This window comes from Phytophthora cinnamomi, assembly GCF_018691715.1.
Source record: "Phytophthora cinnamomi strain GKB4 chromosome Unknown Contig21, whole genome shotgun sequence".
NCBI classification, from domain to species: Eukaryota; Oomycota; class Peronosporomycetes; order Peronosporales; family Peronosporaceae; genus Phytophthora; species Phytophthora cinnamomi.
In genome coordinates, this window is record NW_027150954.1 from 1989566 (window position 1) to 2060761 (window position 71196).

At 54.0% G+C, this 71196-nt stretch overlaps 7 protein-coding genes across 7 annotated transcripts; 4 read left to right on the plus strand and 3 right to left on the minus strand.

The window, feature by feature from the left end:
- Positions 1-4131: 4131 nt before the first annotated feature.
- IUM83_03732 (uncharacterized protein) lies at positions 4132-5196 on the minus strand (the record flags this gene model as incomplete). The annotated part of the gene is made up of 1 exon (XM_067927760.1): positions 4132-5196. One exon carries the CDS (start codon positions 5194-5196, stop codon positions 4132-4134), a length of 1065 nt encoding a protein of 354 aa, XP_067795282.1.
- Positions 5197-6705: 1509 nt separating this feature from the next.
- On the plus strand, positions 6706-7251 carry IUM83_03733 (uncharacterized protein; the record flags this gene model as incomplete). The annotated part of the gene is made up of 1 exon (XM_067927761.1): positions 6706-7251. The coding sequence occupies one exon, from the start codon at positions 6706-6708 to the stop codon at positions 7249-7251; it is 546 nt and encodes a 181-aa protein (XP_067795257.1).
- A 15120-nt stretch (positions 7252-22371) lies between these two features.
- IUM83_03734 (uncharacterized protein) lies at positions 22372-23160 on the plus strand (the record flags this gene model as incomplete). The annotated part of the gene is made up of 1 exon (XM_067927762.1): positions 22372-23160. One exon carries the CDS (start codon positions 22372-22374, stop codon positions 23158-23160), a length of 789 nt encoding a protein of 262 aa, XP_067795444.1.
- A 5965-nt stretch (positions 23161-29125) lies between these two features.
- IUM83_03735 (uncharacterized protein) lies at positions 29126-33516 on the minus strand (the record flags this gene model as incomplete). Its single annotated transcript, XM_067927763.1, has 4 exons — positions 29126-29618; positions 30753-31564; positions 32315-32872; positions 33085-33516. 4 exons carry the CDS (start codon positions 33514-33516, stop codon positions 29126-29128), a joined length of 2295 nt encoding a protein of 764 aa, XP_067795258.1.
- Positions 33517-34977: 1461 nt separating this feature from the next.
- On the plus strand, positions 34978-35859 carry IUM83_03736 (uncharacterized protein; the record flags this gene model as incomplete). The annotated part of the gene is made up of 1 exon (XM_067927764.1): positions 34978-35859. One exon carries the CDS (start codon positions 34978-34980, stop codon positions 35857-35859), a length of 882 nt encoding a protein of 293 aa, XP_067795408.1.
- Positions 35860-35881: 22 nt separating this feature from the next.
- On the plus strand, positions 35882-36940 carry IUM83_03737 (uncharacterized protein; the record flags this gene model as incomplete). Its single annotated transcript, XM_067927765.1, has 1 exon — positions 35882-36940. The coding sequence occupies one exon, from the start codon at positions 35882-35884 to the stop codon at positions 36938-36940; it is 1059 nt and encodes a 352-aa protein (XP_067795241.1).
- A 6472-nt stretch (positions 36941-43412) lies between these two features.
- IUM83_03738 (bZIP transcription factor 1) lies at positions 43413-44240 on the minus strand (the record flags this gene model as incomplete). The annotated part of the gene is made up of 1 exon (XM_067927766.1): positions 43413-44240. One exon carries the CDS (start codon positions 44238-44240, stop codon positions 43413-43415), a length of 828 nt encoding a protein of 275 aa, XP_067795283.1.
- Between the last annotated feature and the right edge of the window lie 26956 nt (positions 44241-71196).

Consider the following 71196-nt stretch of genomic DNA (forward strand, 5'->3'; position numbering starts at 1 on the left):
CGGACCTGGTGGCAGCGGAGCAGCGGTGGTCCGGGTCGGTGAAGGGTGGTGTGATTTTGAAATCTGCTGGGTTGCCAGCATGTCTTACGCGGCAACGTCGACGACGAACAACGTTGCGGAGAACATGGGGTTGCTAACAGGATTGCACGCCTGTTACAGATACAAATGGGTGCCACTTCACGTGGTAGGGGATAGCACGCTAATTTTACATCAACAGCAGAAGCGACGACCTCCGAAGGCTAAACATCTTATCCCGCTGTACTGGCGAAGTCGAAGGGTTGCGGATCAACTTGCGGTGCTCACTTGGCAGCACCATTTACGCTCTTACAACAAAATGGCCGATGCGCTAGCCAACTTATCGATGGACACACGACGTAGTATGCAATGCACATCCAATCGAGTCATCGGCTCCACCTCGCTTTGGAAGGATATTCACTCCTTTGCTGCTAGTGACGTAGGTCACTGGCTGGAGCGCAACAGTGATGAGAACTCTTCGGGGTTCGGAGCCTCCACACCTAAATGGCTGGGGGCGGCACTGAGTGTACCAACTCAGGGCATCGCAGTAGGGAGCTTGGGAAGAGACGAGCTCCGACTAGGTCATAGATGTCGTTAGCCAAGACGTTAAGTGACATCAATGCACCTCAATGACAAAAACAAAAACATAGACACGTAACTAAGATTGTCCAGCAACTGGTTAAGGACTGGAAGGGTGCAGTTCATAGTATTGATAATGCTGAGAACGCGTGTACGTGCCTGGGTAATTTTGGCTTCGGGCACCGACGCCGTGCCAATGTTAGTATCCCACAACAGATTTAGGGCCTTGGTGCGAGTTGCCCAGGTAGTAAATTTGTCTTCACTTAAAGCTTTCGGCCCGAGTACTGTCGACATTGCTTTGCCTAGTACCAGGTTTGCTTCGAGGCATCGTGTTCGCGTGCTCACCTCTACGCACGTGTGGTCATCACACCACACAGTTCCTGTGAATTCACTGTGATCGAGAAGAGCGAGTGCCGCATGTGGCTTCTGCGTCTCATCGAGATTGTTGACGAGAGTATCCGCGAGCGAGTAAAATGCTGGCGATCCACACCACCCGAAACCACAAGAAGGTCAACTACGATATAATTTTCGAACCGGCAGGTGTACATGTGGACATGATCTTCGAGAATGTGGATGTGACGGGAAGCATCCGATACATCACCGAGCATCATCAGGATATGTTGATTAGTGAATTTCTATCGGAGCTCGAATATGAGTTGGGCGATATCGCATGGGGAGTTGTACGCGATCATGTCAAAATTCTTGCGATCAGTGAACTCACCCACCCAGTCTCCATCTGGAAAGGAGTAGTCGTTAAGGCAACCTCCAGTTGGGGTCATATACGGTACAGATCAGGTATAGGATCAGACAAATTACCCTAGCAGTGATCAGGAAGTGATCAGACAGCTCATCCAGGTAAACAAACGTGTATTATGCTCCTCGATTAGGTCTACCTGCTTGCTATAGCACCTCCTCATTCAGCCCGCCAGGATCCTCATCGGGCTCGGAAGCGCTGTCAGTTGGTAGCTCGACTGCTGCAGGCTCCTCATCCTCAGAGTAATAATGAATGTCATTTGGTAGCTTAACCGGCATAGGTAGCTCGATTCGTTCGCGTGGTAGGCGGCGGGCGCGCCCACGAAGAATGTCAGCAAGACGCTGTACATACTGTACAGATAGCGTCTTAATGACACTCACAAACCTCGCCATACCTGGGCGAGGCTTAGGAAACTGACTATTGAGCTCCCTATTAAACCTCTCAAGAGGATTGTTCGTCCGCGCAATGAGCTCGTTGTTTAGGCCGGCAACATTCCAGACACTCATATCGTAATACTCCAGCCACGTTCGCTGAAAATACCCCCAGAACCCTCGCCACTTAGCTTTCGAATAGGATATCCCAGCCTCACCGCAACGCTGGCGAATTTGACGCTTCACCCACTTGATAGCTTGCTCTATCAAACAATGCTCAACGACATTCAGCATGTCAACGACACCACGTGTCATAGCGATGCAGCACTCCTCCTCAGGAATCAGAAACCTCTTCATAGCGCGTCTGAGCGCCTGCTTAAGGTGAAATAGACACCCCAGCACAATTGCGTTGGGAAATTGCGTCTGAATCGCTTCAATTATGGCACTCTCAAAGTCGCACACGACTTCGGCAGGCTCTAGTTGCTGATCTGTACCTTGCACGACAAAATGCACCATGTCCCAAAACGAATCGCCACTACGAGAAGTACTCAAAACGTAGTAAACAGGTACCCAAAGCCCTGAAGTTCTGTCGTGTACCATGAAAACTATGCACTGTTTGTACCCTGACGGTACACAGCGATGTGTACCGTCAACAAAAAGCGTAGTTCCATTGTAGCGTAGGAGGTTGATAAGGGTAGGGTGCACCCAGCCGATCAGTCGTGTAGGTTTGCTGAGATTCTCGCGGTTCCTCGTGATATAATGAAACTGAAAGAACGAGACAGCTTCGTTCAACGCCAATGAAAGTGGTGGAATTTCAATCGCTCCATGAACATCTCCACTGAAGTGCCTGCTTCTTACTTGATAAACACGCCGAAGCACTTGGGTCTCAGACAACCCACGCACCACGTGCTCATTATTCGCACCATAACACTCGTTGCGGAGATCTTCTCAAATACGTCGCGCAGGTAGCGCAACCTGATCAATTGCTAGCATGTCCGCTCTATCCTTCATCAGACCGGTGACATCCACAAGGCTACTACCACCAGCATCAACCTGGCGACAGGTGTGAGGGCGTCCTGCCGTGTAGCCCATGGTAGCGATGAAGAAAGCCATCGTGCCACGGCAACCTTGGCGCCAATGAGAACAGCGGTAGGATATCTTCCTGGACGACGCCCACACGCGGGTGTACTTGAAGCCGCGAAAGTAGCACGTGGTCTTCTCTTGCCGCACTTGGCCCCTCGGGCGGCTTGATATGACGCTGGACAGCGTCCCCACGTCCCCAGGAGGTTCAACGTTGCCCGCGATAGACTGAGTAGGTGCCTGCATGTTACCGAAAGAGCGCTACTTCACAGCGGTCCTGCAAAACCACCATTCCACGTGGTCGCCTTAGGACCGTGCATTTTCAGATCTCACATCTGATCATTTCAAAACGTACATCTGTTCACAAAGCAGATCTGTACCGTATATGACCCCAACGAGGTTTTACCGTCGTTAATTACCCGAGGTGCCAATCCCGACTTGTCTACGTTTCCTATCGGGCTGATGAAGATATTAGCCCAGACATCCAGCAGGTCGGCTTCGATAACCAGATAACGACCGTCATGTTGGTCTTTGACGATGTGAACGAGGACGTCCTTGTAATGGTTCTTCATGGAGTTGTGATTGGTCGGTCGCGTGGTCTGTGTATGGCGTTTGTTGTTATTCCACAGAGGCTGGACACCTTCGCGAATAACGGAGTTGTTCCGCTTGACCACTGCTCGATGGTCTTGATCTGCTGACTGTGGGATCTTGAATTGGTCCTTGTCGGGCCTTGGATCGTCAGAGATCTGGTTACGATATACCCGTACGAACTGGGCCAGCGAGAGACCTCGGCGTCGTGCAAGCTCTGAGTCGCCCATGATACGCTCCACATTGAGACAATCCACTTGGCAAAACTGCTATGGCGGCATTTTCACCATGCGACTGACTGCAAATTCTCGAAATCGAAGTTCCCGGACGGCCGTCATGAACGACTTACCCCAACCTGAGTTTGATGAAAAATTGAGTGAGCAGCACGCAGTTTCTGAGTGAAATCTGAATATTGATCTGAAATTGCTCGGCCATCCTGTTGATGGCTGTTGTCTGAACTTCCGGGTTATCCTGTGCTGTCCCAGTATTCTGGCGTTACAGGTCCTGGAACGCTGGGGCCAAACCAAGAAACATCTTGTCTATGAATTCCTTCGCGTCAGCTGGGAGAGCGAGTGGTTTGAAGTGGGCCCTGTTTAGATCAAAGCTTAGACCCGGGGCTGGACCGGTGCGCCCTTTCCTCGACAGGTAGCGCATGAACATGGACTTGTTGCCTTGCTTCGACAGCATAGCAAGTGGGCCCCGAGGAACCGCTGATATTTTCTGGCTCCGTGCTTGTCGTTTGCGTCACGTGTTTGCTGGTAGGCGAGCGGCTCGTTTGGGAAGCACCAGGGAAGCCATCTGGTGGTCGTGGCAAGCCTGATAGAGCCCCATGAGATGGTCGTCAATGCGAGTAAACTCCCGTCCGATGAGAGCTGTTGATTCGAGACTAGCAATGATGAGTTGACTGCGAACCGTTTCCAACTTTGAATTGGTCCAGAACACGAGCATACCGCAAGTAGCTACATCGGATCGTGTGAACAGCACGTACTGTTCCATAAACTCGGTTCCGGCTTTAATGAAGTTGCAGACTGTGCTATTGTAGACTCCTTCCGCAAAGAACAGCAGCGTTTTGAATGCGTCGACGATTTCATCGATATTGCTCGGTGGTGATGCTGGTTGGATGGCGTTAGATCGTCCGAAGTTGGTCGTGTCCACCGCGTCCACAGCTGCCTGCTGCTCGAGTTCTTGGAAGAATCGGCGGAAATGCATCAATGAGAGTCCTCGAATGCCGAAGCTCAGATCGTACGAAAGACGTAACTGGGGCGGAGTCCGGAGAAATTTGGTCCGTGGTCCGTGCTGAGAGGATTCTAAAACTGCTTGAGCTTGCTTACCGATTAGCGACGGGTGTCCGATGGGATTGTCCACATATTGCCCGATCTCCGACGGTCCGAACGCTGACTTGTGAGCATCCGAGCGATTCCCCAGGACAGGAACGTCGATGTCATCCGGCAATTGCAGATCTTGGTGGATTGGCTCGGTGACCCGGGCTCGTTTCCGCAACGGGCGGTTGTGTAAGCGCGCCATTTCGATATCCGCTTGATCCGTTGGCATTGAATCGCTTTTGCCTTCGTCATCTGAATCACTAAAAGTCGGATCCGCATAGTTCGTACATCGAGGTCTTGGGTTCGTGTGCGCTTTGGCATCGTCGTTGTCGGTTGCCACAGGGCCCTTGAACACCTTGGACGGATCATTACCGCGGCCGGCTAGCTCGCAGACCACAATGTGCTGACGACTGGCGTAGACAACCTCTAGAGTAGCAGGTCGAATCAGTGGTACTCGCTCCTCAGGTACGAATGGCACACTGAGCATCGTCGTAATAACACTGGCGGGGAGTCCCGATCTACTCTTTCCACAGGCTACGACTACTTTGTTTTTTCGATCCACGAGTTCCAGTGCGTAGAGTACCATGCCGTTTAGTGTTGCTCCCGCGTGGAGCACGTAGTAGAGACGATAAACTGCGATTACTGTAGATGGACCTGTTAGTTTGAGTTGACGACTGTGTTGGTCGGTTCGTATGTGGAGGTTGGCTGAACCGCCATCTATGTTGTAGCCTGTTACTAGTCCATACGTCTATTGGTCTATGGAATCACCTGCGGGTTGTGCGACTGCGATCGGGTGACCGACGTATCAACCAGGTCATAGCTCGGTCTCCGCCTCGTCCACTATACGGTGACGTATAATAGATGTCTTGATGGATGCTGTCGCTGTCATCAGGACCTGTGATCCGCACGAACCTTGGACCTTGATAACCGATAGGTACGAGAAGTACTCCAGACTTGGGACTTGAGCAGGTCCGACAAACGCTATTGCTCCGGCGATGGCTGGGGGATGTTGACATGGCTGTGGGGTACTGAGCATCGGGAAGAGGCGGGCAGAGAAAGAAGGCTGGGCACTCATACGATCGGAGGTGAATTCGAGAATGAGGAATCTGGGGGCGGCTCGCTGCCGCTTGCATGCCGTACCTAGGAAAAGTAGTGGTTTCAAAACTCCTATCATCTACCCGGAAACCTGAATATCCTCTGAATATTCCGCGTTTCCTTCATTGAGTTTCAAAGTACAGCGCATTCTATGCAGCATCATGAGTGATCCCCTCATCGCAACGACAAAGTTGATGCCACGCTGGGTTCCCCTCATCGCAACAACAAAGTTGATGACACGCTGGGTTTGGTTGTAAAAGCTGCCGAGCACGGACATCTTCCTGTTGTTCGTCGGTTGATCGACCGTGATGCTGCTAGAACTGGTGTCTCCACCCATCTCACGTATCTTGGGGCGAGGCCAGTCTTGCTATTCATGCCGCGGCGATTCATCGACATCGGAAGTTGTGACGGGGCCACAAGAGCATCTTTCACAAACGAAGTGTGCTAACGAGAATATACAAACTTTCAGTGAACGGAATTCACGTGTCCCTGGCCTAAGGAGCCTGATTGATCAGAAGTACGGTAGATCCAAGACCGATTGTATTTATAGGTTAGTACAGATTTGGCCTGCATACAAATCTGAAGTTCCCTATAGTTTATCCTATATAAAATGGATGGGTTGGCTCTCACGCCTATTGTGTCATTACGCAGGGGGAGTGACCTTATGTAGCCATTCCTGAATAGTGCCAGGGTCACTATTCCATGTGACCCCGTTACATCCTCCCCCACTTAGATTCGATCATATCGACCAATCAGAGCGAGGGTACGGTGGCGACTCACATTTCACTCGCACAGACGAAATCCATCGCAACGGCGCGAGCTCTTGCGCCTCGGGCCTCGGGCCTCAGAAGGCACTGGCGCATCGCCGAGCAAGCCCACGGTCTCCACGTTGACCCGAAGCATGTCTCCCAAGCGCATCTCACGCGGTGAAAAAGTACCTTCGAAACCCCGGACCAAGAGGCCGAAGAGAAAGAAGGCTAAAACCAAGATCGAGTCATCCGCGCTGACGGAGGTCATGGGCGTGGCCTCCAATTCGGAGGAGTCGCACGGCGAACATGCGCCCTGTAAGTTGCCCGACGCTCCACCGGAAGAGGGGGGCAACCCCAGGTTCAGCTATGAACGGCGCAGCCGGAGCCGGGACTGGGCCTCGCCCGAGTTTAGCTGCACCAAAGTCGTGTACTCTGTTGAGAGCTCACAAGAGGAGGATGACGCCTCCGAAGGCAGCGCGCAGGCCGCCAACGACAAGAATCAGGCGGAGGGCGACGTGCCCAACGCCCCGGCTGACCCAGACACCAAGGCCGAGGAGCAAGACGGACACCGAGCCCATGGCAGCTCCACCGGTCAAGAACCTGACCTTGGTGGAAGGCCTCGCGCGCGCCCAAGTTTCCAAGACCGCCCCTGCTTTGGAGGGCGACGCGCCCGGTGGGAAGAAACGTGCTGCCTCTAAGTCGCAGCCCCGCAACGACTACAGGTGTCTGTTCGAAGACTCCGAGTCTGAAGAAGGGTCCGTCGACGAGCCCCGCGAGGTCTCGAATGACCAAGATGAGCAGCTGGCGCAATACTACAGCGCTGGCTCGATCGCCCGTGTGGGAAAAGCCACGGCGCCGGCCACGGCTACTGTAGGCCCTCTTTCGGGCTGGGGCGCTGCGCGTCCAAAGGGCTATTACCCGCCCGATGACGGTATTGGTGCTCTACACCTCCTGGAGAAACTCACGCCCCTTCGTGGCCTTGTCAGCGGATGCACCTCGAGGGGCGCCTATGAGCGCGCTCTGGTTGAGACAGAGCCGCTCTTTGTGTGCGACATTGAAGCCACTCGGTGTGTGCTCTTAGCACCACACAAGATCGCGTTTTGGAGTTTACCAACCTTCGTAAGAAGGTGGAGGGAGGACAAGGGTGGACTCCATCCACTGTGGGGTTATCCATGGGTCAAACCTTCCGAGGCTATGACTTGGATTGAGGTGGAAGCCCTCTTCTTGAGATACGTGCCTGGCAAAGGGTATTCCGACCAGGAGTATAAAGAACTCCGTGAGGACCGCTTGCTGTCTGCTATCTTGGACCAGCGCGACCTCCGCGTCGAGTTCACTCTCCTCGTGAGCAAACGTAAGCTCTACCCAATGATGGAGGAGCTCAAAGAACAGGCAAAAGCAAAAGCTCGTGAAGAGCGTTGGCGCGGTGCGACTCCGTCTGCTACCGTGCCCGCACGTCGGCCAAGAAGCCAAAGACTACTTACGAAGCGTCCGCAGATCGCAACAGCCTTCGGGCAGTCAGGTTGGAGCTGTTCAACAGGCTCCCACGAGTTTTCTGACTCCGGGTAATCCCTCCACTTCACGAGAAGTTGGCGCTTACCGTGGAGTCATGGACCCTGGAGCCACTGCTCCACGTGGAAGTGGAGCTCTCTATTTTGGTCAAGGAGAGCGGGCGGTGGCCTCGCACGACCATGGCTACGAGCCGGAGGTGTTGCCGGCGCTCTCTGAAACCTCGATCCAGGTAGTAGCTCTTCAGCAAAGGGAGATTCGCCTTCTCCGAGAGCTTGTGTACTCGCTCGAGATCGCGTTGGGGATTGGTCTTGGTGGCGAGGCTGCCTCTCGGTCTGGTCAGCCCGGCGCCGTGGATCGGCTTCGTGAGGACGTTGGCGCACTGTTCCGTGAGGTCCGCGACCTCCATGCTCGGGTCGAGCGTCGGGCGTATGCGTCGGACTACAAGTCCCTGCGTGACGGTCTTGGGGCCGATCTTCGTGACCGCGCGCCCTATCAGGGGCAGCGGCATTTCCCATACCCGGCTCAGTACGGTCGCGGTTCTTACGGGGCCCTGTTTACGGTACCCCGATGTACGCCTCGTCGTCCTACGTCCAGCGATCGTATCAGCCGCCTTATCGCGAGCCGACGCTCCGCTTCGAGGAGCTGCGCCCTCCTCCACATGCCCGCCGACCGCTTCCTGCGGGGCAGCCGGAGCCCAATGGTCGCGGTACCGCTTCTGACGACCCACGTAAACGTCCAGTGAGTCATCATCGACTTAGGCAAGTCTATGGTGTACGCAGCACCGTGTCGACTGAGGACCGTTAAAGTTCCAATGAAGCGGTGCTTCAGTTTGTTGTTCTTGGCCGAGCTAACTGTGTTTAGCGGTAGGTTTCTAGTATCTAGGAGAACTAAGTCCCCCACACTAAACACATTCAAGTTTCCTCGTCCCTTTTGGTCTGAGTACTCCTTTTGTTCGGCTTGGGATTGTGCCATTACATCTCTAGCCCTGCTGATGATATTCAGCCTGCCTTCGACAAACGAGGACAATTGCTTCCGCAGTGAAGCTGGACTTCCGTCCGACACCCGGGAGGAAAGGTTTTTCTGAGCCTCCCCCCACTTAGGACCGAAGCCTTGGTACCGCTTCGTCAGGTGAGCGGCACCTGAGAGTGTCGTAGCCCATTGAGGTAAAAGGGGGTGAACCCCATCGACGCGTGCATCGCGTCGTTGAGAGAAAACTCAACCATGGGCAATCGTTCAGCCCAAGAGCGGGGATTCTCCGCGCAGATACTGCGGAGGGTGTCCTCGAGCACTCTATTGACGCGTTCTGTCTGGCCGTCTGTTTGCGGGTGATCCGCCATAGACATCAACATCCGAGTGCCTAGAAGGCGGAACAGCGTTTTCCAAAACGCAGCGGTGAACAGCGTGTCTCTATCGGAGACGATGGTCTCTGGAAGACCGTGGTCTCTAAAGACACAGTCCATGGACAGGCGAGCTACCTCGTCGCCAGTGACAGTGTCACGGACTGGTGCAAAGTGGACCATCTTGCTCAGCCGGCACACAATGTAACGGGGTTACACACACAAGTGACAACAGTCACTTGTGCATGACATTTGTCACTTATGGTTTAACAGATAAATATCTGTTAAAGGTTTTAGATACTTCCTCACATTGGTGTAAGTCACACCAATGGATACCATGAAGTGGGCCACCACAATGAGTGGTTTACACATACCCAAAGATCCTATTGGTAGAAAGCAACATCTTTCTACCAATTAGAGACGTGCATATTGGCGGGGCTCGGACAGCCAGCCGCTGCCAACCCCTTTCATAGATGATAAACAGTTTTAGCAGATTTAGAAGGAAGATCAATTTTCAAACAATACAGTTCTCATTTTACCTTAACTAAGCTACTTGGATTCTTTATTTGATTTATATTATACTTGTGTACTCAAGTATATTAACTCAAGTAATTACTAATACCTACGCTTCCTCAAACACGTGACGCAACGTGTAAGCTAAAGTAGTGAGTCAAGTTGGCCCAACTACACCTGGTAGCACTTGTTGGTCCGTCCAACGACCGACTACGTGACGTTCGTACGCGGTGTACGAACGCGGAGCCGAGAACCACATGAGCACGGAGGTGCCCATGGAGAGCTCCAATACGCCTGCAACGCATGTTGCACGCGCTGACTGCCCCCACCTGTCTGACCCAGAGTGGGAGGCTCTCCAACGACTGTCAACAGTCATTGGGGAGGCGGCGATAGCTACAATGCTGCGTACGCTATCGCCGACGGAGCAACATGGTGTTGCTCTGGAGTTCATCATGAAGGAGCAGCGTGACGCTGCCTCCTCAGTGACGGCGTCGTCAGGGACGACACCGCGTGCTCAACCATTAAAATTGAGCGTAAGCAATTACGTGGGAAGAGAGGGCAAGCCTCTCCTCCGGTGGCTTGTCGAACTCGACACAGCCATAGCGGCTCGACGTATCGTCGACCCGTTGTCAAAGGTTGCGTTCGCCATGTCATGTCTTGGCGGACGAGCGAGGAGTTGGGCGTATGGACACTGACTCTCCGATCCTTCGTGCTTTAGCACGTACGAGATATTCAAAGAGGAGCTCAAACAAGCGTTTGAGCCCCCGCAAAACGAGTTCCGGTCGAGGGCGGAATTCCTCGACCTACAGCAGGGTAAGCGTGACGTCCGTGCTTACGCGCAGCGTGCATGATCCAATATCGTGACTAATCCAATTGACGAGGCGACTAAGGTCGTCACGTTCATGAAGGGACTGAGAGACGGGCCTGCGAAGACCTATCTCTTCCGAGAGTACCCGAGTACTCTCGAAGCTGCGATTACTCTTGCCATGCAAGAAGAGTTTAGCCTGCGGCAGGCTAAACTGCATGCGAACGTGCCGAGGCCGCAACCGCACCCGGTAGTGAGCACGGGAAGTCCGGAACCAATGGACCTCTCGAATGTAACAACTGCTGGTTACCAGCAGCAGGGAGGTAACGTGCGATGCTTCCGTTGCGGAAGGATCGGTCACTTTGCACGGGAGTGCGCAGCTCCCATGCCCCCTGGAGGTGGCCGTCGTGGCGATGCTAGGCATCGCCGCGGACCAACAAAAAACGCGAACATCCAGTAGGCGCGGGGCGCCCTACTGGTAACGCAGTCACGCGTGCCGACATCGGGCACGCGACACTGAGGACTGCAGCCCCCAGTGAGACCAGCTCTCACAGCAAGAAACTAGATGACAGGCCGAACCTGGTCATCTTGAAGGTTTACTCGAAGAGAGCGAGTGACTCTCTTCGCGCTCTGGTAGATTCAGGCGCGTCGAACAACTTTGTTCGACTACGGAGCCTGCCGAGACTTGACTTCGAGGAGGTAGATACACCTCGAAGTCTTCTGGAGGTACGACTGGCAACAGGTGCCATGGTAAAGACCGAGAAGCGCGTCGTGAACGTGCGCTTCTCGTACAAACAACGAGTGTTTGTAGAACACTTTATCGTCCTGGACCTGGACGATAAGTTCGACGTAGTAATGGGCATGCCGTGGCTTGCACGGCATGATCCGGTAATAGACTGGAAAAAGCGCACGCTCGTGCGCTTCGGACGCGACAGCGGAACAGAGAGCGATGGCCCTGTTACCGCTGCGCACGCACCAGCAGGTGCGCGCGGTTCACCAGTCGAGACAGCGCTTTATGCCGCTGTCCCGGAGTGCCCAAGGAGTGCGCGGGGGCGCGCACAAGTGAAACCCGCGTCGGCAATGCTGCCTACGTCGGAAGAAAAAGATGTGTTGGTTCCGGGAACCAACACCCACATTCAAGCGTGTAAGGGACAGTCCCTGACCCGAAGCGGTCAGGTCGACAACGACGCGTCGGCTCCGGGAGCCGACGCACCCTCGGTCATGAGGGGCTCCGCCAATGAATGGCGTCGAGGTGACGAAGGCGTGTCAACTCCGGGAGTTGACGCTGCAAACAGTGCGGGCGGTTGCAAACGTACCGCACTGACGCAATTTGCATGCTGTCGTGCAGCCGGGCTGCACGACGAAGCGCCATGCGATCAAGCCGGGCTTGATACCGCGCGCCCGCGGACAGGGGCTGCCGGCGAAGGGACACATTACCGTGCAGCCGGGCTGCACGAAGGAACATGCGGTCAAGCCGGGCTTGATACCGCACGCCCGCGGACAGGGTCCGCCGGCGAACAACTGTCCACGGCCGGGCCTGGACCAGAAGAACAACCGTGCGGAGCCGGGTTCCGCACAACAAGAAGACGGCGCATGCGAAGAACGCTGCGCAAGTCTTGGTCCGGGACCGAGACGCAACGAGAACAGTCTGCTGGGCAAACTGAGGCGGCGACGCCGGATGTCGAGACGCTAAGGGTCTTGACGCGCACCGACACTGGATTCCAGTGTCGTGAAATGGAACTCGCGAATCCCCCGACGACGGCGTCGGAGTTGACTTCACTCGCTAATCCTCCGACGACGACGTCGGAGTTGACTTCGCGTCCAGCCATGAGCTGGAAGCGCTCCACGCGCGACTTGCACGATGAGCGCATCGAGCAGGTCTGCGTTCTTTCGAACAGCGAAAGAACGGAGAGCGAGAGCGAAGAGCTGAGGTAGCTCTGCATGGGAAATACCACTGAGAGTGAAGACACTCTCAGTGCGAAGACGAAGCGAGAGCGCTTCGAGGAACAAGGTTGGGACTCGCTGAAGTCGAGTCCCTATTACGAATTGTTGAGGGAGTACAAAGACGTACTCCCGGAAGACATTCCTGCGGAGCTTCCGCAGGATAAGGGCATTCAACACGAGATTGATCTCGTGCCGGGTACGAAGTATTGTGTTACGCGGCAGTGGCCACTGCCGCGTAATCAAGTGGAGGCGATCGACGACTTCTTTGAAAGTTGTCGCAAAGCTGGACAAGTGCGGGAATCAAAGTCCCCGCACAGTGCTCCGACGTTCTGTGTCAAAAGGCCACAGGGCGGATGGCGCATCGTTCATGCGTATAACAAGCTGAACGATGCGACGGTACCGGCACAGACGCCGATACCGCGAAAAGATGTCATCATCGATCGATGGCCGGGAGCACCGTTTACAGTGCTCTCGACTTACGAGATGGATTCTATCAGATCCTAATGCGTGAGAGCGACATCCCTCTCACGGCAGTGAGCATGCCAAGTGGCATGCTCTGGGAGTGGCTAGTGTAGTGGGTCTAACTTGACTCACTACTTTAGCTTACACGTTGCGCAACGTGTATGGGGAAGCGTAAGTACTTAGTAATTACTTAGGTTAATTATATTTGAGTACACAAATATAAGTTAACTTAGACAAGACTCCCAGTAGTTAGTTTAAGGTAAAATGAGAACTGTATTGTTTGTAAATGGATCTTCCTCCTAAATCTGCTAAAACTGTTTATCATCTATGAAAGGGGTTGACAGCGGCTGGCTGTCAGAGCCCCGCTAATATGCATGTCTCTGATTGGTAGAAAGATGCTGCTTTCTACCAATAGGATCTTTGGGTATGTGTGGACCACTCACTGTGGTGGTCCACTTCAATGTATCCATCGGTGTGTCTTACACCAATGTGAGGAAGTATCCAAAACGTTTAACAGATAATCTATCTGTTAAATTCACAAGTGGCTTGCAGCCACTTGTGCGTGTAACCCCGTTACACCATCCCCCCTTAAGGTTAGACGCGCGGGGCCCCGCACGTCAATCTTTTGGAATTGACCATTCGTCAATTCTCCGCGTTTGGAGAAGAAACCCGCGCTCATTCAACGATGAGCGCGCCTCAGAACAAGACCGCAAAGTCGATGGGGAGTCATCTCTCCATCGACGACTACTTCGAACGCCAGAAGGCGAAGTACGGTGACGTCGTCGACTTCGACGACGACGATGAAGACATGGAGGGCGAGGAGGACTCGCCCTCAAAGCGTAAAGACTCAGTGTCGAGCGAATCGCTCGACCCTCACGCCAAGAACGTTCGCCCGCGTGAAGGGGACGAATCGGACGCTTCGAGTTCGAAGCGTTCGCGTACTGAGAGCGATACCCCACTCGCTTCCGCCGGGGCTCTCAGTACTCCGCGCGCTGCTGCTGCAGCGCGTGATGTTAAAGCTCAAGGCTCTCCGCGCGCTGTACCTGCAGCGCGCGATCCATGGATACCGTCCGCGTCCGAGATCGCGGACCGATTTGGGAACTCGGTACCTCCGAATGAGGTGCCGCTGTACGTATGCAGCGCCATCATAGATGACGCTGTGGCTGCCGAGCTGCACTTTGATGCGGAAACGCATCAAAGGCGCGATTACTACATCGGACTCTTTCATGAGCTCCGATGGTTTCAAAGCAAGAAGACCTCTTCTCGCAGCAAAGTGCCCGAATGGCAGGCACTTTGTCAAAGCTGGAACGCCTTTGTTGAGAACTTCAACAAGAGGCCGAGTGCTTACCGTGATCGGATTAAGCAAGCGCGTGATCGCTTCGAGACGTACTCGAAGCGTGGGAAGCTGGAGCAACTTCATGTTGCTGCTGAGGAGGCAGATGTGCCGTGCGCTGTGCCCGAGGGCTTTCAGTGCACAAAGTGCTTTCCAGGCGGGGTCCGCTTGAGCGACCGCGACCTGAACGGGTACACGTCGTTCCGTGTGCCCGAGAGTCTCAAAGGGCTCCGTGCTAAGTTCTTAGCACGTGAGGGTTCGGGCGCTAGCGATGATCGCAGCGCGCGCACTACTTCCGCTGCGCCAGCGCGTACTGCTCTTCGTACGCCCTCACCATTTCCGGAACGTCCTCCAGCAAGACGTTCCGCGGCTCCCATGTATCTCGATGGGGAGGAAATCCTCTCCAACGAATACGAAAACGAGCCCCTTGAGGGTTCGTTTTCGGGATACTATGGTCAACAATCCGCTCAACAATCCAGCGGGTTGAGCCGCGGGCGTCACGGATCGGCGGTGGCGGGGGTGGGAACACGCCCCGGGTATGATCAGCCCCGGGCTGATCAGTATGCGCCTCTCCACGACCGGGTGACCGTCGTGGAGCGTCTACAGGGCGCTGAGTTCGCCGCCCTGAAGCAGGAGCTGGCGAACCAGAAGGCCCAAGTCGCGGCGGTATCGCAGACCGCCTCGAATATCCAGGTCGAGCTGGGGACCCAGATGAAGGGGTTGCTCCAGCGCGTCCGCGCGCTGGAGGAGAGGTTGCTCGTCGCCGAGGCCAAGTCCTCCGCCTCTGCCTCGGCTCCTGCCGAGGCTTCGGGTCAGCCGAGCTAGATGGCTCGTGCTGCCGGTATGGCTTCAGCCGTCCGACGTAAAAGGTCGGATGGAGGCGCATGCTAGACGGTATGTCTAGCGTGTATGCGTTGCCGTGCCGTGCCAACACAGTGAACGGCCCGATGAAGCGCGGAGCAAGCTTGCTTGCTCCGAAATCCGAAACTGCATGTCTAGGCAGGTTTTGTGTAGCTAACAAAACTAATGAACCAACTTTGAATTCATTTGTGTTGCCTCTGCCCGCATTGTCTGCGTTCAGCTTCTGTTGATCAACAGAAACTGCTATAGTGTCTTGGACAAACCGAATCACGGCTTGTCTTTTGGTGATGAAACTGATTGCATCCGAGCTGAAGTCATTCAGCTCGCTCTCCGCTAGAGGCCCGGCCTCTGCGTGGTTCTTGCGGTGTCTGCGCCCTGCGCAGACCCGTGGTCGTTAAGCCATGTTGTTAGGGGAGTCTGCGCCCTGCGCAGACTCATGTGGTTTGTCCATTGTTGCAGCTGACACTGTGCAAGTGTCAGCGGTTTTCTGCGGCTGCTGTATTGCAGTCGTAGATCCTCCCCCACTTAAAGTGGGAGCCATCACTCCGAGTAGACTCGGTAGATGTGGATGCCGCATGGCATTCACGTAGAACGGTGTATGCCCGGTCGAGGCATGCACTGAGTTATTGATGGCAAACTCTGCCATCGATAAGCACTCGCTCCAGTATTGGAACGAGTGAGCGTAGCTCTTCAACATATCGACGAGCACGCGATTCACGCGCTCGGTTTGATCGTCCGTCTGCGGATGATCCGCAGTCGACATGGAAAGCTGGCTCCCAAGCAGTGTGAACACTTCTTGCCACAGGTGCGCTGTGAAGCGCGGGTCTCTGTCCGACACGATGTCGGACGGCATGCCATGGTGTTTGAACACCATGTCGACGAGCAGACGGGCCGTCTGCTTCGCGGTCACCTCTGCTGGCACCGCAGCAAGATGTACCATCTTGCTGAAACGGTCTACAAAGACCACAACACCGGTGTTCCCTCCGCTATCCGGGGGAAGACCAAAGATGAAGTCCAAAGACATGGACTTCCAACACTCCGACGGAGTCGGTAGTGATTGCAGTGGAGCCTGCGCGAATGGCGCAGGCTTCACGCGTTGACATACCTCGCAAGTACGGATGTACTTGCGCACCCACTTATACTGGTGGTGCCAGTAGAAGTCGCGCGTGAGAAGGACGTAAGTCTTCTCACGTCCGAGATGTCCCGCAGTCGGGGCATCATGATACTCGTACATGATCCTGAGTCGCAGGTCATGGTCATTTAAGCACGACAACGCGATCCGCGTTGTCGTCGACTGCGTTGTAGAGTAGCAGTCCGTCGTGCACACGAAAGCGGTGTGCACGCGCTCGAAGGTGCTTGGGCAGCTTCTGGCGGGACTTGTCAGAAGGCGCTGTGCCATAGGCCAGCAAGAGCTTCGCGTCCGCGTCGTGCGCGTACGCGGCCTTCACGTCATCCAACAGAGATGATGTGGGTTTGCTCGATCGCATGGCGTCAATGGCATTGACGTCAACAGCTTCTGCATAGTCCGGCCGACGTGATAGCGCGTCGGCCACCACGTTCAATCTTCCGGGTTTGTATTCGACCCGGAAGTTATACTCCGCAAAGAATGAGAGCCATCTCGCCATTCTTTGTGAAATGTGTGGCGACTTCACTGCGGTGCGCAGTGAAGCATGGTCGGTGTAGACCACAAATGGTCTACTCCCAAGCAAGTACACTCGGAACTTTGCGAGTGCATACTTCATGGCAAGGAGTTCCTTGTCATGCACCGGATAGTTGCGCTCAGCTGGCTTCAGCTGACGCGATTGGTAGTAGACGACACGATCACGGCCCTCGTGATCGTGCTGCATTAACGCGCATCCGATGCGTCACATACGACGTGAAATGGACGATCTTGGTCAGCCACTGCTAAGATCGGTGCCTCAGTCAAGCCCCGCTTGACTGCATCAAATGCCTTTTGGCAATCGGTTGTCCAGTTCCACACAGCTTCCTTCTTAAGAAGCTGTGACAGCGGGCGGATCTTGCCCGCGTAACCTTCCACGTACTTGCACAAGTACGTGGCCAAGCCAAGGAACTGCCTCAGTTCCTTGACACTTGAAGGCGTTGGCCATTCATTTATCACACTGACCTTTTCCGGGTCAGGGCAAACACCATTCTTCCCTACGAGACACCCGAGGACGGGTATCTCGCTCGCCCCGAAGATGCACTTCTTCAGGTTCGCGTAGAGCTTATGCTTTCGCATAAGCTCAAGTAGCTTCCGGAGATGCACCCTGTGCATCTCAATGTCGGTCTTTTCGTCCACGGCCCGGCTGTGGATGAACACATCGTCGAAGTAGCTCGGTGCGAAGTCACGCACCGAGCGCAACAAGTGCGTCACGCACCTGTTGAAGGTCGCAGGGGCATTCTTAAGCCCCTGTAGCATCCCTAGCCATTCCCAGAGCATGCCGCTTGGCGTGCACACTGCCGTGAGAGGGGTATCGCTCTCACGCATTAGGATCTGATAAAATCCATCTCGCAAGTCGAGAGCACTGTAAACGGTGCTCCCTGCCATCGAATCGATGATAACATCTTTTCGCGGTATCGGCGTCTGCGCCGGTACCGTCGCATCGTTCAGCTTGTTGTAGGCATGAACGATGCGCCATCCGCCCTGTGGCTTCTTGACACAGAACGTCGGAGCACTGTGCGGGGACTTTGATTCCCGCACTTGTCCTGCTTTACGACGACTTTCAAAGAAGTCGTCGATCGCTTTCACTTGCTCTCGCGGCAGTGGCCACTGCCGCGTGACACAGTACTTCGTGCCCGGCACGAGATCAATCTCGTGCTGAATGCCCTTATCCTGCGGAAGCTCCGCAGGAATGTCTTCCGGGAGTACGTCTTTGTACTCCCTCAACAATTCGTAATAGGGACTCGACTTCAGCGAGTCCCAACCTTGTTCCTCGAAGCGCTCTCGCTTCGTCTTCGCACTGAGAGTGTCTTCACTCTCAGTGGTATTTCCCATGAAGAGCTGCCTTAGCTCTTCGCTCTCGCTCGCCGTTCTTTCGCTGTCCGAAAGAACGCAGACTTGCTCGATGCGTCCATCGTGCAAGTCGCGCGTGAAGCGCTTCCAGCCATGAGCTGGACGCGAAGTCAACTCCGACGTCGTCGTCGGAGGATTAGCGAGTGAAGTCAACTCCGACGCCGTCGTCGGGGGATTCGCGAGTTCCATTTCACGACACTGGAATCCAGTGTCGGTGCGCGTCAAGACCCTTAGCGTCTCGACATCCGGCGTCGCCGCCTCAGTTTGCCCAGCAGACTGTTCTCGTTGCGTCTCGGTCCCGGACCAAGACTTGCGCAGCGTTCTTCGCATGCGCCGTCTTCTTGTTGTGCGGAACCCGGCTCCGCACGGTTGTTCTTCTGGTCCAGGCCCGGCCGTGGACAGTTGTTCGCCGGCGGACCCTGTCCGCGGGCGTGCGGTATCAAGCCCGGCTTGACCGCATGTTCCTTCGTGCAGCCCGGCTGCACGGTAATGTGTCCCTTCGCCGGCAGACCCTGTCCGCGGGCGCGCGGTATCAAGCCCGGCTTGATCGCATGGCGCTTCGTCGTGCAGCCCGGCTGCACGACAGCATGCAAATTGCGTCAGTGCGGTACGTTTGCAACCGCCCGCACTGTTTGCAGCGTCAACTCCCGGAGTTGACACGCCTTCGTCACCTCGACGCCATTCATTGGCGGAGCCCCTCATGACCGAGGGTGCGTCGGCTCCCGGAGCCGACGCGTCGTTGTCGACCTGACCGCTTCGGGTCAGGGACTGTCCCTTACACGCTTGAATGTGGGTGTTGGTTCCCGGAACCAACACATCTTTTTCTTCCGACGTCGGCAGCATTGCCGACGCGGGTTTCACTTGTGCGCGCCCTCGCGCACTCCTTGGGCACTCCGGGACAGTGGCATAAAGCGCTGTCTCGACTGGTGAACCGCGCGCACCTGCTGGTGCGTGCGCAGCGGTAACAGGGCCATCGCTCTCTGTTCCGCTGTCGCGTCCGAAGCGCACGAGCGTGCGCTTTTTCCAGTCTATTACCGGATCATGCCGTGCAAGCCACGGCATGCCCATTACTACGTCGAACTTATCGTCCAGGTCCAGGACGATAAAGTGTTCTACAAACACTCGTTGTTTGTACGAGAAGCGCACGTTCACGACGCGCTTCTCGGTCTTTACCATGGCACCTGTTGCCAGTCGTACCTCCAGAAGACTTCGAGGTGTATCTACCTCCTCGAAGTCAAGTCTCGACAGGCTTCGTAGTCGAACAAAGTTGTTCGACGCGCCTGAATCTACCAAAGCTCGAAGAGAGTCACTCGCTCTCTTCGAGTAAACCTTCAAGATGACTAGGTTCGGCCTGTCATCTTGTTTCTTGCAGTGAGAGCTGGTCTCACTGGGGGCTGCAGTCCTCAGTGTCGCGTGCCCGCTGTCGGCACGCGCGACTGCATTACCAGTAGGGCGCCCCGCGCCTACTGGATGTTCGCGTTTTTTGTTGGTCCGCGGCGATGCCTAGCATCGCCACGACGGCCACCTCCAGGGGGCATGGGAGCTGCGCACTCCCGTGCAAAGTGACCGATCCTTCCGCAACGGAAGCATCGCACGTTACCTCCCTGCTGCTGGTAACCAGCAGTTGTTACATTCGAGAGGTCCATTGGTTCTGGACCTCCCGGCCTCGCTACCGGGCGCGGTTGCGGCCTCGGCACGTTCACATGTAGTTTAGCCTGCCGCAGGCTAAACGCTTCTTGCATGGCAAGAGTAATCGCAGCTTCGAGAGTACTCGGGTACTCTCGGAAGAGATAGGTCTTCACAGGCCTATCTCTAAGCCCCTTCATGAACGTGACGACCTTGGTCGCCTCGTCAATCGGGTTAGTCACGATATTTGATACTAAATATCGTGCGCGACGCGCGTAAGCATGGACGTCATGCTTACCCTGTTGAAGGTCGAGGAACTCCGCCCTCGACCGGAACTCGTTTTGCGGGGGCTCAAACGCTTGTTTGAGCTCCTCTTTGAACACTTCGTACGTGCTGAAGCACGTAGGATCGGAGAGTCGGCGTCCATACGCCCAACTCCTTGCGCGTCCGCCAAGGCAGGACATGGCGAACGCGACCTTCGACAGCGGGTCGACGATGCGTCGAGCCGCTATGGCTGTGTCGAGCTCGACAAGCCATCGGAGGAGAGGCTCGCCCTCTCTTCCCACGTAATTGCTTACGCTCAATTTTAATGGTTGAGCACGCGGTGTCGTCCCTGACGACGCCGTCACTGAGGAAGCAGCGTCACGCTGCTCCTTCATGATGAATCCCAGAGCAACACCATGTTGCTCCGTCGGCGATAGCGTACGCAGCATTGTAGCTATCGCCGCTTCTCCAATGACTGTTGACAGTCGTTGGAGGGCCTCCCACTCTGGGTCAGACAGGTGGGGGCAGTCAGCGCGTGCAACATGCGTTGCAGGCGTATTGGAGCTCTCCATGGGCACCTCCGTGCTCATGTGGTTCTCGGCTCCGCGTTCGTACACCGCGTACGAACGTCACGTAGTCGGTCGTTGGACGGACTACTAAGTGCTACCAGGTGTAGTGGGTCTAACTTGACTCACTACTTTAGCTTACACGTCGCGCTACGTGTATGAGGAAGCGTAAGTACTTAGTAATTACTTAGGTTAATTATATTTGAATACACAAATTAAGTTAACTTAGACAAGACTCCACGTAGCTAGTTTAAGGTAAAATGAGAACTGTATTGCTTGTAAATTGATCTTCCTCTAAAATCTACTAAAAACTGTTTATCATCTATGAAAGGGTTGACAGCGGCTGGCTGTCAGAGCCCCGCTAATATGCATATCTCTGATTGGTAGAAAGATGCTGCTTTCTACCAATAGGATCTTTGGGTATGTGTGGACCACTCACTGTGGTGGTCCACTTCAATGTATCCATCGGTGTGTCTTACACCAATGTGAGGAAGTATCCAAAACGTTTAACAGATAACCTATCTGTTAAATTCACAAGTGGCTTGCGGCCACTTGTACGTGTAACCCCGTTACAGCTAGTAATGCCGCAGGGGCTTAAGAACGCCCCTGCGACCTTCAACAGGTACGTGACGCAATTGTTGGGCTCGGTGCGTGACTTCGCACCGAGCTACTTCGATGATGTGTTCATCCACAGCCGGGCTGTGGATGGGAAGACCGACGCACAGGGTGCATCACCGGAAGCTACTTGAGCTTATGCGAAAGCACAAGCTCTACGCGAACCTGAAGAAGTGTATCTTCGGGGCGAGCGAGATACCCGTCCTCAGGTGTCTCGTAGGGAAAAATGGTGTTCACCCTGACCCGGAAAAGGCCAGAGTGATTAATGAATGGCCAACGCCTACAAGTATCAAGGAACTGAGGCAGTTCCTTGGCTTGGCCACGTACTTGTGCAAGTACGTGGAGGATTACGCGGGCAAGATCCGCCCGCTGTCACAGCTTCTTAAGAAGGAAGCTGTGTGGAATTGGAAACCCGATTGCCAAAAGGCATTCGATGCAGTCAAGCGGGGCTTGACTGAGGCGCCGATCTTGGCAGTGGCTGACCAAGATCGCCCATTTCACGTAGTGTGCGACGCATCCGACTTCGCGATCGGAAGTGCGTTGATGCAGCACGATCACGAGGGCCGTGACCGTGTCGTCTACTACCAATCGTGTCAGCTGAAAGCAGCTGAGCGCAACTATCCGGTGCATGACAAGGAACTCCTTGCCATGAAGTATGCACTCGCAAAGTTCCGAGTGTACTTGCTTGGAAGTAGACCGTTTGTGGTCTACACCGACTATGCTTCACTGCGCACCGCAGTGAAGTCGCCACACATTTCACAAAGAATGGCGAGATGGCTCTCATTATTTGCGGAGTATAACTTCCGGGTCGAATACAAACCCGGAAGATTGAATGTGTGCTCTGTCGGTCGCGCCGTTCGAGCCTAGTGACTCACTTTTCAATTTACTTTGCTTTCGACAAGCACCGTTCTCCACCCTCCAGCGGCTACGCTACTTTCTTCCCCGCACACGAGTAGACACTTCATCGACCATGCACCTCACCAAGTTGGCTGCGTACCTGGCTGTCGTGTCGCTGGCTGTCGGCTCCTTTGTGGATGCCTCGACCCCCCAAGCTGTTCGTCAGCTTGGCGCTGGCGGCGGACTCTCGATCTCCACAACCGGCGCCACCACAACGCAGCAGTCGAACACGCATGAGTCAATCTTGCCGACCGACACTGCAACGCACCAGCAGTCTACCCAGACCGGCCACACCTCGACGGGCACCGGAAACCAGGGCCAAACGTGGACTCAGGAAGGCCAAGCTGGTAACCAACGAGACGCTGCTGCTGCTGCTACCCCACGCCCCGACGACAGCTCGAACCAAGGTCCCCAAGGCCAGGCGCGGAAGCAAGCGGGCGACCAGACGCGGGTGCAAGGCAGCCTGACCAGGACGGGCAACCAAGGAGGTGACGCTGCACCAACTCCATGCTCCGGAGACAGCTCGGACCAGGGCGGCCAAGCCCAGCGGGGCCAGCGTGGTGAATGCAATCATGCTCGGGGCGGCAAGACTTCGACCGACGCCACCGCCACGCGGAACAACGGCGATGATAACTCGAACCAGCGCACTGGGATCGTGGCTGCTCACAACCCAGGGTCAGTCCGTGGCGACCGCAATACTGTCACACAGGGTGGAGCATCGAGTGAGACACCACGCCCGAACGACCAGGGCTCGACTCCTGCAACCCCGGCCACTGAGACCCCTGTCCGCGAGGTCGCGACCACAACGGCTGCCACCTCCACCACCCAAGGCCCCGCCACCAAGCCGGGCACCACTTGTTGAGGTTGCACTTCGCTGTCTGATCGACTGGATCCCTACCGCGAGGCAGACGGCCTGCGCGTGCTGGCACGTGCCACCGGGGTCTGTGGTTGAAGATGGGAAGATATCGCTACCTGATTGGCTGGACTATCTCTGATACTGGAATGTGATTGGACGACAACTTCAATTTGGGTGCTTATGATTTGCATGTGTTGAATCAACCGTTTTGAGCCGCAGCCGTGACTAGGCGGATCAGTCTTACGACTGGCAACTTCGTTTGGACCGCAGCCGAGATCGTTTGGACCACATCTACAAGCCTCACCTACTAGGGAACATTGCATACAGTAGGGACTGCTAGCTGGCAAACACACTAACCTAAATCGAGCTCACTTTCGGATTTCCTTCCAACTACTCACTCGACTACCAAGCCTCATTCGCACACTCTCAATTGGTTATGAGCCCAAGCTACGCGGACACCGTCAAGCTCGTGGACGATAACTACTTCCACTGGGAGTTCAACATGCGGATGAAGCTCTCGCGCAAGGGACTGCTGCCCCACATCATCAAGGCAGAGTTCGACCCGGTGAGCAACCGCACCACGGATGCATGGAAGACCGACGATCTGAAAGCCCTTGGAGTGATCGCTGGCGACGTCAGCCTCACATTCCAAGTCTACATCCGTGGTGCGATGACTGCGATGGATGCATGGACCATGCTCCAGGCGCAGTTCAACCGGAGCACGCTCAAGAACCGACTCCTCGTCACCAAGAAGCTGCATAACTTCAAGATGGAGCCCGGTACGCGGTTCACGACGCACGTGGACCGATTCAAGGAAATCGTGCTCCAAATGGAGACGATTGGTGAGCCTCTCGACGAGACCCGCCAACTCGTGCTGCTGCTCGGCAGTTTGACCGATGAGTACCGGATGATCAGTACCGTGCTCGAGAACACGCCGAACATGACGCTCTCGTACGCAATCCAAGCGCTAGCTGGTGTTGAAGCCTCGGATGAATCGTCATCGGCTCAAGAGAAGGCGTTTGCTACGAAGAAGAAGGAGAATTTCAAGCATCGGTTCAACGGCAAGTGCTTCTACTGCAAGAAGACTGGCCACAAGGAATTCGAGTGCCGCAAGAAGAAGGTCGACAACGAACGTGGGCAAGTCGCACAAGCTGCGTCCGACTTCGCGTTTACGGCAACGGGTGCGATGGACAAGTCGGAGTGGCTCGTGGACTCCGGTGCCAGCTCGCACATGACCAGCGTCCGGGACAAGTTCGTGTCCATGAAGGAGCTGAAGACGCCAGTCCGCATCACGATCGCGGATGGCACGAAGATCGACGCAGTTGCAAAGGGCACCGTCGGAATGAAGCTGATGGACGGAACGTCTGTCACGCTGTCGGATGTGCTATACATCCCTGAAGTTGATGGAAGCCTCATCTCGGTTGCGAAGCTGGCCGAGAAGGACGTCGTCGCGCAGTTCAGCAAGGACAAGTGTGTCTTTCGCTATGGCGATGCTACCGTCATGGAGGCCAAGCGTTTTGGAAACGTCTACAAGTTGAAGACAGTGGGGGGTGAGGTGTGTCGTGCGGCGACGGCATCTCGTAAGGAGCCATGAGCCGTTGTGCACGCCCGTCTCGGCCACATCCCGTTCAAACGTTACGAACAGCTGTTGACCATGGCAGACGGAGTGCCTTGCGTTTCGGATGGTGTCACAAGTGGTACCGTCTGCGCAGGCTGCTGCATGGGCAAGATGAGAGCGGACGACTATCCGCGCCACCCGGAGAAGCTCGTCAAGAGTGCAGGCGTACTGGATCTGGTCCACACGGACGTGATGGGTCCGATGCAGACCAAGACACGCGGTGGCTGCACGTATGTGGTAACCTTCATTGATGACTACTCACGTCACGTGACCATCTACTTCATGAAGGCCAAATCGGAAGTGCTGTCGAAGTTCAAGATCTTCAAGGCGGCAATGGAGAACGCAACAGGCAAGGCGATCAAGCGCCTACGTTCTGACAATGGTGGCGAGTACACGGGCAAGCAGTTCAAGGCCTACCTCGACCGCAGTGGCATCAAGCATGAAAAGACGGTGCCATACACGCCTCAGCAAAATGGACTGGCTGGGCGCATGAACCGAAGTTTGGTGGAGATGGCGCGCTGTATGCTCTACCACGAAGCCATTGAGAAAAAGTGGTGGGCCGAAGCCGTAAACACGGCTGCGTGGATCATCAACCGGCTCCCCAACTCGGTGAACGTCAAGACGCCCTACGAAATTGTGCATGGAACCAAGCCGCAGCTCAAGAACATGAAAGTATTTGGTTCATTTGGCTACGCGCACATTCCCGACGAGAAGCGCCGCAAGTTGGATGCTAAGGCCTTCAAGTGTCAATTCGTTGGCTACGAGGATGGTGTCAAGGGATACCGAGTACTCAACGTGGCGACGGGAAAGGTGCAAATCGTGCGCACCGTGAAGTTCGTGGAAACAACAAGTCTGGATGACATGGTGGAGAAAATGGAGCTGGATGACGATGAAGTCAAGGAGGAGCAGCCCAGCCATGGTGGGTATCAACCGGACGAGTCAGGACAAGTCGTGCCAATGGATTCTGAAGTTGGGGACGTTATCCCACTTCAACGTGACATGGGCGTAAACGATGCGATCGTGCCATACGGATCGACACATCATATGATTACCCGATCGCGTGCTCGCCACATTGACGAGACAACGGATCCTGAAGAGGCAGGCGCTCGCAAGAAGCAAGTCGTGGCACCCTCGACTACTGGCACGAAGCGCCAGAAGATGATTCAAGGCAGAGTTCAGATTAACGAGGACCAATATGCAATTGAAGGTGGCCAAGCAATGGCTGCAACGGAAGAGGTCCCGACGTCATATGAAGAAGCTATGGCGAGTGCGGACCAAGTGGAATGGAAGAGGGCTATGCAGAGCGAGTTGAAGTCGCTCGTAGCAAACAAGACATGGATGCTGGTGCCGAGACCAGCTCACCAACGACCGATCGGCTGTCGTTGGGTATTCGCATTGAAACGCAACGAGAAGGGACAAGTCATTCGTCACAAGGCCCGTCTCGTAGCCAAGGGTTACTCGCAACGTCACGGCGTGGACTACGAAGAGACGTACGCCCCGGTGGCTTATCTCAACTCGATTCGCGCCAAACTGGCGAAGTGTGTCGCAGATGGATACGACATCGAGCAATGCGACGTCGACACCGCGTTCCTGTACGGCAAGCTGGAAGAAGAGATCTACATGGACTTGCCAGAGGGACTCCGAGATCTCTTGACACTTGCCGAAGAAGATGGTGAAGAGGACGTCGTTTGCATGTTGCTGCAAAGTTTGTACGGACTCAAGCAGGCGTCACGAATATGGAACGAAACGATTGACGCGCACCTCAAGGTGATGGGATTCAAGCCTGCTGACGCCGACCCGTGTGTACACAAGAGGGGATAGAGACGACCACTGCATTGTGTGTCTCTACGTGGACGACATACTGATCGCATCGCGGGACAATGCGGTGATTACATCGGTGAAGGCTGGAATCGCGGAGAAGTTTCGAATCAAGGACCTCGGGCGCGCACGTTTCATTCTTGGAATTGAGATCGTCTACAACATGGATCGCACGACACTGAGGATCTCTCAACAAGCGTACACCGAGTCGATCATCAAGAAGTTTGGGCAAGAGAACGCGAAGCCGTGCACATCGCCTATGGAAGCTGGAGTTCATCTGACCAAGGCCGACGAACCGCAGGCGGAAGAAGAGAAGACCAAGATGAAGTCGAAGCCCTACCGATCGCTGGTGGGCAGCCTGATGTACCTGGCATGTGGAACACGACCTGACATTTCGGTCGTGGTTGCCAAGTTGAGTCGTTTCCTGGAGAACCCTGGCCAGAAGCACTGGGACGCCGGAATCAAGGTAGTGCGCTACCTACTGAAGACCAAGGACGTGGGCATCACGTACGATGGGTTATGTGGAACCGAGCTCGTCACCTACTCGGATGCGGACTGGGCCGGCAGCCGCGACGACCGTCGTTCCGTAAGCGGGACGATGTTAATGATGTGCGGTGCTCCTGTGGTGTGGCGTTCGACGTATCAGAAGACTATCGCGTTAAGTTCTACAGAGGCCGAGTATATGGCGCTGAGCGAATGCGTGAAGGAGTGCGTCTGGATGCGCCGTCTATTGAAGGACATTGGCACTGAACAAGTGGGGGCTACGGTGATCTACGAAGACGACCAAGGCGCGATGGCATTGGCGAAGAATGTTGGATACCAAGCTCGCACGAAGCACATCGACATACGCTACCATTTCATTCGCGAGAAGGTGGTGAGCAACGAAGTCGAGCTGAAGTATGTCGAGACCAAGAACCAGCTCGCTGACTTCATGACGAAGGGTCTACCGTCGAAGACGCTTCGCTACTTGATGATGTGTAGCAACGTTGGACCCAAGCTCAAGACATCGAATTGAGTGGGGGTGTTGAGGTTGCACTTCGCTGTCTGATCGACTGGATCCCTACCGTGAGGCAGACGGCCTGCGCGTGCTGGCACGTGCCACCGGGGTCTGTGGTTGAAGATGGGAAGATATCGCTACCTGATTGGCTGGACTATCTCTGATACTGGAATGTGATTGGACGACAACTTCAATTTGGGTGCTTATGATTTGCATGTGTTGAATCAACCGTTTTGAGCCGCAGCCGTGACTAGGCGGATCAGTCTTACGACTGGCAACTTCGTTTGGACCGCAGCCGAGATCGTTTGGACCACATCTACAAGCCTCACCTACTAGGGAACATTGCATACAGTAGGGACTGCTAGCTGGCAAACACACTAACCTAAATCGAGCTCACTTTCGGATTTCCTTCCAACTACTCACTCGACTACCAAGCCTCATTCGCACACTCTCAATTCCACTACTGCTTCCCAGTCGGACAAGTCGACCTCGCAGCAGTCCGCTACTCAATCTCGCTTTCGTCACTAGGCTTTACGTCACGCGCGTGAAGTCCGCTCGCTTCACCTTCCTCTGTTCCGTCTCTCGCACGTCCACACAGTGTACTTCATCCCATAAATAGCAACGGCACGTTTTTTCCTCCTTGTTTGCATTACATACAATGAAGCAAGAATCGACTCAGCATTTCGTTTTTGATTGCAAACTTTGTCGGTGGAAGTGTAACCATTTTACAACGTCGAGCGGTTCGTTCTGAGCTGCATCAGCCATCGCACCGGTTGGAGACTGCTGCTTCGATCTTTTTTTAACGCCCTGTTCGCGAGTAACTTCCTGTTCGCGTAACTCGATCAATAATCCAACGGACAACCTCGACATGTCCGTTTTCAGCAACCGGGATGGCAAGTCTGCCACTTTCACTGAGCTGTTGCTGCTCGTCCAACCGCTGCAAGACATCAAGCCGCCCTTTGGCTGCTGCAACATGGTAAGAGACATGGATACCAAACTCGCTCTGTCCGGGGTAGAAAAGTTATAATGCTCGATTAATCCAGCGACCAATTCTAATTAATAATTCAGTTATTTCTTAGAATCAAAACCAATTTCTGAATACCTTAAGGCTAAGTACTCCTCTTGATATACCTCGCACAGGTAAAACAACTGATATAATAGAAGAAAAAAATGCTAATATGTGGCTACAAAACCCTTTACCAGTCTTTAAAACCAAAACTAACTAGCTGAATCCATGTTACATCACAAGAAAGCGATGAAATCGAATGCATGTGTAAGAATACACCCATAAAAACATCGGATACCATTCTAGAAAATTGACGGAACAATGTATCGGCTCAGAATTAATCATTACATTAAAAATATTCCATGCACTTTTCAGTAATTATATGTTTCGCACCCTGATCTTCACATTCAACCTTCTAACATTACTTTTCCATCGCAGCTCATGCCGGTAGTGATCTTGTCAGGTTTGGGGGCCACGCTCGTAAGAGCGGAAAGAGTGTATCATCGCCGACGGCCACCGCGGAGAGCTGTGGCTAGCCCCCCAATGGCGCAGCCTGAGGTTGGCGAACACTCTTCGGCCCTGACGACCCCGTGGCCATCATGTCGGCCAGCTTCTCTCTGGAGGTGACCTCCATGTGAATGTATCGTTGATAACAGTCACTGCTCCACCGGCCCTGGAGCTTGATTATCGAGTCCTCGCAGCCGGCTTGCAAAAGTGCCGTCGCACCGCCACACCGGAGCGAGTGGGTACCGAACTTTCTGCTGTCCTTGCCGCATCTCGTGGCCACCTTCGTGATGATCTTCTCGAGCGCTTTCGCCAGTAACACTGCTCCGTTCACCCAGCACAGCGGTGTGACGTCCGCCGCATTCTTGTTCTCGCGGATAAGTGCACGCGCCGCTCTCTCCGGACATAGCCATGGTGACGTCGTCTTCGCCAGCGTTCTGGTGGTTGCTTCGCCGACTTGGTCAGTCTTGCTGCCGCTGAACCTGATCGTGACGTGCGTGGCTGCTCTGACATTCTTGGATCTGCGTCCGTTGTCGCTCGTGAGCTGAATGTCGCGCCTCTGGATAATGAACCATGCATTGTTGCCGCTTGACCCGAGGTATTCCGATCGTCTCAAGAGGAAAAAGTAGCCCAAGACCGCAGCCCCCCACAGAACGCGGCCGTAGGCTGGGCGAAGTTGAGGCTGCGGTGAATCTCACGGAGATACGCGACGGTGACGGGGGATCGGCGGGTCGGAGGCCGCGACAGCCTTCGCATCCCGAGCAGAGCAAGGCGGTGGCTATCGGTGAGCCCGACCGAGTATCCGAACCGGACCTGATGATGCCACGAGACGTGGCTGCACTTGGACAACACGGTGGCCGGCGAGTTGGAGATCGATGTGGCGTCGCCAAGCGAGCAGGAGATGGCGAACAGCGCAAGTTGGAGGGACTGCGCGCCCAGGTCGCGTGGTAGCCGATCTGGTTCGTTGTGCAGTGAGCGCCACCGGCACCATTGTTGCCATGTGCGGTCGTACAGTCGTCGTGAGCCTGGGGCCAGTGACGCGGCCTGTAAGTTGAAGAGAATGTCGCGTAGATCCGCCGCAGTTGACTTGACACCGGAACCTGCGTCCACAAGGCGACAGCGTTAGTAAACATGAGGCGATGACGCGGGGACGAAAGTCTGCTGCCAGCGTCGGCAGCGACGTTCCACGTGCCCGGGAGGTGAGCGGTCGATACCCGCATGCACCAAAGCGCCTGAGAAAGGCCGACCGCGCGATTGAGTTCCTGGGCAAATTCGTGCCGTGAGGAAAGTTTGTTGGTCCTCGAGACCGTGGTCTGGTTGTCGCTCCAGCATCGTATGTGCGGCCATTGTGGCGCAAATGCGGTGTGCCATGATGGACCAAATATCATGCACGCGAGTGCGACGGCAAACTGTTCACGGACGTTGATGTCGAAGCGAGGCTGTGCACGCTCGTCGTCATCGAATGTGATAGTGATGTAGCGCTTCTCGGCTGGATCTAGGACACAGAGCCCGTCATCACTGGCGTCCATGTACAGATGCACGTCGGGCTGTGGCAAAGAGCCAAATAAATATGTGGGCACGCCGGAAAGGTGTCCATGGAGGAGAATGGTCTTGAACCAGTCATTGCCCACGGCGTAACAGCAACCGAACCGTACCGGGGCACCGACGCGGCCATAGTGTGCAAGCGCTGGTAGAATGGCTTAGCGGCGCGCAGGCAGGATGCTACGTGGCGTAGGCTACCAAGTAGTCTCCGCAGCTCGACCGAAGACATTCGTTGGGAGGTCGCCGCGGCCTCAACGCGAGTGAGGGCCTTGGCAATCTTGTCTGCTGGTATGCACACTGTTCGAGCCGTGCAGTCCCAATCCAGGCCCAGGGCCCGCATCTGAGTTCCCCACGACGAGAACTTGGCCTCGTTGATCGCGAGTGGTCCTAAGACGGCCAGCATTGCCAAACGGAGCGTGTCCTCTGCGATGGAACAGCGCGCACCGAGGTCGGGCTCGACCAAAACGTGGTCGTCCACCCACTCGTATGCGAAGAACGGTGACGCGTCGGAGACGTCGGGCGCCATCGACGCCGGAGATTCCCGGCCAACAATGGTCGAAATGGCGCGCCCGACAACATTATAGATTGCCGGAGAACCCGTCCAACCAAATGGGGCCGATAGGTCGATGACGCCGGCCTTGAGCGCAGGAACACGTCCTCCCATCCAGACCACATCGTCGGCGTGGTGGCACAGATGACGAAAAGCCCCCTTCACGTTACCCTTCAGCATCTGAATCCGTATGTTGGGGTAGAGGAGGTGGAGCAACTCGATGCGCCGGGCAAGCGCGACCACGGACTCGTACTGAGTGATCGGGAGGGAGGTCTGGACGGTGTGATCATTGACGGAATCACCCACGGGAAATGACAAATCATGGATAAGGCGGATCGCACCGTCGAGCTTGGGCACCGCCCCAAAGGGGCTCACCTACACGGACCAGTGCGGTAGTAGGTTTTCATCAACCAAGAGGTATGTTCCGGATGCTTCACCTTCCAAAATTGACATTGTAACCGACGCTGCGTTGGCCGTAGCCGAGCGGTGATTAGGATGAAAAGGCCGCGAGGATCCACGTGGTTTGATCCACTTGGCGCGAAAGCCTTCGCGCGCGATGCGGATCATGAGGGATTGATGCTCGTAGCCTTGCAGCAGTGCACGATACGTTCTGGGATTGAGAGCCTTGTTCGGCCGAGAATCTGCGGTAGTTTCGCCGCGGACGAGGCGAACCAAGTGAGGTAGCGACATGTTGCTCTTGCGCACAAGCTCAGACAGAGTATATTGCATGGATTGGCGTCGGTCGGACGGTCGTGTCAATCCAAACTGTGCGAGCACCTTGTCGAGCTGCCGCCTCGTGACGCGTGAGTGTCGAACCAAATCACGAAGCAGCTCAGCTTGGACGGCCGCCCAACGAGGAGTGTATAGTGTATGCGGTGATCTCGTGGGCGATCCTCGCCTTCACTCACGACGTACCCCTTTTCGTAGTCCCTTCAACTCGGTGTCAATGTAGTCGGCAAGAGGGCCTGGTAGTGGTGATGCCGGCACGACGTGACACCGTGAATTGAAAAACACGCACTCATCAGGGTTGGCTCCATCCCCTGGACACCCAGCCACCGATAGAAACTTCATGCACATAGTGCGCCCATTGACACGTGGGATGAGAGCTCGGATATGTGGCGGCACCTTCGATGTCGACGCAGAGGCAAACTGCTGCTGGCGGTGCTGCTGATCCCAGCCAACTCCTGCACCTCGCGACCCGCGCGAGACGTGTCCGTACTTCGACCTGCCATTCCAGCCGCTGTCACTCCGGTCGTGCGACCCGTGGAGCGCGCGCCCCGCGTCGTGTAGCAGGAGCTGAACCTTCTTCGCCGTCACGAGCTGGTTAAATCGCTGGAGCTCGGGGTCAGACGGCGTCACTGTAGTGTGAAACTGCGAGCGCGTATTCCGGCCGGTACGAGAGTCGTCCGCCACGACGGAGCGGTACCTTTCCAGGACCGTGTCGATCCAGTAGACCAGGTACTTGAGGTCGGTTGCTTCCCAGAACTCGAGACCCGCTGTCTCCTGAATGACTTTCTGGAGCGCTTGGGCGACGCGGCATGTCGATAACGAGCCGAATGCGTCGCAATAGGTCTTCATACTTTCCAGTGCTGCCTTGATCTGGGCGAGCGACTCTGGTGCCGCGACCGTGGGGAGCTCCACAGACGAGGAGAAGTTTTGCATGTTGATCTTGGTGCCCTTCTCCTTAGACGCCAGCACCCAACCCACACGAGCGAGGGACTCGAGGTGGTTCAAGTGCAATATTGACAAACCGTGCATCCCAAACGCGAAGTCGTACAATCGGGTCAGCGTCGCCGGGTGGGGAGCGAACGTCACCGCGTTGTGGGCAAGCAAACTTGTTACAAATTCATGCGCAGACGTACCTGGAGTACGGGGGGCGTGAGTGAGGCGTGTACCTGTCGCTGCGAGGGTGTTGGTCGGAATAGTAGCTTGAACTGGTGGTGGGGCGAGTCGTCCTCGGTGACTTCGTCGCTGGTGCAACACTGGCGCTTGGACTTGGGCCCGAATTCATGTAAATCGTCATCATCACCCGAGCTGGAGGCCCGGCGTCGTGGCTGCGCCTCGAATTCCATTCCAGCGTTCTCGGATGATTGTGCACGGCGGGCCGCCAGATACCTCTCCAGCACGTCGGGGAAAGCTGCTAGCTCCTCGAGAACGAGCCTTTGGTGGTCCCCGCCGGTTGATGGCGTGCGAGGAAGCGAGCCGGCAGGCTCAGCGGCATCGACGTCGCTGCCGTCGTCGAAGAGAGACTCGGGTTGGGCTTGGTTACGCCGAGCTGCGGCCGCAGGGACGTGCGCAGGAGGCAGCGGGGACACCGCTGGGCACATGGGCGGGGAGAAGAACGACTCCCCGACACTTTCGCGAACCGTCTTGCTGATACGCTGGGCAGAGCTCTCGTGCACGAACACATAGTCGACGGCATGCTGCAGGCTGAAGAGGTGGCGCTGTCCGTCGCCTGGTGAGACCCACGCGCACTGAGCAGCCCCGTCGGGAAGGCAGCCATCCTCAACAAGACCCGCGAGTAGCTTAGAGATGTCGCGGCTCGGAAGCGAGCGCGGTGAATGTTGGTCGCCGAGAAGGCGGGAGAGAACCGTTGCTTGTCCCGCTCGGACGGCTGCTAGCGTCAGTGTCGCAGAAAGTCCGCTTTGTCCGAACAGGAGGGCGAGGATCGGGTCGATTTTGTGGGCGTTCGACGCGCGGCACCGGATGGGAGTGCATTTTCCTGGTTGAACCACAAGGTCGCGTCCGGAGACCTCGACGACTTGACCGTGTACCCATCGTGCCTCATGACGCACGAAGACCGGAGCATGAAGCCAGGGGCTGCGTGTACGTGTCGAGCGAGTCATGGAAGATTCGAGATGGAGGCGAAACAGGTGGAACTCTGGAGTTACGCGGCAAATTGAACAATGACAATCCTACACTGCATCTCGTTGGTTCATGACCACCCATTTCTCTCGCTGGAAAACCCATTTTCTGGACGCGTCGACGCATCCAGAAAACATACCTTTTGCTGCGTCACAAACAAAAGTTGAGAGCCAACGACGGCGAAACATTTGATTACCTGCCAGAACTTGTACAGTAAAATTATACGTTGGACACGCCGATCAGTACCCAAACGCTTTGATGCAACAGACTGCGCTCACTGAAGTCCTCTGTAGTCTTGCCTTTCACGCTGTGAATTAACCACGCTACACTGAGGGCTTCTATGCGAACACCCCAACATTCTAGACTCTTGCCAATGCAGCAGCTGATGGACGTGCTCCCGGCTCAGATGTCGGATACACTGAACGTCTGTATCTCGGTGTTGGAATTCTCGGCAGAGGTGCTACACAAGCACGATAGACGTACTGTAATCATGGCAGCGGCGAAATACTTAAAAGTAAATGCATGCTTCACGCTCTCTCGGTGCAGCAACTATCAACGATAGGTGTTACATCTCTCCATGTGGAGACATCGCTATCATTACCCAATAATCGACTCTATATGTTTTAAAGCTTGGCTGGTTTTGAGTTTTCTCCGTCTGGGAGCGCGACCCGATCTGTCTGGTGGGTGTTCACCTCCCTGTGCCTTGAAAGGATCCATGGATACTCTTGCTGCTCGAACGGGGAGTGCGTCACAGAAATATCCGTGCAAGGCACATCGCGGTACTGCAGTGTGCTCTGTCGGTCGCGCCGTTCGAGCCTAGTGACTCACTTTTCAATTTACTTTGCTTTCGACAAGCACCGTTCTCCACCCTCCAGCGGCTACGCTACTTTCTTCCCCGCACACGAGTAGACACTTCATCGACCATGAACCTCACCAAGTTGGCTGCGTACCTGGCTGTCGCGTCGCTGGCTGTCGGCTCCTTTGTGGATGCCTCGACCCCCCAAGCTGTTCGTCAGCTTGGCGCTGGCGTCGGACTCTCGATCTCCACAACCGGCGCCACCACAACGCAGCAGTCGAACACGCATGAGTCAACCTTGCCGACCGACACTGCAACGCACCAGCAGTCTACCCAGACCGGCCACACCTCGACGGGCACCGGAAACCAGGGCCAAACGTGGACTCAGGGAGGCCAAGCTGGTAACCAACGAGACGCTGCTGCTGCTGCTACCCCACGCCCCGACGAAAGCTCGAACCAAGGTCCCCAAGGCCAGGCGCGGAAGCAAGCGGGCGGCCAGACGCGGGTGCAAGGCAGCCAGACCAGGACGGGCAACCAAGGAGGTGACGCTGCACCAACTCCATGCTCCGGAGACAGCTCGGACCAGGGCGGCCAAGCCCAGCGGGGCCAGCGTGGTGAAGGCAATCATGCTCGGGGCGGCAAGACTTCGACCGACGCCACCGCCACGCGGAACAACGGCGATGATAACTCGAACCAGCGCACTAGGACCATGGCTGCACACAGCCCAGGGTCAGTCCGAGGCGACCGCAATACTGTCACACAGGGTGGAGCATCGAGTGAGACACCACGCCCGAACGACCAGGGCTCGACTCCTGCAACCCCGGCCACTGAGACCCCTGTCCGCGAGGTCGCGACCACAACGGCTGCCACCTCCACCACCCAAGGCCCCGCGACCAAGCCGGGCACCACTACTTTGCAATTCCCCTTGGAAAGCCCAAGAGGATTTGCCTTCGCCACCTACCGACCACTCGTTGGCTGCGTGCTCCGGCACCTTCACGGCGGGCTCTGACTTCACCGTGCCGTGCCCGCGTATGACTGGAACGGCACTTCTATTTGGAGGTCCGCGCCAGCGCCGTCCCCCAGATCCGGGTGATGGAACCAGTACCACCCAGGCACAGGAGGACCCCAACACGATCAAGCGGCCACCACTGGGCTCGGACCAACGGTGTGTGGAGGTGCTACCTGTGACGACACCATCGGACGCGCAGGGACCCACCACAACGCCTTCGGGAACCAGACCCGTGGCGTCTCCCCCCTCATCAAGCTCAGCGCCGCGGACGTATGCAGCAGCGCTCACGTCCTCGTCGCTTGCGGCCGAGCGCTCCAGTGAGGGGTTATCAACTATTCGACAGCTCAAGCCGGATCTTCCACCTGATGTGCTAGCCAAACTATCCAACACGCTGGAGAAAGACTGGAATACCTCGCGGAAGTTACAGCTATCGCCTGAGCTGGAGAGCCTTCAAGCTGTGGCGCTGAAGGAGTCGCGAGTGCACTCCGACTATATGCTGCGGGAGCGAACCCCCGTAGAAACACAGGCGCTAATGGCCTACTTCAGGGGTGATCTGGACCTCAGACATCCTCCATCCTTTTTGAAGGCAACAATGCCGGTCATACAGCGAGCCATGGTAGAGCAGTTCCACGAGACACATGTAGAGGCAACGTTGACCGCGGATATTCCTCCACAGGTGCCACTGCGTAAGGGTATGACCCACCTGGCGCTTTTTGAGGAGCTTTTCAGCTCCAATCAAAACGTGAGACATGGCAAAGAGATGATCGATCGCATGATGAGGGACGTCAAAATGTTGTACTTTGACGGTAACCACACGCTAAACTTTGTGTTTCACTCGCGTCGGACGGCGGAATTTTACAACGGGATTTCTCTACGCCTGCAAAGGGTTGTCATCGACCTAGAGGACTCAAGCGGGTTGGAAGACGGGGCTTATAATTCAGCCCAACTCCGACGTTTCTACTCGATTCGAGTCCTAAACGCGGCGGACCTTGGTATTGCCACGCTTGTCAGTGCATTCTCCCAACTTACAGGTGCTTGGCGCAGAACGACCGCGCGCAGAAGCTACGAAGGTGGTCGATAACCGCTATTTTGTGGTCCGCTTTGCTCAAGAGCAGTGCCCGGACGCATTACAAGGGGTGACGCAGGTTACTATCGGAACCACATCAGTGATACTCCACCATTTTCTAGCCATGTTCTAGTCCAGCAACGTCACCCGTGTGGTCGATGCTTTAGTCCAAAGCATACAACGGGTTATTGCCGTGTCAAAGCGGAACACCTTATGGACGCGCGGAATCGTGGTTGCAGAGTCTTTCAGGGCCATGTGGCACCCTTCCAGGTGGGGGCAGCACAACCGTATCGCCACACGGACGAAGACAGCTTTAATACGTTTTGGGCGACGATGGCGAAGGAGATGGAGCATCCCGCTGAAGCCTCACCGACGGCGGCGACGTTGCAGCGTCTCTCTCAGCCAGCATTGGCTGCACCCGAGAGCGGAACCGACCCCAACCCACAACGGGCAGACCACGCGCCCGGCAATGCCGACGTGAGGGCTGACACCACAACGGATGGTGACTTTACTATTGTGCGCCGGCGAAACTCGAAGAAAAAGACCTCGGTGGAAGAGGAGTTGCCCGCACCGCCGACCAATTCCACCAAGGGAGTGACTCGCACGTTGGTGGCCCCCATGCGTAGCGAAGTGCCCTTATCATCGCCTCGTACCTCGACCCCAAGGCCCGTTAAGAAAAAAACCAAAGTTTCTCGCGGGGGTGCTGGTAATCGAGAACCGTTTAGACTCTTTCAGAAAGCCCGAGAATATGGTCAATTCCAGGCGCTGATGGAAGAAGACTGTATTTCGGAGTCGGACGTCGTCTCCATTGGCCATAATGATAGTGCGACGACGATCAGGACACGGGCCCGGATGACGCAGGTTATGCGTTCCCCGACGAAGCAGACTCAGCTGACCAGGATGTGGTCATGGAGGCGGAGGAATTCGAACGGCAGGCCTCGGCCAGGACGACCAAGCAACCTGATGCTTCCGCAGCCGAGCAGCAACGGGGTACGCAGCGCGCCAGTCGTCGCCAGCAAGCCGTGACAGAGGCAGTTGAACAGACGGAATATATTGAGCTGGCAGTATCACGCAACGCCTCTGCGAGGCCTCCGTCTGTGGCCACAGGTGTTTACCGAGTTCAAGCCCAGGCTACGTCCCCAGAATCCAGCTATCTTGGGTCGTCAGCCCCGTCTCAGAGTCCACCTCTGGCGTCTACACCAAGCTCGGGGGTCCCTTGCTCTCTCGTGTCCAGTTCATCTGACCTCACTTCAAACGAACTCGCGCAACGAGTACCAGAGGGACAGGACAGTCAAATGTCAGATGCGAGTCAGGCGACGGACGCCAGTGTTGTATTGGAGAAAATACTTTCTTCCAGTACAAGCCCTACGCAGGCTACTTACTGGCTTTCAGGGTTTCACGGCATGGAGGTTAGCGTTCCGGCTGGCGGGCAATGTGCTATTCTCGCCATGTACGCCACGGTATCGAACCAAGAGCATGGACGCTTATCTCTAACCCCGGCTGTTATTGCTGAAGCGAACTTCTACAAGAAGGCGATTTATGCGTTGATGGTGGAAAACCTACAGGCGGATTGTGATTTGGGCATCGTGGACCCGTTTCAGGAACTTCACCGGCTTAAACCAGCCCCAAAACGAAGGAATCAGCTAGTGCGATGGTGTGCACCTATCTCCTTCATGAACGCTTACGGTCGGTGGACACCCGTGTTCCATGCACGAACTGGGTCAACCCTCATGTGCTTCGTACCTATGCTCAGTACCTACGACAACCTCTCCTAGTCATGGACGTAGACACCCACGGCGACGGACATCTACAAATCTATACATATCAGGACTTCGAGCTGGAGAGACCAGGTGACTCCGAGCCTTTGATCCACGAGACGGGTAGCTACACGGCACTGACAGATCATGAGGCCACGAAATACCTGCGCGTGTGCCGGCGGTTGCATGTCCTTCCCACTTTCATGCTTCTCCGGACCTATGAAAGTCACTTCTACGGTGTTCAACATGGAGAACTTTTCTACAAATGGCAAGCGGAAGGTGATCCCGGTTTTGCGGCCGAGGTTGCTCACCCATACGATTGGCGAGATGGCTTCCTCGCCAGGCCCACGGACGTGGTGGTGACCAAAATCGGGGAGGCTAGTCGGACGCAAGTCGGTTTTGAAGTTCAGGTCGGGGGTATTCCGCTAGATCTGCTCGATGACACGAACGACACCAATGCCCACCTCCACCGTAGTCTCACTATGCGGCAACGCTTGGATGTCGCCCATTTGCGAATGGACTGGCCGATACTGGCCTCTTGCGCTGAATTTCACGTTTCACCTGCATGTCCGATAATCCGTTCACGAACAAGTTCATTGCAGTGAGTGTGTCAACACGAACAATACGATACAGCTCTCGAAACTTGCCTACGTAGCCCGTGTAACCCCCAGTCTGCTTAATCGTGAGCAATCGGTTTCTCATTTTTTCCTCAAAGTTCGGCTCCATAAACTCCATCATCATCTCGAGCTTAATCGCGCTGGTTGCTTGTAAAGAGCACCGACCCTTCGGCTGACTGCGGCTAATGTTGCTGAAACCGCACCATCTTGACGCTACTGCAATATTTACAGTAACAAGCCTTGTGTGGTATTTCGATCAGCTCGCGAGATTCCACGAGAATATCGTGACAAGTTAGCATTATTTTAGTAATATCGATCTGATTATTGTGCCAACACACGGACAGCTGGTGGGCGGTGGTTCCGCACGGGGTTCTCTCTCACTCGAGAACTTAACGCCTGCGGCTCAAGTGAGAGCTGTTCCATCGCTGTGCCTGTCGTGGCGTTCTCACGCGTTTACGTCTCTAGCGAACTTAACTACCACGTTGTGACTCTACGAAGTAGTAGCAGCATGGCGCGTAATGTGCCTCAGTGAATGCACAGAGTGAGTCTCGCGCTCGAGCTCGCGTCAGCTCGCCCTCCCCGTAATGTTAGTTACACTACGTTTTTCACCAACTTGTCCTCGAACAAAGTCGTGCGCCGCACGAAGAGAAGCCCTGAAATTTCGTGACCTAGATTTGAAAAGGCAGATGAAACAAAGCTATGTCCTGCCTCAATTTGTTTATTTCTCGTAGCCTACGCGGCGTAAACGCGGTCAGAGGCAAGCTCTAACAAAGCCGTGCCTCGCCCGAAACAGCTCTGGGTTTTAATTTGCGGACACAACAATAGATAGAGTATGCTGTAGTGTAGTACAGCTCTCATCTTTCTTTAATAACAGGAATTAGATAGTTGAGTTGTTTCTTCCACCGCACTACTGCCCCAAACGGATATAGTACAGCAGTTGGAACTAAAACAGAACAGCATTGCAATACTAAATGGGAAATTCGCCTTCACTTTTTACTAGTCACACTCTGAGAGACTGCTTGAAACTGATACTCTATTAGTAGATAAAGTAGATAAACTGGACATGCACATGGGTCTGCACTAGGAACTATGCCAATAATACGGACGTGTTAGCTCGCGCGGGCCGTACGATGAACCAAAAATGACAGGGTTATTGGTCAGATAGTTTTATTCTACACCCAAATCGTTGCACTTTCGAAACCTAAGTTGCTCGTTTTGATCGAGATATATTGGCAATCCACGAATCTAGAGAAGTTGCCCTCAAGTCACCTATGTTGTAAAGTTTCATGTTACCAAAAAGCAGTCAAGGTCTAGTTCAATCCACTCGTTTTTACTTGACCATGGCATGCATTCGCTTATATTTCATTTTATTTTGCGCGGATAATGCCCAGGGTGCACTCTGGATCTCCTTCGTACCTGCAGTAACGATTGTATTACATTTTTTTCTATTTTAGTGGAATATAATATAATATCCATTTACAGAGCTACAGCTATAGTATAGCTGACACTCCCAGATTGAAACTCATGTTGCGCACCTTAGCTAGCTTACCTACGTTGGACATCGTTACTCCCAAGTTGCACCAAGTAAAACATCCACAGCCTCAACGATAAAAGTGTCGCTTCCCGTGGCCGCCGAATGTGGGCGTCATATCACGTATTTTCTGTTGGAGTAATGGACCTCACAGAGGAATTAGGACAGAGGAGGACAGTATGTCATGGACATGTAGTTCTCAAATGTCCAAGTCAGCCAAAATCCGCCCCGTCATCTTAAGAACCAAACCATGAAGTTCCTGCCCTCCATCGTCGTTCTCTTTGCTGTCGTGGCTGCCGTGCCCAGCTCTGCCACGCGCGACCTGGGAGAACAAGCTGTTCCGCGTTCCAAGTTTGTGAGGCCATGCGACGTGGATGCCTGTGCCCAGCCAACGCCGACAAAATATAAACGCCAACAAATGCCGCAACCCTCTCACCGATCATCCTGTGTACAAAACCCTTCAAGATCTGCTGTGTCCAAAGCTGCACGATCAACTTCCATGTATTGTTAAGTAGACATCAAGTGGGTGGCTGAACAAGCAAAGCAAATCAAGGCATACTCTTTCGTTGGAGCAATCAATTTGAGTCTCTTTTCAACAACAATACAAACCATGCACTCGACTACTCAGTGAATCATCAAAATGAACGTGTCAAACAAACATATATTATTGTGTTGCTTTCATTTAATGAAGTCCGCGCGGAGCGGGACGGTGTCTGGGGGAACAAGACCAGACCTCGAAAATATACATGTCATTATTTTATATTACTGAGAGGATGGGTCAACTGTCTCTGGACTCTGAAGCACCCGCGGCCTCGAAAGGATCACCCGTCACCTCCGTCCTCAGTTCATTTGACGAGCAATAGCATCTCTGCAGTCTGAGCCCTTGTTCGACTCCAGATCAGAGCGCCACATGGGTTAACCTTCGTGCAACATCTGATTAATACGATTTGGCTAATAGATTGAAAGGATACGAGCTTATTGACAAATAGGTTTCGCACTTAGCTGAGGTGGACGAGACAGATAACATCCAAGTAATTTATGGTATGATATTATTATATCCAACAGGAATAACCAACAATAATTTCTTTAAACCCAAATGCGATTTTAAAGGGTATTTGACTTAGCAAACTCGCACGCCGCCTCTTAGCTCTGAAAATAAATTTCAGAGAATAAAAATGTGGTCCACATGATATTTAGGGAGAATTTTTAGGGTTGGGACGCTTTTAGGTAAAGTAAAATGTCAATCGTGGCACGGTTTCAATACACCCCAGAAATCACTCGAAAACGCACAGTAGACCGCAAAAGATAACGCCCGGCTTCATACTACAGCGAACTATAATGCAAAAACTTTATGAGCGGAAGCAGCAGGTCACTTTTTTTTCTAGCAGTCCAAAGATCTAGCACCACGCAACGACCACGTGCAAGCTCAAGACATGTCGCCGCGGGGAGTACCACCGCTGAAGACTCGGACGTTATCTCCGGGGATGTCAGCAGTTGCGAGCAGAACATTCATAAGGTCCGTCTATCATTTCTACTCGTGTCATTCGACGCGGAGGGCTCGTTTGATCGTGTTGTGTGCAACAAGCGTTCCTGCAATGCGATTGTAAAGTCGGAGCCCAAGGCCTCAGCGGAAGCAGTCCAAAAGAGTCTCCTGGCACCATGACTAAAGCTGCGCGCAGCTCTCGCAGCGCGTGGCATCTAAATCTTGATCTGCTGATGCCCAGAGTAAAAATGTGGTGGTCAAAGCTCTCTGCTCGCGATTGGTCAATAAATATTTTGATCAAAGAAAAGTTTTAGTTGCTGCTGTGGGCATTGACAACCCGTACTAATTTCTCGAAAGGAACTCGACACGGTGTGAAGAACATATCTGGTCCAACGCCGTATGATGACGCTGTGACGGGGGCTACCGCTAATGGGCATATGGATATTGTTGAATGGCTAATCGCCCGTCCAACAAAAATTTGCCTCCCAGAGCCTTGGATCTCGCTGCCAAAGGTAAACACTTACGAGTCGTGCAGTGGTTACTTGAGCGTGGTGCAGTTCACTCATTGATTCCACAAGTAAATCTAACTTATCATGTCAAATAGCGTCATTCAATCAGTTTTCTCGTTCGATCATCAAGCGCGCCATATTCTGGGCCGATAACCTTTATTGTTATAGACATGACGCGGTAGCTCGCTACTATTCAATTTGGATTTGGTGCACGTCGCCGAATTGTCAACCGAAGCAGGGAAGCACGTACTCACTTCCATATATGATGCCAGAAACTATAGGTGGTTGTTGGGGAGGGACTTCTGTCGCAACGGCGAATACGGCATCAGCAGCGCGAAGTTAGGCATGTGTATGTGTCGTTTGCAGTCGAGGAATTCATAGGCGACTGGTGAGCCGCAAGTGCGCCGCGCCTAAGTAGCATGCGATGGTCTGAAAAAACAAGATAGTGTAGTGGGTGAAACTGTGTGTCATGGTTCTTCGCGTGCTTCATTCTTGTTGTTTGCTGGAATTTGCTCGTCAGACCTATGCTTTGTAATCGAAGAAAATACGATCGGAATCAAGGAGAAACGAGCAAATATTCATTGATTTCATCAAATGAAGTTACCGTCCGGGGTGATGAGAGCCTCGCTGAAGAAGAGCGACACATCCGCTAAACTGCCCAGCACGTTGAGCACTGGGGTCAACAAATCCGCTTGCGCATGAAATCTCACCACTTTGTCGCTGGTATCGTCCCAGCCGAAGATCACCGTCCCGCGCACGACAAGAGTTTGACCCACGATTTTGGTGGCAATGGGCGACCAATCTCCTCCCTGGGCGCCACCTTTCCCATCAGAGTTCAGGTGCGGAAACGCGTATCGGAGAGTGTTCCAGCTGACAGTAATATTGGCCAACGTGCTGGCGACCAAATCGCGTTCGGATGACATCTCCATCCCTCGAAGCTCCAAACGAGTGTCGCCAAAGAAAGGTGCAAAGCGCCTCCAGTTTTCTATTTGCGTGTCCACGCCGGGGAAAACATCATCTACCGTATCCGGGGCCATGATTCTGCGCAAGAATATGGACGCTGCGTCGTGTTGAGTCCCAGGATAAACTATGAAATTGTTGAAGTGGCGAAAGTAGTCAGCAGCAACAGTCCATGGGGTCTGGAATGTTGGGGTCCGGAACGAAATCTGGCATCTTGATTTGAGATCTTCGATCTCCTTCCGCAGATGATCAATGGCAATTTGAGTGTCTATTTCGACCTTGGCTAGTTTCGCTCTGTAGCGAGCCTGGTTCACACGACGGCGTTCTCGATGACGAATCTTCTTTTCTAGAGCTTCAGCGATCATGACATTTTGTAGATCGGCGTCAATCGGGTGATTCGCTGCTTGGATTGTAGCAATGACCTTGCTTACCGTCTTCACGTCGGACGGAAGCCACATCGGGGGGCTACGGGACGATGATATATCGTTCGGAGTAATTAGCTCTTCTCGTGGAGATAATTCAAGCGTAGCCGTTGACGCTTCTACTCGAACGTGGGATGCATCCGTTCGAACTGTGTGGTGATGAGTATGGTGGCTTGGCTGCTGTAGACACGGCCTGGTTTTGATGCTGGCTTCGGTTCGCCCAGCACTCTCGAATTTTGCCACCGGGTTGGGACGAGGTCCCTCGGTCCGCTGCTTAACGTCACATATCAGCTTGTCACTCAATATTCGAGTGTTGGGCGGGACGAGAACGCACGAGTGCATTGCAGTGGGAGATGCAGAGGAAGGCTGGAAGTTGTGAAATGACTTGTAAATTTGCCGGACGACTGACTCGTTGCTTACGGGACGTCGCGTAATAATCACCAGACTGTGCGTGTATTACGCAGAGCTAGTCTGAGAACCGGCTGCTTTTCCACTTTCGAACGAGCACCAGGTCGTCGTAAATTGTGAGTGACTGAGGATCAGTGACTGAGCTGAACAGCAAAGGACAAAGTAGGTGCGGCATTTTCGGCAAACAGTAGCGCCATTGATAGTTAGCGATCGGTTCTCGAGCACCAACTGTAATATGTAGTACGTATTGTGCCTTGAATGCTTTCTGTCTAAACAACGACGTAATTCGTTGTTTAGCAAATCATGGCGATAAGCCCATCATTGAGTTAGGAGGCTAACTCGTCGATTTAAGATAGAATAGCTGCTAAGACAACGAGTTAACGTTGAGTTATGCTTACTTTCGTTGAATGGCTGGAGTAAATCCGACAATACTACGGTCCTGACATTCTAACTCGCTCGCGTCGTCTGATTGCTTTTCAGTCGATCATGATATCGATTGACATGCGCTGGCGATCTATCGTACTAACCTACATCTACGATATTGATCTAACGGTTGTGGCTTCAGTGATGGGAATGTCAACGCGGTCCAATTCTCGCTGGGGCTATCTGTTCCGTCGGCGTGGTAACGTCATTCCAAACGCTCGAATCGAACGGAAGACGCGCTGGCCTCCAGGGACTATCAAGTTTGTGAAGGACTTCGTCGAAGAACGACCCTGTTTTTATATCGAGGAGCTGCAAGCAGCTTTAAAGCCAGCGTTTCCTGCACTACCAAACATTTCTACTGCTACTATATGCCGTGCGCTGAAATTCGACCTTGGTTTAACGCGCAAGGTCCTGACGAAGAGAGCGAGAGAAAGTGTCCCCGCCGAAATCGATGCTTACTACAAGAAGTTCTATTCTTGCAGCCATTCTTGCAGCGACAACCGATCTATTCTTGTTCTGCGTTGTGCTTGGGACTGGCGGTTGATTAGCTTATTTTTAACTTAGTTAGGCTGCGATATATGATCATCGCGAAGGATTTGCTCGTTGGTTTAGAGCCTTTAATCGCATGCCAAAGTTCGTGCAAAGCACAATCGTAGAAGATACTTTATTTAGCTATCACTATAAAGTCCTAACTGTGTTATTTATTGCCGCCAGCAACGGGAATTGGCCACTGCTCAGAATATGTGATTCTCCTGCATTGTTTGCGCCGCTGGCTGTTTTGGTATCAAATCTTCACCATACAAATGAGACCACGGGAAACAAAAAGTTAGTTATCAACCATTTAGAGTTTTCGAAATAATCACGTTTAAAGTTGACCAATCAAGATTCGTACATAACCAGACATCAAAAATTTAAAAGCTAAAAACACTCGTACGAATCAAAAACAACTCCAATTTGATTGCTTTTTACACGGGCTTTCCGACAATATACAATAAATTAAACTTGAAAAAGTATTGAGGCCACACGCCCGAAATAAAATCTGGGATTTCGGGGGTTCGGAAATGGAGATATTTTTTTTCGACCAATGTAACTTCACGAGCTCTCAACATTTGCTAACGATCAATAGCTTAAACGAAGCACAAGACACAGCTCTTTCGATTCATGCGGTTAAATCGCGATTCGTACTTAGGTTCATAAGTATTTTTTTGTTTGCCGTGATCTCAAATGAAATGAAATGGTTTACGTGTTCGCGTAACTAGTTACATAGCTAGGCACAGCATACTATGGTGTGGCATACACGATACCGTACTAGTTACAATACCGGTATGCCTTCCGCAACTCGGATTGTGAGCCATAAGTATTGAATTACAATTCACTTGAATAAAGTATACCAACTGGAAGCCTAATTTGGATTTTGAGCCATTTGTATCGAACTACTTTTAAGTGAATAGGTTGTTGTTAAAAGAACAACCTATTCAGACTTTTTCCAAAATACCTAATAGGTCAAATTAGGTAGGTAGGTATTTTTGCCTAATTTTGAGAGGCCTGTACATATGCCTATATGTAGTACATATCAAGATGAAACTAGCAGAGCGACTGCTTCGAGCCTTTTCAGGATCGCCCCCTTTAACTCACGCGTGATCGATGCTGACGACAGCTGGTACCGCGTTGTTGGAATTTACCAGCTTTCGGCCCCCTGCCGATGACCAAGACTGTCTTACTGAGCTCCAGCTCTGTCAAATTATCTAACCGAATCGGAGTTCGAGTCATTCCGTTCCTGGGACCTCTTGAGGCTGTAGGACTTCAGCACGAATCGCGACACTCGCGACTCCTGCGTTCATGGGGTTCAAATCCCGGGCCTAGTCATGGCAATAGCTCAAATGTCCACCGAGCTCATGAAGATTCTGGTCTGCACCTTCGACTTCTGGTTCTTGTAAATGGCCGTTATCGCGTTTTGTGTGGTTCTTAGGAACCTTCGCGTGGTTCTAGTGCTGTTTTGCTGGGTAGATTTCGCATTTTGGCTTCTAGGAGAAGCCTACCTATGCAACTCGAGCCTGATCGTCGCAGGGCGCTTTGGACAATCTGACTGAAGGCACAATATACGCGAACACATAATCTTTGATGACGATCATAATCGTCACCATCACAAAGAGGATCGTCTGTACGTCTACCGTCACAAAGCGAGGGCACGACTGTGAGACAGCAAAGCGAGATCGACACGAAAGCTTGCACACTACAAATTGCTCATAGGAGGAGGCTGAACACTTTCCACTAACGACGTTCTAACCAATCACTGTAGTGTGTCCACGCTCGGAGACCTAAGACGTGGCTTAAGGTTTCCCCGCGCTAGGGCGAAGCGAATGAAGGCAACGTACGTCGACCGAGTGTGTGATGCCAGCAGAAGCAACAAGCAAGCGAGGATCAAGCGAGATGCCCAAGCAAGAGTGCGGCTCGACGAGGTGTCGGCCGTAGCACGCAATGCCAGTCAAAGGATGGCAGCCTGGATACCAAGAACCAGAGGACGAAGCAAGACGCTCAAGAAGCAGCAGCTCGTCAACGACCCAGCTCGTTCATTAGGGGGCAGTGTAGTGGATTGAACCAGTACAGGACCGGTGTCATCCTGATTTACCATGAACTCGCAGTATCGTAGATCTGTGGCCCAGCAGAGCCACGCGTTTAGCAGTCGGTTCGAGTTACGCCAGGGAATAGAAACTTCTCTTCGACCTCACCTTGGTCTGCCGTCGTCTCCGAGCGTGGACGCACTACAATCACCTCGTAACGACGACGATGCTCTCGTTTCGAAATCTTCACCGCAGATATCAACATATCATGAGTGTGACGTGTTACCGTTTGAAGACACTAGAACACGGCAGATTGGGAGCTGGAACTCCCACCAAGAACAACGTGTATTGCTTGTTCCTTGGAGTGCCAGTTGAGAACTGATTCTAATCTACTACCCGCCCTCGCCTGCCATTGCTGGCAGTCCAGGAAAGCCAGGCAGCCAATCCCAAGCCCAATCCTACAGAATCCAGTAGTGGCGCCTAGTTAAGCTTTGCTCAGGATACAGGTACGCCAACCGTCACACTGCCCCCCAAAGCTTCACTAGCGCACTGTTTCCCTTAAAACCAACGCTTGGATTGTAGACGCAGGTCGTACTAGACGACATCGCCTGTAGCCGTTTGTACTTGCAGAGGTATCATACCAATCAAGTTGCGCGAGACTCAGTCTCCGCAAAGCAGCCTGCAGCAGCAGCTGCAGCCGCCAGAACTAGTCTACCCACCCGGGGTAGCAAGAGTCCTAGGTCGCCACACCCTCCTCCTCCATGAGAGGACATGCCAGAGCAGAGTTTCGCCAGTGGGGATCCGTTACCCCAGAGCACTCTTGCAATGCACTTAGCTTATACGCCAGAGCGGAGCCTCATCTTGCGAGCACGTCCACAATGCGATCATCTTTCGCCAGAGCAGAGCCTCACCACGCGAGCGCGTCCACAATGCGAAACCTTCTTCGTCTTAGGGGGCGCGCCAGAACAGAGCCTCGCTGTGGAGAGCCATTACCCCCGAGTGCTCCTGCAATGCGACGCCTCCTCCATCTTCATCATCGACTTGGGCCCCTTGGCACCGCTGCACGTTTGAGACCTCCTTCGTCTTCAGGTACGCCTTGCTTCCGTTGCCTCCGTCGCATCACTTGGACTAAAGTTAACTTTGTGACGTGTTACCGTTTGAAGACACTAGAACACGGCAGATTGGGAGCTGGAACTCCCACCAAGAACAACGTGTATTGCTTGTTCCTTGGAGTGCCAGTTGAGAACTGATTCTAATCTACTACCCGCCCTCGCCTGCCATTGCTGGCAGTCCAGGAAAGCCAGGCAGCCAATCCCAAGCCCAATCCTACAGAATCCAGTAGTGGCGCCTAGTTAAGCTTTGCTCAGGATACAGGTACGCCAACCGTCACAATGAGGCACGATTATAAAAAACCAGAAGCCCCGATGAAGGCGCTAAGGAAGAGAGGCAACATCTCGCTTAGTATTTCGAGACCACAAGCCTCCTGCGTTTTTGACAGCATCGCTTTGTAGCACAAGCGGCGATCAAACCAAGACTCAAGAAACATAATGCCGTTAGATGGGACGGATGCTGTCCGTCGGTGTTGCTGATCGGCATGTCATGCGGTCCTTAAGTTGTGCAATGGCATTTATAGAGTGCGTTCTGCCGAAGAGGATGGTTTGAATGTAATGTGCGCGAGAAAATAATGGCGATAAACAAGTTATGCCAGCAGAAAACTTCCAGTACAATTCCTCATCATCGTTAACTGCTTGTAGAAGCTGCTCAACACGTTTCTCTTGTGTGTTGGTAGAGCCAGTCCAGATAACGAGTGATTCCTCGGTGGTACATTTCCACAGTCTTTTACCTGTAACATTGCGCTTGATGTCCTCAACTTGGCTTGTGAGGTCGCAACGATAATTCAACGTGCTTCTGGTGCTCATGGTGGCTTGCGTTTGTGCCTCTGCACAGTCTCCACAACACTACAGATTCATCTCAATTAGGTACGAGCGCACATATTATGTTTATCGGTGTTACTAAACACTGTTTAGTCATGTTCGTGATGGTTATTGTTATGACTCCAAACTCTTTAATTGATTCAAAATGAACCAATTAAATGTACTCATCTGGAACGGCTTTGATATGTAAGAACAGAAATCTGGTGTTCAGCGATCAGTAGTTTAGTAGCAGTAAAACCTAGGTAGTACTATTACCGGAACCACCCAGGACTCTACATACTCATATTATTGCCACTTTCACTAATTTTGCCACCCTATCAGGGCGTCTTAATCGGACTTTGAGTATAATCACCTTAGTGATTATGAAACTGCAAAACGGACGTCGGGCCGAATAACTTTAGCCCTCAGAACTAACGTTACTTTAGATAGCAAGATGCAAGAGCCCCTCTCTGGAGCAGAAGAAGCCACGATGCCTAGTACGGTTCATTGCTGCTTGACGATAAAGAAAGGTGAAGCACTGAGTAGATACCGTGACAAGGGACGATGGCGAGGTTTAATTTGACAGTTGGTGATGGGCTTGATGTATTGCGGGCGAAGGTAGCAACAAAGTTCGAGTCAGCTATACGGAAGCCGCTTGACTCAACTACGATAGTGTATTTGAAACGAACCAACAATGCCCCCCAACAACTATACCAGCCTGTTGCATTCCAATCAAGCAAAACGCAGTAGCCACCGCCGAAGAGTGCGCTCTGCAATGCCCAGCACGAGAGATACCATATGAACCGGAGTGCCGTACGCATACAGCAAAATAACAGGCTTCCATCTTAAGTCTTCGGAGTAAGTCATTGTAAGCGAGAAAACCCCGAATGGCCAGGTGATTGGCGGCATTCGGACTTTCTCGTCCTCTAAGGACTGCTAACTTGCCTCTAATCTGAGTTTTAACTTTTAGAACAGGTCATAGCAAATCCCACCCTATCCCTAGTTTCGCGTATCTTATTCCCAGTTTAAGACATCGACGTGGCCAAAATGTGTGACAGGCACAATAGTAGTGATTTTAGAAGGGCTTGTAGTAGTATCCATACTACCACTAGTACTCCACTACTAATTATGGCTGCTCAACCTTGCTTGCGCGCGATATTGTGACACAGCTGCGGAGATGGCTTCCAAAGGTTTTTCTTTACGTAGGGCTGATCCAACGTGTGAACAAGATCCCACCCATCATCGATGGTACCTGCTTTCTGTGAATACCGAACCAACAAGGGCACATCGAGATCTGACACCGCAGATACTGGAGGCGACGAGGGCGTGGTCGGAATGAGGCTAGTCGCAGGTTTTTCCCTTCACGGACGATGTCTCCTTCTCTTTCGATTTGGTTGTCTTGGTGATGGCACAGTCCTATGACACTTAGGAACGCACTCCTCGGTGGTGCGGTTAATCGTGGAGGGGGCAGGGAAGAGTACCGATGGGGCGGCGGCTTTAACGTCCGGAAAAACCACCTGAACACAATTCAGGCTCCAAAATCTACGAGTTGTAGGATGAGTACGAACACTCAGTCATACCTCTTTCGTCTAGTGTCGAATCTGAATCTTCAAACACACCGATGGCGCATATCTGGCATATGAGATTTGAACATACAATACAAGGATTTCGTTTGAGCTGGTCGCCCTTCTGGCAACCGTTCACTGCGCAGACCATACTTCATTTGTCGGGTTATGGCACGGATTCAGAACGAGTGATATTTCCCGATCGACGAATTGAGAATCAGTCGATGCAGGGTGGGTTGTTCGGTCAGGGTTAACTCCCCAGTATTACTCTTAGAGTACTATATTATCGTTTTGTGTCCAGGAACCTAGTACTTATAGTGAATACCGCATTATACGGAATTAGTATGATTAATTCTGTCTGAAATCGGGTAGTGGTATTACAATGGGGGTATTATTTTGGTCAGTACTACTAGTCGCTGCTTGTGCCATGTTGCATTCTGTCACGTGTTGCTGCGCCAGACTGGGGGGCATGTAACGATGCTGGAGCTCCAGGTAGCTCCAGACTAATAGAGCGGGTCAGGTCATCCGGGTTGTTAATAGTAGTTTTGGTAGACGCGAGCATGGGCTGGCTTGAAAAAAAAATAATGATAAGCAAGCGGAAACCAGCAGCTTCACAGCTATCCAATGCAATACAAGTATTCTATTCAAAGTACACCGCTGAATAACTCTGCTGATGCTCGAGGACGCTACGTAGTACTGTGATCCATGAAGGATTCATTAGGACGACATGACTCATGCTACCTGACGGATTCATAGTTCATACACCTCGCACCGACAATGAACACAATGTGCGACAAGATAAAGCTAAAAGCTATGTACACGCATTTATCCTCCACCCCTTCTCATCCTTGTACTGCCCGTTTCAAGTCACGGCTTGTGCCTGATGAATGCGCGAAGAAATCTTGTGGTTGGGAGTACACACTCCACGTTGCATCACCATTTACCTTCCTCTCCGTCGTCCTTCTTTTGGTTGCTCTCACCGTCATCATGGTGGACAGCCACTCACGCATGTTGTCTGAATCTGGTAGGTCGGAGACGTACGTTGTGAGCAGCACGTAGAAGCGCTTCTCCTCACCTCTCGAGCACGTCTCCCTGAAACGACCGCACCTTCACGCAGAGGCTCACGGACGTGAGGCGCCATCGAAATCGCGGTCCAGCTACCGAGATGTTATGGCGGTTCAGCCACGCGCACTTGCATCGTCCAGAATACAACCCATACCTCGGAGAAGGGAACCTTCTTCCACCGCCTTGACGACAAGTCAGGCCATGTCTTGGGGAAGCTCGTAGAAGTCTTGATCTCATCATCCTTACGTCTGCCAAAAGCGACCGCGTGTGACCACGTGTTCACGATATAGGCAGAATGGGACGACAGCGCGAACCACTATCGGGGGTGAAGCTGTTCCAGATCAGCCGGCACGCCTGGAAGAATGGCTGCTGCACTGATGTATCCAAGTACGCGGACGTACGTGAGAGCTGGCCGAAAGCTGGCTTTGAGCATTACAGCAGCGCCATCGCCAGCAGCGGCTTAGGTGTCAGCAGCAGTGCGCCACGAGGAAGATACGGAGGTTGGTGAAGTAGCGCGGGGCGAAGCTTGGTAGTGGCAATGTTGTTTGAAGCGCTGTGTTGGTTGCGATGCAAATTGAAAAGTGACATTGAGGCTGTTAGGTAAAGACCGCTATCACTGCTAGACTACTTGGCAGCAGGGGAGCTTCGCTGTCGAATATCGGGCCCCATACACTACGGGTAATACATCTAGAGCGCCTACAACGCAACGTTGAATCTTGAACTTCGGCGGTGAGAGTAATCCCGTGCCAACAGCATCAGATTCGATCGAAAGCTCGACGCGTCCAGCTTCTCCGTTCGGACGGAGACATTTTGTTCACAAAGAGTAGATTCGCTTGCCGGCAGCAAGCCGCGAAGTCGCAAGGTGTAGTACTTCGGTCTCTGACTCAGGAGATCCACGACGACGAGGATAGCATCGAAAATCTCTCGAAACTGGTAGTCCTGTCACGAAGTCTATTCCCGCGAGCTGCCAGCATTTACTCGGAACTGGCAGCGGCATCAGCATACCATTCTTGTTCAGGCTGCTACACTTAAAGCGACTGAAGGTCGAGCAGCTTTGCACATAGGCCTTCACATCCACCGCGAGGCTTGGCCAGCAAAACCACAGAGCCAATTTAAGCAACGTGTGGCGAATTCCTGCATGTGCTGCCAACGTCCATCATGCTCCCCGGTAATTGGTGTAGTGCGCAGCTCACGACCAATGGACACGCAGAGCCGCGGTACACGTTTTTCAGGGAGCACAACGAATAGAAGCCCATCCATTTTGAGAATCGTCCCAACTTCCGGTAGGTCATGCGTTGCCGGCGTCGACGGCTTCGTGCTATCCTTGTAGAGAGGGTCGCGGGGATAACCCCTGAGAAAGGGTTGCTTTGTGGTCTTGTCTAGCTGCACGTTGACCATCGTTAGCTGCGATGGGTGGATCGTCGTTACAGCTTGTTGAGCACCAATCGGGTGTGCTTGAGCCACGGCTCCATCCGAAAAAGCAGTGGCATTGCGGAGAAGACCCAAACCACAAAGGGAAAGCTCTACCAGCGCCATAACCTTGGTCGTGTGGTCCACCAGGCGTTGGCAATACTGCGAGCTTGTGTGGACCACGAGTCTAGGACGCGGATTAGCTGGCACCATATGAACTGCCTTGTCAACAGGATCGCTGGATGATCTGCCAGTGTCTTTGCTGGACTGTTCCACACGAGATAGTGCGTCCACCACGGCGTTACTTGAGCCTTTAACATGGTGAAGAACAAACGAATATTGGCCAAAGAAATCGAGCCAGCGCGCAAGCTTACCCGATACATGTGGGTTGCTCAGGAACTACTTGCGCGTGCTGTTGTCGATGAAGACGTCGAACTCCACTCCGTACAAATAGTGGCGCCGCTTACTCAAAGCCAACTTGGTAGCGAACAGCGCCTTCTCGTGGGTCAGCCAGTTGACTTCATGGCGAGACAGCTTCTTCGATAGGAAAGTTACCGGGTGATCAACACTTTCACGAGCCTGGCATAGCACGGCATCACAACTGTAGTGGGCCTACTTGGCTCACTACTACAGCTTACACGTGCGATACGTGTATGAGGAAGCGTTAGGTATATTAACAACTTGAATTAATTATACTTGAATCCACAGGTATAGTTTAAATCAAATAAAGACACTACATAGCGAGATTAAGGTAAAATGAGCACTGTATTGTTTCTAAATTGAACTTCCTCCTGAGTGTAGTATGTATCTAAAAGGGAATACCAGCGGCTGGCTGGCAAAGTCCCGTCGTTATGCACGTCGTTGATTGGTAGAAACCAATAGGATCTTTGGGTATGTGTGGACCACTCATTGTGGTGCCCACTGCAATGTAGCGATTGGTGTAACTTACACCAAGGCTAGGAAGTATCCAAAACTTCTAACAAATAAAATATGTATTAGAACCACAAGTGGCTTGTGGCCACTTGTGTGTGTAACTCCGCCACCCCCATCCCCCTTTAAGGTTAGACGCGCGGGGTCTCCGCACGTCAATCTTTGAATTGACCATTCGTTAATTCTCCGCGTTGGGAGAAGAAACCCCGTGCTCACGATGTTCGAGCGGAAGGAGAAACCCTCGAAGGCGATAGAGAGCTTACTCTCTATCGACCAGTACAACGCACCCCAAGAGGAGAAGTAAGGCGACTTTGTCGATTTCGGCGACGACGACGATGAAGACATGGAGGGGAAAAGGACTCGCCCTCTAAGCGCAAGGGCTCAGTGTCAAGCGACTCGCTTGACCCTCACACTGGTATCGTCCGCCAGCGTGAGGGGGACGAATCGGTCGCTTCGAGCTCGAAATGTTCGCGGACTGAGAGCGACACCACACTCGCTTCTGCTCCCACCGATGCCGTCCGCGTCAAATCATCGACCGGTATGGCAATTCGGTATCTCCGAACGCGGTGCCGCTGTACGTGTGCAGCGCCATCAAAGATGACGCCGTGACAGCCAAGCTGAACTTTGATCTCCGAAAGCTACTTGAGCTTATGCGAAAGCGTAAGCTCTATGCGAACTTGAAGAAGTGTATCTTCGGGGCGAGCGAGATACCCGTCCTCGGGTGTCTCGTAGGGAAGAATGGTGTTCGCCCTGACCCGGAAAAGGTCAGAGTGATAAATGAATGACCAACGCCTTCAAGTGTCAAGGAACTGAGGCAGTTCCTTGGCTTGGCCACGTACTTGTGCAAGTACGTGGAGGATTATGCGGGCAAGATCCGCCCGCTGTCACAACTTCTTAAGAAAGAAGCTGTGTGGAATTGGACACCCGATTGCCAAAAGGCATTCGATGCAGTCACGCGGGGCTTGACTGAGGCACCGATCCTGGCAGTAGCCGACCAAGATCGTCCATTTCACGTCGTATGTGACGCATCCGACTTTGCAATCGGATGCGCGTTGATGCAGCACGATCACGAGGGCCGTGATCGTGTTGTCTACTACCAATCGCGTCAGCTGAAGCCAGCTGAGCGCAACTATCCGGTGCATGACAAGAAACTCCTAGCCATGAAATCCGCACTCGCGATGTTCCGAGTGTATTTGCTTGGAAGTAGACCGTTTGTGGTCTACACCGACCATGCATCACTGCGCACTGCAGTGAAGTCACCACACATATCACAACGAATGGCGAGATGGCTCTCATTCTTTGCGGAGTATAACTTCCGTGTCGAATACAAACCCGGAAGATTGAATGTAGTGGCCTACGCGTTATCACGTCGGACGGACTACGCAGAAGCTGCTGACGCCAATACCATTGACGTCATGCGATCGAGCAAACCCACATTGTCTCTGTTGGACGTCGTGAAGGCCGCGTACGCGCACGACGCGGACACGAAGCTCTTGCTGGCCTATGGCACAGCGCCTTCTGACAAGTCCCGTCAGAAGCTGCCCAAGGACCTTCGAGCGCGCGCACACCGCTTTCGAGTGCACGACGGACTACTGCTTTACAATGCAGTCGACGACAACTCGGATCGCGTTGTCGTGCCGAATGACCATGACCTGCGACTCAGGATCATGTGCGAGTATCATGATGCCCCGACTGCGGGACATCTCGGACGTGAGAAGACATACGTCCTTCTCACGCGCGACTTCTACTGGCACCACCAGTATAAGTGGGTGCGCAAGTACATCCGTGCTTGCGAGCTATGTCAACGCGTAAAGCCTGCGCCATTCGCGCAGGCTCCACTGCAATCACTACCGACTCCGTCGGAGTGTTGGACGTCCATGTCTTTGGACTTCATCTTTGGTCTTCCCCCGGATAGCGGAGGGAACACCGGTGTTGTGGTCTTTGTAGACCGCTTCAGCAAGATGGTACATCTTGCTGCGGTGCCAGCAGAGATGACCGCGAAGCAGACGGCCCGTCTGCTCGTCGACATGGTGTTCAAACACCATGGCATGCCGACCGACATCGTGTCGGACCGAGACCCGCGCTTCACAGCGAACCTGTGGCAAGAAGTGTTTACACTTCTTGGGAGCCAGCTTCCAATGTCGACTGCGGATCATCCGCAGACGGACGGTCAAACCGAGCGAGTGAATCGCGTGCTCGTCGACATTTTGAAGAGCTACGCTCACTCGTTCCATTACTGGAGCTTGTGCTTATCGATGGCAGAGTTTGCCATCAATAACTCAGTGCATGCCTCGACCGGGCATACACCGTTCTACGTGAATGCTATGCGACATCCACGACCGACGAGTTTACTCGGAGTGATGGCTCCCGCTTTAAGTGGAGGAGGTCAGCTGCAACAATGGACAAACCACATGAGTCTGCGCAGGCGCAGACTCCTCCACCAACAAGGACAACGACCACGGGTCTGCGCAGGGCGCAGACACCGCAAAGAACCACGCAGAGGCCGGACCTCTAGCGGAGAACGAGCTGAATGACTTCAGCTCGGATGCAATCAATTTCGTCACCAAAAGACAAGCCGTAATTCTGTTTGTCCAAGATGCAATAGCAGCTTCTGTTGATCAACAGAAGCTGAACGCAAACAATGTGGGCAGAGACAACACAAATGAATTCAAAGTTAGTTCATTGGTTTTCTTAGCTACGCAAAACCTGCCTAAACATGCAGTTTCGGATTTCGGAGCAAGCTTGCTTGCTCCGCGCTTCATCGGGCCGTTCACTGTGTTGGCACGGCACGGTAACGCATACACGCTAGACATACCGTCTAGCATGCGCTTCCATCCGACCTTTTACATCGGACGGCTGAAGCCATACCTGCAGCACGAGCCATCTAGCTCGGCTGACCCGAAGCCTCGGCAGGAGCCGAGGCAGAAGCGGAGGACTTGGCCTCGGCGACGAGTAGCCTCTCCTCCAGCGCGCGGACGCGCTGGAGCAACCCCTTCATCTGGGTCCCCAGCTCGACCTGGATATTCGAGGCGGTCTGCGAGACCGCCGCGACTTGGGCCTTCTGGTTCGCCAGCTCCTGTTTCAGGGCGGCGAACTCAGCGCCCTGCAGACGCTCCACGGCGGTCACCCGGTCGTGGAGAGGCGCATACTGATCAGCCCCGGGCTGATCATACCCGGGGCGTGTTCCCACCCCCGCCACCGCCGATCCGTGACGCCCGCGGCTCAACCCGCTGGATTGTTGAGCGGATTGTTGACCATAGTATCCCGAAAACGAGCCCCTTGAGGGGCTCGTTTTCGTATTCGTTGGAGAGGATTTCCTCCCCATCGAGATACATGGGAGCCGCGGAACGTCTTGCTGGAGGACGTTCCGGAAATGGTGAGGGCGTACGATGAGCGGTACGCGCTGGCGCAGCGGAAGTAGTGCGAGCGCTGCGGTCATCGCTAGCTCCCGAACTCTCACGTGCTGAGAACTTAGCACGGAGCTCTTTGAGACTTTCGGGCACACGAAACGATGTGTACCCGTTCAGGTCGCGGTCGCTCAAGCGGACCGCGCCTGGAAAGCACTTCGTGCACTGAAAGCCCTCGGGCACAGCGCACGGCACATTTGCCTCCTCAGCAGCAACATGAAGTTGCTCCAGCTTTCCACGCTTCGAGTACGTCTCGAAGCGATCACGCGCTTGCTTAATCCGATCACGGTAAGCACTCGCCTTCTTGTTGAAGTTCTCAACAAAAGCATTCCAACTTTGACAAAGTGCCTGTCACTCGGGCACTTTGCTGCGAGAAGAGGTCTTCTTGCTTTGAAACCATCGGAGCTCATGAAAGAGTCCGATGTAGTAATCGCGCCTTTGATGCGTTTCCGCATCAAAGTACAGCTCGGCAGCCATGGCGTCATCTTTGATGGCGCTGCACGCGTATAACGGCACCTCATTCGGAGGTACCGAGTTCCCAAACCGGCCCGAGATATCGAACGCGGACGGCATCCATGGATCGCGCGCTGCAGCAATAGCGCGCGGAGAACTGAGAGTCCCAGCGGAAGCGAGTGGGGTATCACTCTCAGTTCGCGAACGCTTCGAACTCGAAGCGTCCGATTCGTCCCCTTCACGTGGGCGAATGTTGTTAGCATGAGGGTCGAGCGATTCGCTCGACACTGAGTCCTTGTGCTTTGAGGGCGAGTCCTCCTTGTCCTCTATGTCCTCATCGTCGTCGACCTCGACGTCGCCACACTTCGCTTTCTGGCGCTCGAAGTAGTCATCGATGGAGAGATGACTCTCCACCGCCTTCGGGTTCTTCTTCGCTTGGGGCGTGCTCATCGTTGAATGAGCGCGGGTTTCTTCTCCAAACGCAGAGAATTGACGAATGGTCAATTCAGGGATTGACGTGCGGGGACCCCGAGCGTCCAACCTTAAGGGGGGGATTGTGTAACGGGGCTACACGCACAAGTGGCTACAAACCACTTGTCATTTTAACAGATAGGTTATCTGTTAAAAGTTTTGGATACTTCCTCACCTTGGTGTAAGTAACACCAATGGATACATTGAAGTGGGCCACCACAAGGAGTGGTCCACACCTACCCAAAGATCGTATTGGTAGAAAGCAGCATCTTTCTACCAATTAGAGACGTGCATATTGGCGGGCTCTGACAGCCAGCCGCTGTCAACCCTTTCATAGATGATAAACAGTTTTTAGCAGATTTTAGAGGAAGATCAATTTACAAACAATACAGTTCTCATTTTACCTTAAACTAGCTACTTGGAGTCTTGTCTAAGTTAACTTATATTTGTGTATTCAAATATAATTAACCTAAGTCATTACTAAGTACTTACGCTTCCTCATACACGTTGCGCAACGTGTAAGCTAAAGTAGTGAGTCAAGTTAGACCCACTACACCTGGTAGCACTTCGTAGTCCGTCCAGCGACCGACTGCTTGACGTTCGTACGCGGTGTACGAACGCGGAGCCGAGAACCACATGAGCACGGAGGTGCCCATGGAGAGCTCCAACACGCCTGCAACGCATGTTGCACGCGCAGACTGCCCCCACCTGTCTGACCCAGAGTGGGAGGCCCTCCAACGACTGTCAACAGTCATTGGAGAAGCGGCGACAGCTACAATGCTGCGTACGCTATCGCCGACGGAGCAACATGGTGTTGCTCTTGGGTTCATCATGAAGGAGCAGCGTGACGCTGCTTCCTCAGTGACGGCGTCGTCAGGGACGACACCGCGTGCTCAACCATTACAGTTGAGCGTAAGCAATTACGTGGGAAGATAGGGCGAGCCTCTCCTCCGATGGCTTGTCGAACTCGACACAGCCATAGCGGCTCGACGCATCGTCGACCCGCTGTCGAAGGTCGCGTTCGCCATGTCCTGCCTTGGCGGACGCGCAAGGAGTTGGGCGTATGGACGCCGACTCTCCGATCCTACGTGCTTCAGCACGTACGAAGTGTTCAAAGAGGAGCTCAAACAAGCGTTTGAGCCCCCTCAAAACGAGTTCCGGTCGAGGACGGAGTTCCTCGACCTTCAGCAGGGTAAGCATGACGTCCATGCTTACGCGCAGCGCGCACGATATTTGGTATCAAATATCGTGACTAACCCGATTGACGAGGCGACGAAGGTCGTCACGTTCATGAAGGGGCTTAGAGATGGGCCTGTGAAGACCTATCTCTTCCGAGAGTACCCGAGTACTCTCAAAGCTGCGATTACTCTTGCCATGCAAGAAGAGTTTAGCCTGCGGCAGGCTAAACTGCATGTGAACGTGCCGAGGCCGCAACCACGCCCGGTAGCGAGGACGGGAGGTCCGGAACCAATGGACCTCTCGAATGCAACAACTGCTGGTTACCAGCAGCAGGGAGGTAGCGTGCGATGCTTCCGTTGCGGAAGGATCGGTCACTTTGCACGGGAGTGCACAGCTCCCATGCCCCCTGGAGGTGGCCGTCGTGGTGATGTTAGGCATCGCCGCGGACCAACAAAAAACGCGAACATCCAGTAGGCGCGGGGCGCCCTACTGGTAATGCAGTCGCGCGTGCCGACATCGGGCATGCGACACTGATGACTGCAGCCCCCAGTGAGACCAGCTCTCACTGCAAGAAACTAGATGACAGGCCAAACCTAGTCATCTTGAAGGTTTACTCGAAGAGAGCGAGTGACTCTCTTCGAGCTTTGGTAGATTCAGGCGCGTCGAACAACTTTGTTCGATTACGAAGCCTGTCGAGACTTGACTTCGAGGAGGTAAAGGTACCTCGAAGTCTTCTGGAGGTACGACTGGCAACAGGTGCCATCGTGAAGACCGAGAAGCGCGTCGTGAACGTGCGCTTCTCGTACAAACAACGAATGCTTGTCGAACGCTTTATCGTCCTGGACCTGGACGATAAGTTCGACGTAGTAATGGGCATGCCGTGGCTTGCACGGCATGATCCGGTAATTGACTGGAAGAAGCGCACGCTCGTGCGCTTCGGACACGACAGCGGAACAGAGAGCGATGGCCCTGTTACCGCTGCGCACGCACCAGCAGGTGCGCGCGGTTCACCAGTCGAGACAGCGCTTTATGCCGCTGTCCCGGAGTGCCCAAGGAGTGCGCGAGGGCGCGCACAAGTGAAACCCGCGTCGGCAATGCTGCCGACGTCGGAAGAAAAAGATGTGTTGGTTCCGGGAACCAACACCCACGTTCAAGCGTGTAAGGGACAGTCCCTGACCCGAAGTGGTCAGGTCGACAACGACGCGTCGGCTCCGGGAGCCGACGCACCCTCGGTCATGAGGGGCTCCGCCAATAAATGGCGTCGAGGTGACGAAGGCGTGTCAACTCCGGGAGTTGACGCTGCAAACAGTGCGGACGGTTGCAAACGTACCGCACTGACGCAATTTGCATGCTGTCGTGCCGCCAGGCTGCACGACGAAGCGCCATGCGATCAAGCCGGGCTTGATATCGCGCGCCCGCAGACAGGGTCTGCCGGCGAAGGGACACGTTACCGTGCAGCCAGGCTGCACGAAGGAAAATGCGGTCAAGCAGGGCTTGATACCGCGCGCCCGCGGACAGGGTCCGCCGGCGAACAACTGTCCACGGCCGGGCCGGGACCAGAAGAACAACTGTGCGGAGCCGGGCTCCGCACAACAAGAAGACGGCACAAGCGGAAAACGCTGCGCAAGTCTCGGTCCGGGACCGAGACGCAACAAGAGCAATCTGCTGGGCAGACTGCGCCGGTGACGCCGAATGTCAAGACGCTAAGCGTCTTGACGCGCACCGATACTGGATTCCAGTATCGTGACATGGAACTCGCTAGTCCTCCGACGACGGCGTCGGAGTTGACTTCGCTTCCAGCCATGAGCTGGAAGCGCTTCACGCGCGACTTGCACGATGGACGCATCGAGCAAGTCTGCGTTCTTTCGGACAGCGAAAGAACGGCGAGCGAGAGCGAAGAGCTGAGGCAGCTCTTCATGGGAAGTACCACTGAGAGTGAAGATACTCTCAGTGCGAAGACGAAGCGAGAGCGCTTCGAGGAACAAGGTTGGGACTCGCTGAAGTCGAGTCCCTATTACGAATTGTTGAGGGAGTACAAAGACGTACTCCCGGAAGACATTCCTGCGGAACTTCCGCAGGATAAGGGCATCCAGCACGAGATTGATCTCGTGCCGGGCACGAAGTACTGTGTCACGCGGCAGTGGCCACTGCCGCGAGAGCAAGTGAAAGCGATCGACGACTTCTTTGAAAGTCGTCGTAAAGCAGGACAAGTGCGGGAATCAAAGTCCCCGCACAGTGCTCCGACGTTCTGTGTCAAGAAGCCACAGGGCGGATGGCGTATCGTTCATGCCTACAACAAGCTGAACGATGCGACGGTGCCGGCGCAGACGCCGATACCGCGAAAAGATGTTATCATCGATTCGATGGCCGGGAGCACCGTTTACAGTGCTCTCGACTTGCGAGATGGATTTTATCAAATCCTAATGCGTGAGAGCGATATCCCTCTCACGGCAGTGAGCACGCCAAGCGGCATGCTCTGGGAATGGCTAGTAATGCCACAGGGGCTTAAGAACACCCCTGCGACTTTTAACAGGTGCGTGACGCACTTGTTGCGCTCGGTGCGCGACTTCGCACCGAGCTACTTCGACGATGTATTCATCCACAGCCGGGCTGTGGACGGGAAGACCGACGTAGAGATGCACAGGGTGCATCTCCGGAAGCTACTTGAGCTTATGCGAAAGCATAAGCTCTACGCGAACCTGAAGAAGTGTATCTTCGGGGCGAGCGAGATACCCGTCCTCGGGTGTCTCGTAGGGAAGAATGGTGTTCGCCCTGACCCGGAAAAGGTCAGAGTGATAAATGAATGACCAACGCCTTCAAGTGTCAAGGAACTGAGGCAGTTCCTTGGCTTGGCCACGTACTTGTGCAAGTACGTGGAGGATTATGCGGGCAAGATCCGCCCGCTGTCACAGCTTCTTAAGAAAGAAGCTGTGTGGAATTGGACACCCGATTGCCAAAAGGCATTCGATGCAGTCAAGCGGGGCTTGACTGAGGCGCCGATCCTGGCAGTGGCCGACCAAGATCGCCCATTTCACGTAGTGTGTGACGCATCCGATTTCGCGATCGGATGCGCGTTGATGCAGCACGATCACGAGGGCCGTGATCGTGTTGTCTACTACCAATCGCGTCAGCTGAAGCCAGCTGAGCGCAACTATCCGGTGCATGACAAGAAACTCCTAGCCATGAAATCCGCACTCGCGATGTTCCGAGTGTATTTGCTTGGAAGTAGACCGTTTGTGGTCTACACCGACCATGCATCACTGCGCACTGCAGTGAAGTCACCACACATATCACAACGAATGGCGAGATGGCTCTCATTCTTTGCGGAGTATAACTTCCGTGTCGAATACAAACCCGGAAGATTGAATGTAGTGGCCTACGCGTTATCACGTCGGACGGACTATGCAGAAGCTGTTGACGTCAATGCCATTGACGCCATGCGATCGAGCAAACCCACATCATCTCTGTTGGATGATGTGAAGGCCGCGTACGCGCACGACGCGGACGCGAAGCTCTTGCTGGCCTATGGCACAGCGCCTTCTGACAAGTCCCGTCAGAAGCTGCCCAAGCACCTTCGAGCGCGTGCACACCGCTTTCGTGTACACGACGGACTGCTACTCTACAACGCAGTCGACGACAACTCGGATCGCGTTGTCGTGCCAAATGACCATGACCTGCGACTCAGGATCATGTACGAATATCATGATGCCCCGACTGCGGGACATCTCGGACGTGAGAAGACTTACGTCCTTCTCACGCGCGACTTCTACTGGCACCACCAGTATAAGTGGGTGCGCAAGTACATCCGTGCTTGCGAGCTATGCCAACGCGTAAAGCCTGCGCCATTCGCGCAGGCTCCACTGCAATCACTACCGACTCCGTCGGAGTGTTGGAAGTCCATGTCTTTGGACTTCATCTTTGGTCTTCCCCCGGATAGCGGAGGGAACACCGGTGTTGTGGTCTTTGTAGACCGTTTCAGCAAGATGGTACATCTTGCTGCGGTGCCAGCAGAGATGACCGCGAAGCAGACGGCCCGTCTGCTCGTCGACATGGTGTTCAAACACCATGGCATGCCGACCGACATCGTGTCGGACCGAGACCCGCGCTTCACAGCGAACCTGTGGCAAGAAGTGTTTACACTTCTTGGGAGCCAGCTTCCAATGTCGACTGCGGATCATCCGCAGACGGACGGTCAAACCGAGCGAGTGAATCGCGTGCTCGTCGACATTTTGAAGAGCTACGCTCACTCGTTCCATTACTGGAGCTTGTGCTTATCGATGGCAGAGTTTGCCATCAATAACTCAGTGCATGCCTCGACCGGGCATACACCGTTCTACGTGAATGCCATGCGACATCCACGACCGACGAGTTTACTCGGAGTGATGGCTCCCGCTTTAAGTGGAGGAGGTCAGCTGCAACAATGGACAAACCACATGAGTTCGCGCAGGCGCAGACTCCTCCACCAACAAGGACAACGATCACGGGTCTGCGCAGGGCGCAGACACCGCAAAGAAACCACGCAGAGGCCGGACCTCTAGCGGAGAACGAGCTGAATGACTTCAGCTCGGATGCAATCAATTTCGTCACCAAAAGACAAGCCGTAATTCTGTTTGTCCAAGATGCAATAGCAGCTTCTGTTGATCAACAGAAGCTGAACGCAAACAATGTGGGCAGAGACAACACAAATGAATTCAAAGTTAGTTCATTGGTTTTCTTAGCTACGCAAAACCTGCCTAAACATGCAGTTTCGGATTTCGGAGCAAGCTTGCTTGCTCCCCGCTTCATCGGGCCGTTCACTGTGTTGGCACGGCACGGTAACGCATACACGCTAGACATACCGTCTAGCATGCGCCTCCATCCGACCTTTTACATCGGACGGCTGAAGCCATACCTGCAGCACGAGCCATCTAGCTCGGCTGACCCGAAGCCTCGGCAGGAGCCGAGGCAGAAGCGGAGGACTTGGCCTCGGCGACGAGTAGCCTCTCCTCCAGCGCGCGGACGCGCTGGAGCAACCCCTTCATCTGGGTCCCCAGCTCGACCTGGATATTCGAGGCGGTCTGCGAGACCGCCGCGACTTGGGCCTTCTGGTTCGCCAGCTCCTGTTTCAGGGCGGCGAACTCAGCGCCCTGCAGACGCTCCACGGCGGTCACCCGGTCGTGGAGAGGCGCATACTGATCAGCCCCGGGCTGATCATACCCGGGGCGTGTTCCCACCCCCGCCACCGCCGATCCGTGACGCCCGCGGCTCAACCCGCTGGATTGTTGAGCGGATTGTTGACCATAGTATCCCGAAAACGAACCCTCAAGGGGCTCGTTTTCGTATTCGTTGGAGAGGATTTCCTCCCCATCGAGATACATGGGAGCCGCGGAACGTCTTGCTGGAGGACGTTTCGGAAATGGTGAGGGCGTACGATGAGCGGTACGCGCTGGCGCAGCGGAAGTAGTGCGAGCGCTGCGATCATCGCTAGCGCCCGAACCCTCACGTGCTAAGAACTTAGCACGGAGCTCTTTGAGACTTTCGGGCACACGAAACGATGTGTACCCGTTCAGGTCGCGGTCGCTCAAGCACACCGCACCTGGGAAACATTTCGCGCACTGAAAGCCCTCGGGCACGGCGCACGGCACGTTAGCCTCCTCAGCAGCAACGTGGAGTTGCTCCAGCTTTCCACGCTTCGAGTACGTCTCGAAGCGATCACTTTCCACGCTTCGAGTACGTCTCGAAGCGATCACGCGCTTGCTTAATCCGATCACGGTAAGCACTCGCCTTCTTGTTGAAGTTCTCAACAAAAGCATTCCAACTTTGACAAAGTGCCTGCCACTCGGGCACTTTGCTGCGAGAAGAGGTCTTCTTGCTTTGAAACCATCGGAGCTCATGAAAGAGTCCGATGTAGTAATCGCGCCTTTGATGCGTTTCCGCATCAAAGTACAGCTCGGCAGCCATGGCGTCATCTTTGATGGCGCTGCACGCGTATAACGGCACCTCATTCGGAGGTACCGAGTTCCCATACCGGTCCGCGATCTCGGACGCGGACGGCATCCATGGATCGCGCGCTGCAGGCGCAGCGCGCGGAGAGCCTTGAGCTTTGACATCACGCGCTGTAGCTGCAGCGCGCGGAGTACTAAGAGCCCCAGCGGAAGCGAGCGGAGTATCGCTTTCAGTACGCGAACGCTTCGAACTCGAAGCGTCCGATTCGTCCCCTTCACGCGGGCGAACGTTCTTGGCGTGAGGGTCGAGCGATTTGCTCGACACTGAGTCTTTACGCTTTGAGGACGAGTCCTCCTCGCCCTCCATGTCTTCATCGTCGTCGTCAAAGTCGACGACGTCACCGTACTTCGCCTTCTGGCGTTCGAAGTAGTCGTCGATGGAGAGATGACTCCCCATCGACTTAGCGGACTTCTTCTGAGGCGCGCTCATCGTTGAATGAGCGCGGATTTCTTCTCCAAACGCGGAGAATTGACGAATGGTCAATTCCAAAAGATTGACGTGCGGGGACCCCGCGCATCTCACCTGAAGGGGGGGATGGTGTAACGGGGTTACACGTACAAGTGGCTGCAAGCCACTTGTGAATTTAACAGATAGGTTATCTGTTAAACGTTTTGGATACTTCCTCACATTGGTGTAAGACACACCGATGGATACATTGAAGTGGACCACCACAGTGAGTGGTCCACACATACCCAAAGATCCTATTGGTAGAAAGCAGCATCTTTCTACCAATCAGAGACATGCATATTAGCGGGGCTCTGACAGCCAGCCGCTGCCAACCCTTTCATAGATGATAAACAGTTTTTAGCAGATTTTAGAGGAAGATCAATTTACAAACAATACAGTTCTCATTTTACCTAATCTAAGTCACTTGGAATCCTTTCTTTCTTAACTTATATTTGTGTATTCAAATATAATTAACCTAAGTAATTACTAAGTACTTACGCTTCCTCATACACGTTGCGCAACGTGTAAGCTAAAGTAGTGAGTCAAGTTAGACCCACTACACCTGGTAGCACTTTGTAGTCCGTCCAACGACCGACTGCTTGACGTTCGTACGCGGTGTACGAACGCGGAGCCGAGAACCACATGAGCACGGAGGTGCCCATGGAGAGCTCCAACACGCCTGCAACGCATGTTGCACGTGCAGACTGCCCCCACCTGTCTGACCCAGAGTGGGAGGCCCTCCAACGACTGTCAACAGTCATTGGAGAAGCGGCGACAGCTACAATGCTGCGTACGCTATCGCCGACGGAGCAACATGGTGTTGCTCTTGGGTTCATCATGAAGGAGCAGCGTGACGCTGCTTCCTCAGTGACGGCGTCGTCAGGGACGACACCGCGTGCTCAACCATTAAAGTTGAGCGTAAGCAATTACGTGGGAAGAGAGGGCGAGCCTCTCCTCCGATGGCTTGTCGAACTCGACACAGCCATAGCGGCTCGACGCATCGTCGACCCGCTGTCGAAGGTCGCGTTCGCCATGTCCTGCCTTGGCGGACGCGCAAGGAGTTGGGCGTATGGACGCCGACTCTCCGATCCTACGTGCTTCAGCACGTACGAAGTGTTCAAAGAGGAGCTCAAACAAGCGTTTGAGCCCCCTCAAAACGAGTTCCGGTCGAGGGCGGAGTTCCTCGACCTTCAGCAGGGTAAGCATGACGTCCATGCTTACGCGCAGCGCGCACGATATTTGGTATCAAATATCGTGACTAACCCGATTGACGAGGCGACGAAGGTCGTCACGTTCATGAAGGGGCTTAGAGATGGGCCTGTGAAGACCTATCTCTTCCGAGAGTACCCGAGTACTCTCAAAGCTGCAATAACTCTTGCCATGCAAGAAGAGTTTAGCCTGCGGCAGGCTAAACTCCATGTAAACGTACCGAGGCCGCAACCGCGCCCGGTAGCGAGGACGGGAGGTCCAGAACCAATGGACCTCTCGAATGCAACAACTGCTGGTTACCAGCAGCAGGGAGGTAACGTGCGATGCTTCCGTTGCGGAAGGATCGGTCACTTTGCACGGGAGTGCACAGCTCCCATGCCCCCTGGAGGTGGCCGTCGTGGCGATGCTAGGCATCGTCGCGGACCAACAAAAAACGTGAACATCCAGTAAGCGCGGGGCACCCTACTGGTAATGCAGTCGCGCGTGCCGACATTGGGCATGCGACACTGATGACTGCAGCCCCAGTGAGTCCAGAGCTCGCTGCAACAAGCAAGATGACAGGCCGAACCTGGTCATCTTGAAGGTAACGTCAAAGAGAGCGAGCGACTCTCTTCGAGCATTGGTAGATTCAGGCGCGTCGAACAACTTTGTTCGATTACGAAGCCTGTCGAGACTTGACTTCGAGGAGGTAAAGGTACCTCGAAGTCTTCTGGAGGTATGACTGGCAACAGGTGCCATCGTGAAGACCGAGAAGCGCGTCGTGAACGTGCGCTTCTCGTACAAACAACGAGTGTTTGTCGAACACTTTATCGTCCTGGACCTGGACGATAAGTTCGACGTAGTAATGGGCATGCCGTGGCTTGCACGGCATGATCCGGTAATTGACTGGAAGAAGCGCACGCTCGTGCGCTTCGGACGCGACAGCGGAACAGAGAGCGATGGCCCTGTTACCGCTGCGCACGCACCAGCAGGTGCGCGCGGTTCACCAGTCGAGACAGCGCTTTATGCCGCTGTCCCGGAGTGCCCAAGGAGTGCGCGAGGGCGCGCACAAGTGAAACCCGCGTCGGCAATGCTGCCGACGTCGGAAGAAAAAGATGTGTTGGTTCCGGGAACCAACACCCACGTTCAAGCGTGTAAGGGACAGTCCCTGACCCGAAGTGGTCAGGTCGACAACGACGCGTCGGCTCCGGGAGCCGACGCACCCTCGGTCATGAGGGGCTCCGCCAATGAATGGCGTCGAGGTGACGAAGGCGTGTCAACTCCGGGAGTTGACGCTGCAAACAGTGCGGGCGGTTGCAAACGTACCGCACTGACGCAATTTGCATGCTGTCGTGCAGCAGGGCTGCACGACGAAGCGCCATGCGATCAAGCCGGGCTTGATATCGCGCGCCCGCAGACAGGGTCTGCCGGCGAAGGGACACATTACCGTGCAGCCGGGCTGCACGAAGGAAAATGCGGTCAAGCCGGGCTTGATACCGCGCGCCCGCGGACAGGGTCCGCCGGCGAACGACTGTCCACGGCCGGGCCTGGACAAGAAGAACAACTGTGCGGAGCCGGGCTCCGCACAACAAGAAGACGGCGCAAGCGGAAAACGCTGCGCAAGTCTCGGTCCGGGACCGAGACGCAACAAGAGCAGTCTGCTGGGCAGACTGCGCCGGTGACGCCGAATGTCAAGACGCTAAGCGTCTTGACGCGCACCGATACTGGATTCCAGTATCGTGGCATGGAACTCGCTAGTCCTCCGACGACGGCGTCGGAGTTGACTTCGCTTCCAGCCATGAGCTGGAAGCGCTTCACGCGCGACTTGCACGATGGACGCATCGAGCAAGTCTGCGTTCTTTCGGACAGCGAAAGAACGGCGAGCGAGAGCGAAGAGCTGAGGCAGCTCTTCATGGGAAGTACCACTGAGAGTGAAGATACTCTCAGTGCGAAGACGAAGCGAGAGCGCTTCGAGGAACAAGGTTGGGACTCGCTGAAGTCGAGTCCCTATTACGAATTGTTGAGGGAGTACAAAGACGTACTCCCGGAAGACATTCCTGCGGAACTTCCGCAGGATAAGGGCATTCAGCACGAGATTGATCTCGTGCCGGGCACGAAGTACTGTGTCACGCGGCAGTGGCCACTGCCGCGAGAGCAAGTGAAAGCGATCGACGACTTCTTTGAAAGTCGTCGTAAAGCAGGACAAGTGCGGGAATCAAAGTCCCCGCACAGTGCTCCGACGTTCTGTGTCAAGAAGCCACAGGGCGGATGGCGCATCGTTCATGCCTACAACAAGCTGAACGATGCGACGGTACCGGCGCAGACGCCGATACCGCGAAAAGATGTTATCATCGATTCGATGGCCGGGAGCACCGTTTACAGTGCTCTCGACTTGCGAGATGGATTTTATCAAATCCTAATGCGTGAGAGCGATATCCCTCTCACGGCAGTGAGCACGCCAAGCGGCATGCTCTGGGAATGGCTAGTAATGCCACAGGGGCTTAAGAACACCCCTGCGACTTTTAACAGGTGCGTGACGCACTTGTTGCGTTCGGTGCGCGACTTCGCACCGAGCTACTTCGACGATGTATTCATCCACAGCCGGGCTGTGGACGGGAAGACCGACGTAGAGATGCACAGGGTGCATCTCCGGAAGCTACTTGAGCTTATGCGAAAGCATAAGCTCTACGCGAACCTGAAGAAGTGTATCTTCGGGGCGAGCGAGATACCCGTCCTCGGGTGTCTCGTAGGGAAGAATGGTGTTCGCCCTGACCCGGAAAAGGTCAGAGTGATAAATGAATGACCAACGCCTTCAAGTGTCAAGGAACTGAGGCAGTTCCTTGGCTTGGCCACGTACTTGTGCAAGTACGTGGAGGATTATGCGGGCAAGATCCGCCCGCTGTCACAGCTTCTTAAGAAAGAAGCTGTGTGGAATTGGACACCCGATTGCCAAAAGGCATTCGATGCAGTCAAGCGGGGCTTGACTGAGGCGCCGATCCTGGCAGTGGCCGACCAAGATCGCCCATTTCACGTAGTGTGTGACGCATCCGATTTCGCGATCGGATGCGCGTTAATGCAGCACGATCACGAGAGCCGAGAGCCGTGATCGTGTCGTCTACTACCAATCGCGTCAGCTGAAGCCAGCTGAGCGCAACTATCCGGTGCATGACAAGGAACTCCTTGCCATGAAATATGCACTCGCAAAGTTCCGAGTGTACTTGCTTGGGAGTAGACCATTTGTGGTCTACACCGACCATGCTTCACTGCGCACCGCAGTGAAGTCGCCACACATTTCACAAAGAATGGCGAGATGGCTCTCATTCTTTGCGGAGTATAACTTCCGGGTCGAATACAAACCCGGAAGATTGAACGTGGTGGTCGACGCGTTATCACGTCGGCCGGACTATGCAGAAGCTGTTGACGTCAATGCCATTGACGCCATGCGATCGAGCAAACCCACATCATCTCTGTTGGATGATGTGAAGGCCGCGTACGCGCACGACGCGGACGCGAAGCTCTTGCTGGCCTATGGCACAGCGCCTTCTGACAAGTCCCGTCAGAAGCTGCCCAAGCACCTTCGAGCGCGT